Source organism: Rhinolophus sinicus, linkage group LG09 (assembly GCF_036562045.2).
Source record: "Rhinolophus sinicus isolate RSC01 linkage group LG09, ASM3656204v1, whole genome shotgun sequence".
NCBI lineage: Eukaryota > Metazoa > Chordata > Mammalia > Chiroptera > Rhinolophidae > Rhinolophus > Rhinolophus sinicus.
In genome coordinates this window covers 113,157,756-113,229,844 of record NC_133758.1, presented here as the reverse complement: position 1 = coordinate 113,229,844, position 72,089 = coordinate 113,157,756, and positions in this window count along the sequence as shown.

Sequence of the window (72,089 nt, the reverse complement as noted above, 5' to 3'; positions counted from 1 at the left end):
AGTCCGACAATGTCAGAGACAGATGGGATTTGACACATCAGCTCAGTGACGTCACTGAGGAACTACCTCTGTTTTGCCTTTCCGTTCTGCCTTCCAAATTATCGGTTTCCTTTTACGATTAGTGCCCTCACATGCATATAAGATGAATCTGAGTGGTCCCGAGGATCATATATAGGGAGAAAGCCCCAGCTTCATCCCAGACCAGCCTGAGGTAGACGCCCTGAAACATTCAGGATGCCCACACCACACGGATGGTCTTAGATGTGAGCTAGGCACTCAGCCCTGAACTCAGTACTGTGACTGGGGATGGGAAAGGGGGTGGGGCTAGTCCATCTGCACCGCACTGCTGCTACTCACATGGCACTGAGTGAACGTCAGGGAGCCAATGACGCTGGGTTGCCACCAAGGCTTCTGTGTTCTCCCAATGTCCCGTGACATTTCTGGATACGCAGTCCAGTATGGCATAGTCACATCAAGACAAGTGACTTGCGGTAAATTCTCTTTCATGTTTAAGTAGCCTAATGCCTACATTTCTGCCGCTGGTCCTTCATCCTATTTATGGAATAGTCCACAAAAGTCTTAAATATCAAATTTTAAAAACGGAAGTTTTAAAGGCAGCAAGATACAACAGGTATAACAAATCAAAATGGGTTGTGAGATAGACCAACTTTTGGGATTTGCCAAAAGAAGATAAGTAAGAACTAGTCACACTCATAACTCATAAGCCCCTTTCTCTCATCAGCAATAAAAGGAGGGTGGAGATGGCAGGAGGACTCTGTAAGGAAGACTTTTCTCTAGCGACTTTTTGGTGAGCTGCAGACTCCACTCACTCCCCTCTTCCCCCAAACTGGGGGACAGCAACAAAGACATTTCTCACCATCTCAAGTCGAGGACAGGGGCTTCGTGGAGGGTCACCTAAAGGGTTACTATGTGCTTCATCCTGTGCAGCCTAGGAGAAACAGAGGGCAAACACAGTGGGCTGTGTCTGCCTCACCCCCTAACAATACAGACGGCAAGAGGGCAAGAGCTCGCCAGAGCGGTCATGAAGCAGTGGGCATCCTTGGGGGATGGGTGCATTCTGAGAGTGGAGCAGCCAAATGTCAGTTCGATTCTCATGTGGTCCACACCTAGTCAATGCAGGAGAGTCAGTCAGTACTGGAGGTGCTCAGTGCTGCCCCAGAAAGGGACGCCTGCAGAGGCTGCAGTTTGCAGTATGAATCCTCACTTCTGTGAGTCCACAGCCACTGACAGGTGCTTGCAAATACAATGTGTCTGTGGGTCATTTATCTCTGCCTCCTCTGCTCAGTGGAATGACGCTGGGTCCAGGAAAGCCTGTGCAGCCAGCTGTCAGATCCTGCTCTGTGACATGCCGCAGTTCCCAAGGGTGAACTTGGTCCCCTCTTTACTGGCTATTTCAGAAAGCAGCAGCCACGACATCCTCTCCTGATTGCCTCCCTCTGCAATGTCCACTGCTCTGGGCAGCGTTGCCCATTTGGGGATAGAATTGTAAATGCCTCCTAGCTTCAGCAATAATTGTACATTTTTGCTTAACATGATCTTTATTGCTTTCAAATGCTTCCCAGGAAAACAGGTGGAAACTAATGGCTTTGTGCCATTGTCATCACACCAGAGTTCTCACTGCTTTTCAAAAGGGCAATCTGATGCACATAAATCAATAACTCTTCTTAGTAAGTCTTTATACCCTCTCCTCACACCATGATACTCCTGTATTACTAGTCTTCAGACATAAACTTTGTGTTATTCAGCTATTTCATTGACTTTTGGGGGCATGATAATACATATTTTTTCCAAAATTGATAGTTGCTTCTTCTGTGTAACAACCTATTCTTGTTTCCTAAATGTGATATCGCCTTTTCTCTATTTCTTTTTTTTCATTTCTCTCTCTCTAGATATGAATTCTATTGGTTTTGTCTTTCTGTTTCCTCATTTAGCTCACCTTGTACATGTTTAATCTTTTTCCTACTTTTCCTACTATTTGCTCCTCTCAAGTAGTTGTGATTTGGGGTGTCTGTTCACACTCACAAATGAAAGTCTTGATGGATAAGTAGTAATATAAGCTCTCGTGTGTGTCCTGCTACGTGTGTCAGCTTTCTCCTCTTTGCCAGTGATTGCCACAGTGTTTCAGGCCCTGCGTGAACTTCAGACAGTCACTGTTTCAGTGGGGTCTCTCCCCAGTCTCTGGGCTGCTTTCCTTGCACATTGATCAGTACTTAACTGCAAAATACTTGAGGGGGGCCCTTTGCAGATCTCCAGAGAGACTTCCATGCAGGTCTCCCTTTCTAGTATTCTGTCTGATACACCCTAAACAGCTCAGTGTAAGGCTTCCAGGCTCCACCAGGTTTCTCATTCAAAGGGATTTTAGGCAGAAGAAAAGTTACATATATGCTCTCAGTCTGTGTATACTTCCATTTAGTTAAGTTTCTACTCCGACTTTAAGAAATAGTAAGACATGAGAAATATAATCATATTGGGAACTACATGGGGGAATTCCCATGTTATTCACAACTTATATCTGCACACTCGTAAGAAAGGATTTTTTTAGACATGACACTCTTCTTATTTGAGAGAGACTCATAAGTCACAGCATCTAATATATATTAGAATGTCACCTAGATAGCGAAAAGTGAATTATCAATCTGTTTCTTTTCAATGTTTATTTTATAATGTGGATCGAATGTGTTTTACTTTCAAATTAATAATCTGTACTTAGAAATAACATTTTAATTGTCTACCCTACATTGCAGGTTTAATAGTCATTATATGGAACAGGCTTTATTAAAACATAATCATTGTATTTATTTTGTTTCATAAACAGTTCCAACATCCAAATATGATGTATCAGATTATAAAAATGGTCCAAGACTAAAGATTTAGCATGTATGCTGTGCACCTCAGCTGAGAGGGCCTTCTGGAATTGAGCCTCGCTACAAAGTAAAACCTTGAATGTGTCTGCCAAATATGCAGATACATCCAAAATGTTTATCACCTACTCCCTTTGCAAAGAAAAAAAAAGAGAAGGACATAGGACCAATTAAATTAGTAAATACTTCTTCTGAAAAATTCATAAGAAGCTTAAATCGAACTTTGGCATAAATCTCTAATGACTATCGCATTCACTTTTCACATCATTTGATTTTTTTAAATTGTGGTATAAATAATACTCAGTTTAACCTTTATAGGGTCCAGTGTTTTTGTATTGCTATTCCTCCTGAAAAGAGGAAGAAGGCGTAACCTCTGGGGGGGGAAAAAAGAGAATGAATGTTTCCTCCTGAGCGTTTTAAAGATGTATCGGTCCATCTTTAGTATGTGAGGACAAAGAACCTCATTCCACCTTGTCCAAAAAAATGTTTCCTCAAGGTCACACAAGTCTCTCTCTTCAGAATCATAAAATTCCCTAGTATAGCAAGGTAAAAAGGGTGTTCTACAGAAACTAAAGTATTTACAGCTCCGGAAATGAATAGTTCTAAATACTTTTGGTGCAATTATTGAGTTCATATTATATGTGTCCCATTAAGTGTGTGTGATTACGTCAGCTCTCATCATTGGTGGTCTTTAGGTGCCTAAGCCAGTTTTCTTCAGTGATAATATCTTTCTGAACTCTTTCTCCTTACTTTTTCCTGCCACTGAATCTTTTTTTTTCACTCCCCTAGATAATGTAGGGGTATCCAAGTGTACCACCTCCATAAACTTGGAGCTTCTTTTCAAATCACCTACTATGATTTATGCATCTTGAATGACCATGAAACCAAGGAAAGTACTCTGCCTAGAGAATGGAATGAAATGAATAAGAATATCAATAGAGTAGAAAAGAGAAGTATGATTCTTTATGAAGCGACATTGGCAGGTAACATAAAGGGCCAACCTGCTTGACACACACAAAAATTATCTGTTAGTGAATTTCAAAATGCTTATCTCAGAAATTTACTGCAGATATTTCCAGTTGCCAGCTTTGTTTCCAACGCCAGAGTTTAACCACACATTTAAGCATGTGGTACAACTATCTGAGCTTATGCTGACTGAGCCTACTGAGTCTTATAGGTACAATACAAAATCGGCGTGCTGACACAGATAGTTACAGAATTGGATTCCAGCCCAGGAAATTACCACCTTTAGACCAACTGTGGCTGTGAGAGAGAGAAATATCACAATCCCTGAGAAATAACTAATGTCAGATTTGATGTTAAATTGGCCTGGAAGTTGAGGCCATCCTTCATGGAAGTCTTTGACCCTCAACCCCTGAGCCATTGATGGCTTAAAGGAAAATGAAGGTTATTGTGGAGATATGATATTATAATTTTAACATTTTAATTTTTCTCTATGAGAGAATCTCTGTAATATTACTTGTTAACTATTTATTTAGCACGAGTTATTTCAGGAAATATGTGTGTGTGTGTGTGTGTGTGTGTGTGTTATCAGATGGGTTTCAGTGTGTGTAGTCAAAAGAACATTTAATGCTTGCAAGGATATTGAAGATTTCTTTTTAATGCCTAGCAAAATGCAATGTCGCAGTGCAGACAAGCTAAAGTAACAGATTGTTGTGTTGATATAATACACTATTAGGTGTACACATGATGACCCAGGGGACAGAGCAGGAGCTTACAAACAGTCTGTGTCTTCAGAGATGGGTGTTGTGGTGAAATCAAAGGATGGCTGAGTCTTGAAGAATGAGTAGAAATACTCAGGGGGAAAAGAATAAGAAATCAATGTGGCAGACAGACGTCATGTGGAAATACCTCTATTCTCCATGGCATTCACACACCAGGCATATAGGTGTTTAGTATAAAATACAATAATTTATACACACACAAATACAAATACATGAATACCAAAAAAAAAAAAAAAAAGCAATTTTAAGGTGCCAGATAAGGAGAAAAATATAAATCAAGAGGAAAAAGATGGCAGTTGGAGCAAATTCTCAAAGGAATATAGAAAGCAGAAATAGCTCACTGGTTGGGGTTTTCCTGACCATGGGGGGGATTGATAAATCAAACTAATGCATTAATTAAAATTTATCTCTGTTATGCAAAAGAGTTTTAAGAGACTGCATCACTATAAAACAGCTCTTAATTTTTGTTCTATAAGATAAATTCAGAGATGTTTAGATCAAGTGCTATATTAAGATTTCTTAAATGGGCATGTGTCTTTGAAAAGTATATAATGCAAAGTATATAATGCAAAATATAACTTTTTCTCAATAGATCTTTGATTCCTAGTAGACACTATCAATCTACGCAAGTCTTCCCACTTTTCTCTTCTCCTACCTTGACAAAAGTAAAACTGTATCTTATCCCCACAGCTCAAGGTAAAATAAACATTTGGCAGTTAAAAAAAAAAATAAGTAAAATAAATCAAACTGCATGATCCATGCATGGTAGGGAGCTGTAACTCAGGTTTTTCTTTAACAAAACTAAGACATCTATAGAAACAATATTGAAAACAGGAACTAGGATTTTTTTTTGAATGGAGGAAAACATACATATATATTATAAAATAGAATAAAACACACTATATTATGAAAAAGGGAAAACCAAATTCATTCTTAAATACATCCAGTAACACTGCACACTGGCAAGCAAAATGGAAAATATTAAAAGTCCTAAAGAGGTAATGCAGGCCACTTAAATAGAAACGGATGTCCCACTGAAGGCATCTCATCAAGAAGACAGAAGCTGGAATTTACTCAATAGATTTGAAACAGTAAGGCAAAGCAACAGTGAATTCAGAAATTTACACTCAATAGAATAATTATTGAAGTATGAAAATAACAGTAAGGTAGTTTTAGGCGTACCAGAAGAGTTCATTAACAGAAACAATCCCAATTGGATTTTTGCATATCTTCATAGGAGAAACGTCTATTCAGCTATGTTGTCCATTTTTTTTAATTAGGCTGTTTGTATTTTTATTGTTGCTTTATAGGAGTTCCTTACATATCTTGGATACAAGACCCTTATCTGATGGAATATAGACACAAAATCACCTGTTCATATATATATATCAGCATATACTTTTTAAAGTTAATAAGATTCATTTGTAAGTAACTAAATGTTGAAATTGAAAGAGTGTCAGAGGGGTAGTGGATGGGGGGAGGGGGGTTGTCGCTGTATGAGGGATATAAATGATAAATGTCTAACTATTACATTGTTTTGTGTACCTGAAACTAATAAAAAAAAGTTTTTAAAAAAGAAAGAGCATTTTCCAATTATCTCAGGAAAATTATTTTAAAAATCCACATTTCTGACCACATACTACTTAGCTACTGAATATGAGGAAATTTCTTTAAAATAAGAAATGTGATATTTGGCTGACTCCAACAAGTGTTAGCCTCATAAGGAACGACAGGGCAGACCTTGGCAGTTGCTGTGAACTTGACAGGCACCAATGTCTCCCCCCAATTGCTACCTGCATGTTGACAGACTGGGTTGTCTGGAAATCCTGCTTACATACACAGGTCACTGTGTGAGCAAACCCCAGGAAATTACACTTCTTATATTAGCAATTTTAACTCGTTTTTTTTTTCTTTATGCTGCACCAAAACATTTTAACATGTACATGCCAAAGGGAATAGAAGAAGAGTGATATTTGCCAACTTTTAGTGTCTGTTTGTTTGTGTGTGTGTTTGTTTTTTGACAGGAAGGCTTGCAGTTTTACTGATAGCTTAATGCATACGTATGAAGAGCTTAAAACAACTGCATATAAGATTATTTGTTTCAAAATTCAAATATCTCATGTTTGTGTCTTCCTTTTTGGTGGTGATTACATAAAGCTTGTGGAAATTACTTTATCCACTTCAAATGTTCTCGAAAGAACATATCTTCTAAAAAATAAATTGTTAAATAAATGATCCTTATAGCCTGAAACAGAAAGAAGAAAACAGGTAGGGCATGCATGATATAGCATGACCTGTTTTATCTGTTCCTCCCCCCAACAGCTTTATATTACCTTAGAAGAAAATAATATAGAAGAAGAAAAAGAAAACACTGTGGTTCAAGAAATAGTTACAAAGATGTTCAGTGTATTCTGAACAATAACATGAAACATTATGTTTCTCTGTTCCAGGATGTTAGGAAAAAGTCTTCATTATTGCTATCCCAAATGAAGCTATATACAATACTGTCCAAAGTCGTCAAGATGGAATAATGCTAGGGTATCTAATGAATGCTATAAGTGTTTTAAATAGGCCTATTTAACGTGTCTAATGACACAAGAATGCTGTTACCCACCAAAGACCTTATAATTAAGCTGAGGACTGTTTTAGTCCATTAGCACAACACGCATCACAGAACTAGACTGAACTAAAGCAGAACAGTCCCATGTGTTGTCATGGCTAATGAGACTTCTTTTTGTTTGAAATGTTTATGCTGTATTTCCATGGAAATAATCAGGCAGCACTTTTGGACATACTATGTTGTTTGGTCTCTGCTGCTTTATGGTTTCAGCGAATCCCCAGATCACATTATATCCCTAACAAACAGTCCAATGCAATTGTTGGGAATTCTAAATGTCAGGGATCCAACTAATAGCCTTCTTGTCATAAACAAATAAAAATGATGTCAGCAAAATTTCTCATCAAATGACTCTGGAAATCAATATCTGGCAATGCTTCCATAACATCACAAAATCCCTTATGTATCTGCTTTGAAATAAGTGTGACCACAGTGAAATTAATGTTTTATGGGTTACAGATAAAGTACAGATTATTTACATTGAGTTTTTATACTACTTAACAAATTTTGAAGAAAAACTTTTTTATAAATTTATTTCATAACATCTTCCTAATTTCAGTTTAATAATGTGGAAAATAAAAGAATATAAAGGAGAAATTTATCTTTTATAATTGCACTGTTTTTAATCTGTGTGAAGTTATACATGCATTTGATCATATTGTATGATTAAAATTGCAGCCTGGTTTTTAAACCTAATCTCATAGCATATACGTTAAGTACAACACTAAAAACAACAGTCTATATATTTGGGGGGAATAACATTTTTATTTTTAAAATTTATTGCATGAATTTCAGAAGGTACTTAAAAGTAGAAATATTTAAAAATTAGCCTACCTCATGCTACCCCAAAATATCCTCAAACAAAAGTGCTCTGTATATTTCACACGTATCTTTTCCTTTATAATATATATCTGAAGGTGACTACATGTGCATGGACACGCGTGCTCTTTGCATTAATTACACGCTATAAAAAAGTTGAAATATCTCTTCCAGCGACTGTAGTATATTAATGTCATAACACATTAACCAATTACAGATGTGAAATCCATAGAAAGCTTCAGATCTTTACATACTATATGAAAAACATTTAAATAAGTATTTTCATATGTAAGCCTTTGTTCAGAATCCGGTTTATTTTCTTAAGATAAATTCATAGTCATGGGAAAAGGGAAAAGATAAAACAAAAATCAGTGTTAGTTTCAGAAGTAAACAAGTACTATCATAGTAAAACAACTACCAATATGATGTTATACACGATTTCAGTAACTCAATTATTCAATTGTCTGGATGTACCTAGAGTTACTAAACCATAACTATCTGCAGGACTATATTAAGATGCATTCCTAGAAGTGGCTTACGAGAATTTTGTTTTTGTACACACTGCCACATAAACTGTGGAAAAACTGACAAACCTTTCATACATGGTCATGAGCCATGCATGAAAATCCATTTCCTCAGACCTCTAGCAATGCTGGATATCTTTTCTCACGTGTTTGCTAATTGAATACCCGTTGAAAGGAATTTTATTGTTGTTGCTTTCCTTAGCTACCAGGAAACCAAATACTTATTTAAAAAATAATTTTGTTGGCCGAATGTGTTTCTTTAGTGCATTATTTGTTCATGTTTTTGCCTTTTTTTTTTAATTGGGGGTGTTTGTTTTTCTCTAAATAATCTGTGAGGACATTTTCATTATTAATAAAATGCCATTCTTGGTATATGTGTTACATTCTCCCCCAGGTTGTCATATGACTTTATATTATGTTAATGATAATTTTTGACGTGTAATATATATGATTTCACTATTGATATTCTCAGGAAAGTCTTTTTTGTTTTTTGCTTCAAGACTATAAAACTATGAACATCTTACTTTACTATTTATGGTTTACTGTTATTTGCTTTTGACTCATGTTCCATATTTTGAAACATAAAGTAGCTTAACTATTTTTGTATATTCTTTTCTAAGCAGCCTTTTAAAATACTACTACTGTTTGGATAATCCATATTTTTTTCCTCTTCATAAGCACCACCTTTATGGCATAACAAACAATAATATCCGTCTTAATCACTTTGTATGTATTTAAGGGTAATTTTAGGCGTAAGAAAATATGCAGTGATATTTTGTTCAGCTCATCAGCTATTTAAGACAAGTAGGTGGATTTGGTATCTTGACATCCATTGTGAGATGAGGCTCTCCACTGAGCTCAGCTACCACCCCAATTAACTACTGATGACAAGGTACTTTCTGATTTTGTGCAGCGGGGGACCTAGAATCCTAATTCTACATGTCAGTTAAAGTAAGTCTTGCCCAATGTCTGTCTATATGATGTACTGATATATAGAGTGCTCTTTAACTCAAAAGTGTATAAAATCAAGTAGAGCCTGAATACAAAATCTGTGATAAAAACTCCAGGCTATCTGTTATAGAGACTTATACATGAACAGGAAAGAATCTAAAGTATATTGAAATATGTGTTTTCAGTTCCTTCTCATTCAAGAACGAATGATCTTTCTTTATCAGAGGGGTTAGAATCTTGCTTGAGCTCAACTTCTTTATTTCTAGTTCCTCATGGGGAAACTCGGATATGAGTTTCTTCTCTCAGGACCCTCATTACAATGCCAGGCATTGTTTTCTTAGTTTTTCTTCGTGACCAAGGCAATGTTGAGGTAATGATGCACCCTCTGTGTTTAAGACTGGCGTATAAGAGACTGCCTCCTCTTTGGCAGTGTTTTATCCGTGGGCTCAGCAACCTACAGTGTAGCAAGGTGGGGCTGAAAGGATGGTTAGTCCCCTTTTCACAAACACTTCCTGTTTGTTGTCTTAAACAAAGCTTAGTCCTGGTGGCTTTGAACTGACATAACGTGCTTGCATGTGGCATCATAAAATATCCGTCAGTCAGCAACATGCCTAATATTTTATGCATTGCAATACCAGTTGTTGTTGTTGTTTTTCCCTAGCAAATATTCCAGTTCTTTTATGTAAATCTGAGTAGCCAGCTTATAAATGTACAGCTTCTGCCAGAACCCAAAACTGCCCTAAACCATCTCGAATAAGCAATGAATCCTCAAGGGTCAGTATTGCTGTGTTCACTGACAGCTCACATTATTAAAGAAAATGTTTTTTGTTCCCTTCTGTCAAATCAAAATGTTTCTCTAATATGTCAAGCAATTGCTTGTTTCGAATATCTGTCAGATTTGCCACTGCTGTGAGATTAAGGTCAAAGTTGACAACTGAGCAAACATTGATAACACTTCCTAATAAGCAGAAGGGGACAATCCTGACAACCTGTTTTATGCTGGAATCTTAGTTCTTCCTTGATTCTATTTAACCACTTAAATATTGTACTAAGTGGAAATATATCTGCTCCAAGTACGAAAAAGAGCAAGTTTGACATTTAACAGATTAAGTGCTTTGAAAAAGTTCTACCTACCATGATTGTAGTCTTGTGTGCCATTACAAATTCAAGCCAAGTGTCTAGAAATATTTAATTCACATACATCTAACAGAAAGGCAATAGTTTCCAAAGTGTATTCGTGATAAGCACACATCTGTTGGTTACACATGACTAGCAAATCCTATCTTGGGACTGATTATGTAAAAATACTTGCACCATATGTCATTATCCTAGAATATTTGTATGGGCAAGTTCATTAAAATTTTTAGATGTCCTTTCCAACAAGATAAAACAGTTTTGTTTGTAGAATTAAGAGCAATGCTGTTGTTAAAAATGCATGTAAATTGTGATGAAGATAACATCTGTGGACTGTGCCCTGATGTTCACGTGCATAGAAACTTAGTCAAAGTCACCTCTAAGACACTCCAATTGATTTTCATGCAAATGTCACATGATAAGATTTAATAGCAAAAGGGAAATGTTTCACAAATTAAAGGAAGAAATTCATTTCCAAGTGATTCAACATGTGTTGATTAAATTACTTTCAGTAGGGTGACTTTATCTTCAAGGTCAAAGCACTTCCAATAGAAAATAGGGGATACTCCTACCCTCTCAAAACTAACTATAAAATATACACATTTATTACTAGAAAAACATTTGGGAGCATAACATACTTTACTTTTATTTTCTTTGTGTGATCTCACATATATTTGTAAAGACATTTTCAAATGTAACCTTGAAAGGAACTATTATTTTTCTTGACTGTTTTTAAGAAATAAAGATATTTTAAATAATGTTACGGAACCTCTACTCTCATATTTGTTGGATACATTTGTTTTATTTCTATCTGAAATAAAATATGTACATGCAACCCTAAATACAATCACAGTTGCAAATAAGCCTAAAAGGAGCTCATCCACAATAGCTTCTCTTCTAAAACTTCCCGAAAGCTACTGAGTTCACAACGTTCCATAATAAATGGCAGTTCCTCCATTACGTTCTTTCTCTTTGATCTAATACCAGGAGACTCCCTGGATTGCAAAGGACTCAGTAAGTAGCACTCTATCAAAAGGAATATTCTGTTAGGCGGCATACACTTGATGTAACTCTAGTCAAAGCTGAGAGAGTTGAATTTCCTTATATTCTTAAAAATACCGAGAGAATGTATTATTATTTTTATTTTCCACTGCTCCAAGTCTTTCATGCCTTCCCATATTGTACAGAAATTCAGACAAAAATTCAATTGGATGATTTTATAATGTTTGACATACAGATTGTGGTAATTAGTGGGCAAGAATATCTTTAGATGTAAGTGATGTGCCTATAATATAATGTTTCCTGTCTCTATGGATTTGCATATCCTGGATATTTCATATAAAACGAACCATCCAACATGAGATGTCTTGTGCATAGCTTCTTTCGTTTACCTTAATATTTTTATTGGAGGATCATCCAACATCCAACTTGTAGCATTTATCAGTACTTCATTTCTTTTTATGGCTGAATTATATTCCGTTGTTATTACATGCCATAATTTCCTTATCCATTCATGTGCTGATGGAATCGACAGCATCTGAGACATCCAGTTCTTGGCTGTTATGAATGATGTGTATAAATATTTGTGAACAAGTTCTGTATGGACATAGTTTTCATTTCTCTCAGGTCTATACCTAGGCCTGGAATTGCTGAGTTACATGGTAATTTTATGTTTTAACTTTTTGAGGAATTGTCCAAATGTCTTCCACCATGGCTGAACCACTTTACATTCTCAACAGCAATGTATAGGAGTTCCAATTTCTCCACGTCCTTGCCAATGCTTGTTGTTTTACATCGTTTTGATTATACCCATCCTAGTGGGTGAAAAGTGGTATCTCATTGTGGTTTTGATTTGTATTCCCTTAATCACCAATGATGTTAAATGTCTTTTCATGTGTGTATTGGCCATTTGGATTTTTTTTCTTTTTTTATTTTATTTTATTTTTTTTTTAAGGAATGTCTCTGCAAGTCTTTTACTTTTTAAGAAAAAAAATAAGTTGTTTATCTTTTTGCTGTAAAGCTGTAAGAGTTCATTAATTACTCTGGATGCTAAACCCTTATCAAGTGTGTGATTTGCAAATATTTTCTCCTATTCTGTAGATTGCCTTTTTATTTTCTTAATAATGTCTTTGGATGCCCATCAGCTTTTAATTTTATGGAGTTTAATTTTTCTTTTTTTCTTTTTTTAATTTTTTTTTTTTTTTTATTGCTCAGGCATTTGTATCAGATTTAAGAATCGATTGCCAAATCTGAGATCAAAAACCTCCATGTTTTCTCCTAAGAGCTTTATAGTTTTACCTTATACTAGGTCATTGATCCACTTTGAGTTAATTTTTGTATATGGAGTGAGGTTGGGGGTTCAACTTCATTCTTTTGTATTTTCTCCCCCATTGGATAGTCTTGGAAACTTTGTTGCAAATCAATTGGCTATAGATATTTGGGATTATTTCTGAATGCTCAATTATATTTTATTGGTCTATATATTTATCCTTATGCCAAAATGTACACTGTTTTGATAATTGTAGCCTTGTTGTAAGTTTTAAAATCAGAAAATGTGTCATCCAATTTTATCTTTTTCAATATCATTTTGATTATTTGGGACCACTTGTAATTTCATAAGAATGAACTACTTATTGCTGTAAAAGAGACAATTGTAGACATCACCTGACATTCAAATAGAACATTTGAGGACAGGACCCCCATGTTTCTTCTTACCTGGATGATACCTTCATATTTTGAATTTAAAGTTTGTTGATAATTTGAGCTGCAGCTATACTTAAAATGTTTTAAGCAAATTCAATTTGAAGACACTTTCTAAATAGTCTGCTTATTTTATTTTCAAATTACAGCTTTTTTATTGTATTGTTAGCATGAAGGGAGGATGTGTTATATTTATTGTAAAAGCTTAAAGACTTTCAAGTAAACATTGGGCTAAAGTTCTATCTGGTAAAGAATGGGTTGTAACAATGTCTTAGTCAGAAATCAGCCTTGCCCTGGCTCATTCTGAGTGCCACATCAAAGTGTCACATCAGAAATACTCTTTGGTACAGAGTCTTCCTGGGAACTCCTTGGTTGTGTACGGAACTACTCCCCCAAATACCTGGACTGCTGGATGTATGAGGCAGTAAGGAACAGGAGTAAATTGAAAATCTTCTTCAATGTATTATCTTGGTGTCTGCTGTCCTGGATTCACACCACTGAAATGGTGTGGTAAGACCATGTAAATTTCAAATTTGGAACGAGGACCAATGACTGTAAAAAGGTCAGATAGACAGAAAAGAAAATAGTCATATATAGGGAAAGAGACTGCAGCTCAGAAGACTATATTCTTATTTGTAACAGTTTCTTTTTTTATTTTCTTTTTTTTACAGATTTCTATTAAACTATAGCTAACATAAAATATTATATTAGTCTCCAGGGTACACCATAGTTGTTCAACATTTATATACCTAAACACCATGATAAGTCCAGCAAACATCTGATACCGTACCACACTATCACAATATTATTGACTATATCCAATATGCTGTACGTTACATCCCTATGACTTATTTGTTTGATACCTGTAAATTTGAACCCTTCTTCCCCTTCACTTATTCCCCCTTTTTTAAAATTTTTCAATTACAGTACAATTTCTTCAAGCAAAATAAAAAGTGTTTAAAAAATTTGGCCACAGTAAAGAAGAGCAGACTATTGTGAAAAAGAAACAATCCAAGAACAAGAAAATTACGCAATGGCTATTTATATCAAACTATGTAGGCTGAATGGACATCAGGCTGAATGCTAAAGAAACATGAATCAGAGGAACAACTTTAAAAGTCAAAATTGCCAGAAGAAAAAAATAAATTAATGAGAGGATAGGTAAGATGTGAATCAAGAATCAAATACAGTATAAATGAAAAGTAAGGGAAATAATAATAAAAATAGCAAAAATTACAGAGCAGGAGGAAACTATAAATTCATAGATTGAAAGGGAACAGGTATACTATTAATAACAGTATAGTAATCACAACACACAATGTTGTGAAAAATTTCAATTTCAGGAGTAAAGACAAAAATCTTAAAAATATATAATGAGAAAATACCGCGTCTCTCTTTTTTGCCTCCAAGTTGCCAGAACATTGTGCCAAGCAAGAATAGGTGCCCAAGACATATAAATATTTGTCAAGTGACTATATGAGTGAACAAAGTTAAAATCTGGAGGGCATGCATAGGCAAAGATTTGAGAATTATTTTGACCCTATAATTATAAAACCAGGGCATCACACTTCAAAGATATGATAATCTCAGGACATGCTAGCCAGAGAACCTTCCTGAGGAACAAAATTTAAAAATAAAAGAACTTCCTGAAAAATGAGTTTAAAAAGAATGTACAACAACACATAAAGAGAAAAATCAATGTGAAGAGTGACAAAGTGGTAAAGTGTAAGAATGAAAGATGTTACGATTAAGCAAGTTAAGAATTAAATTAGCATATTAATTAAAGTAAAATGATTATACAAGGGAATATGGTTACAAAACAAAAAAAATAGCAAGTAATTAGAAAGTAATTTTCTTCTAATATTAATACTACAGTCAATTTCAGAAAAGTGGTGATGTTGAGGTAAAGGTCTGATTAGTAGGCATCATCCTTTAATCTGTAACAATTTCTATGTCTTCCCTCGTCTTTAATACCCAGATATGTGTTTTTTTTTCAGTTACAGTTCAAATTTGTGACAACATGGATGGCCCTAGAGGGTATGATGCTACGTGAAATAAGTCAGACTGAGAAAGACAAATACCATATGATCTCACTTATATGTGGAACATAAAGAACAGAATAAATGAACAAACAAAACAGAAAACAGACTCATAGACACAGGGAACAAACTGATGGTTGCCAGAGGGGAGGGTGGTTGTTGGGCTGGGTGAAAAAGGTGAAGGGATTAAGAAAGACAAATTGGTAGTTACAAAATAGTCACAGGGATGTAAAGTACAGCATGGGAAATATAGTCAATAATGTTGCTACCAGTGTGTAATTAACTAATCCTAGGCCTTCTCAGAGAACACAGCTAGGCAATACACGGGTGATGTACACGCACCTCAAACACACTCCCCGGCACACACTCATGGTGACCTCTGTGTCTGTAGTCCAACCAGAGGGTTTATTCTAACCTCCTCTTTTTCCATATTGGTAACTCTGTAACAGTGAGATACCCAACTCCCACTATTCGAGTGAGTTTACATATTTTCTCAAGCCCCCTATATCACTCAGTCTCATTTCCAAAATGAGGATAAAGGGAAGAACAAAAGATGAATGAAAAGCATGAAAGGCCAGTCAGAAAGTTTGGCTCTGGAAACCCTGGGTGACCGTCCAGCATTGACAGGCCAGAGGAAGGAAACTAAGGAAGGAAGATGGAGGTAAGAGGAAGGAAGGAAGGTGAAGCTAATATTAGTGTGTGTTGATTTTATAATAAAAATGTAAATAATTGTTAAGTAATTGGTGATATCTAGTGCAAGTTCCGTTCACGCCCTACAGTAGAGAAAGAAATTCATGCATTGGTCAGGGGGAGTGCCTTCCTCTGACCGTGAAAGTAAGACAACAAATTTATATAAAAATAAACAGAGGCTTAGTTCTGAAGAGAGGAAAGTGGTAAGAATTGTGGCCTAATGATCCCTCTTTTCTCCTCAGTGGAAGTGACAAGGAGGCACCTGGACCGAGAGCACTATGTCCACAAATTCACAGGAAGCACGTCCTGTTTGTCATGTATCAGCAACTTCCACCAGTTTCTGGACTTCTCTTAATGGTAACCAATGACTGAAGTGAGTTTTTGCTTTGAATACTTGTTTACAAAGTGCTGGCACCTGAATTTGCTATGTTTGCAGTACATTAATTTATCTGTGGCAAGGGGGGAAAGATTTGAACAGAAAAATCACAGATGAGAATATTGTTTACTACTCAGAGGAACGTGCAGGGAGAAAAATAAATGGTGCCAGGAGAGGAGAATAATTACAATCTTCCTGTCAATTGGCTTCAGGGATACACAGTCATCTTCTCGCATAATAAATAAATAAAATTTCAATATTTAAGACCTCATCAGAGAGCTCGGTCTCTGAGAACTGCTAATTTCCATGCTGCCTACAGGGCAGTATGTTGCCATTGTGGGTTGTTGACTATTAAATGCTTAGATGAATTAAGTAAGTGCTTATGAAGTCTGCAATTTCTAATCAGAAAATGAGACAAAGATTAAAATGACATTTTGAAAAAAGGCTTTTATGGTTTTTACTTAGAGATCTTTGGGTATCTGTTGAAATGAAATACTGCATCAATATTTAAATTTCTGACTGTTCTGTCTCTTTGCATTACATTTTAGAGAGGAGAATATAGTTTAATATATTCTAATATATCTGTAGAGATAAAATAAACTGCAGTTGAGTGTGTTTAGTGAATATTGACCAATGTTTAATTAACTAGTCCTCAAGTTTATGGTCTCCTGACCTCTTTGCACAGTTAAAAATCATTGAAGACTCTAAAGAGCTTCTGTTTTTCTGGATTTTATCTATCATCTTTTACTGTAGTAGAAAAAGAAACCAAGATATTTTCAAACTCTTTATTTATAACTTATGGAAAATAACAATAAAATTATTATGTTACCATAAAATTATATTTTTAAAGAAAAATAAACCTATTTTCATAAACAAAAATGTATAAAATCAGAATGGTGGCATTGCTTTACGTTTTTGCATTTTTTTATTTATTTTTTTTACTTCCTGGCTTAGGAGACATCAGCTGGATTCATAGGAGCTTTTGCATTCAATCAGTTGCCATATGGTGTTTTTGTTGAAACACATGAGGAAAATTTAGCCTCGTCCAGATATATATTGGGAAATGGAGAAATTTTTAATTAAACTTTTAATTTTGAGATAATTGTAGATTTGCATGCATATGGTAGAAGTAATAGGAGAGATCTCGGGCACCCTTCACCTTGTTCCCCACAACGGCAGCTTTTGCAAAAGTAGACTGCAATGTCGCTGCCAGCATATTGACTTCCATACGGTCAAGATCCAGACATTTCCACCTTCACAAATGTCCCTCACGTGGCCCTTTAGGAGCTGCCCCCACAGTCCTCCTTAATTCCTGACAACCATCCATCTCTTCTCCCTTTCTATAACACATCACTTTAAGAATATTATATACACATAATGCAATGTTTCGGGATTGGCTGTTTTCACTCAGCATAATTCTCTAAAGAATCATCCAGATTGTTGGGTGTCAGTAGTTTCTATCGGTATTAGTCATGGTAGGAATGACCACAATGTGTTTTGAAGGACATCTAGATTGGTTCCAGTGTTCGGCTCTTATGGATAAAGCTGCTAGAAAGATTAGTGGACAGGTTTTTGTGTCAACTGAAGTTTCCATTTCTCTGAGATTAATATGGTAGGTGCTATATTAATGTTTTAGGTTTTTTTATGGAAACTGCCACACGTTTTTTCAGAGTGGCTGTACCATAGTATATTCCCAACGACACAACTAGAGTAGCTGAGTTTCTGTCAATCCTTGCCAGCATTTGCTGCTGTCACTATTGTCACTTTCGCCATGCTGAGACCTCTGTAGGAGGATTTCATTGTGGTTTTATTTGCACTTCCCTAACAGCTAATGAAGTTGAACTTCACTTATTGTGTTTATTTTGCATATCTATGTCTTACTATTGAAATGTCTGCTCATGTGTTTTGCCTATGTTCTTATTGGATTGCTTTATCTCTTGCTGTTGAGTTTAGAGAGTTCTTTATACAGTCTAGATACTAGCCCTCTCTGGGATATATGATTTACAAATATTGTCTCTCATTCTATAACTGTCCTTTTGTACTCTAAACATGGTCTTTGACAGAAAAAAAGTTTTTAATTTTGTTGAAATCCAACTTTTTGATTTTGTTTTTATGAATCCTGCTTTGGCGTTAAGCCTAAGAACTGTTGTCTAGTACAAGTCTTTTGCCTACAAGTTTTTTCTAAGTGTCATAGTTTACATTTTATACTTATATCTGTGATCATTTGGAAGTTAATTTCTGTCAAATAATTTTGTATAATAATTTTTGTGTAATTTTCTATATGATTTAGGGCTTTTTTGTTTGTTTGTTTGTTTGTTTGTGTTTTGTGTGGGGTTTTTTTTGTCTGTAGATGACCAAATACTCCAGCTAATTTATCTCCAGTGAATTGCTTTTGCACCTTTGTCAAACTCAGTTTTGTATATTTTCTTGGGTCTATTACTTGGTTCTTTATTCTGTTTCATGGATTTAACTCTCTCTCCCTCCGCCACACCATACCATATCATCTTAATTACTATAGTACATCTTCAACTTGGGTAAACTGATTCCTCTCACTTTATTTTTTTTCAAAATTGTTTAAGCTATTCTCATTCCTTTGTCTTTTCATACGAATTTCATACTAACCTGTCTCCACTTTTAAAAATTATTTGAATAGGAATTGTGTTAAGCCTGTATATCAAGTTTTGGGGAATTGACATCTTTCCCATATAAGTCTTCCGGTACAGGATTAGGGACTGTTTCTTTATTTGTTTAGATCTTGTTGGATTTCTTTCATTAGTGTCTTATAGATTCCAGCATATAACTCAATGGCTAGCTTTGTTAGATTTATACCTAGTCCATGTCTTGCGTCATTATAAATGGTATTAGGTTTGATCTCAGAATTCACAGCCAATCTAGAGAAATGTTGACCATGTATCCTTCGACCATGCTTCTCTCACTTATTAGTCCTGGGAGTTATTGTGTCGGTTCCTTGGTATTTTCTATGTAGACAATCATGTCATCGGCAGAGGGGGCTGGCTTTATTTCTTCCTCTCCAAAATGTATGACTTTTATCCTTGCCTTCCCGTCAGGATACAGCTCCATCCATGACCTCACTCAGCCCCTTCACCAACACAGTGGGGACAGTGAGGGGAACTCTGTGACTGCCTGGCAAGGGGGAAAGTCTGTTCTCCCCAATGAGCCTTTGTTGTCTGCGTGATGGTGGGGCCACAGTTTTGTCTGAGTGTTGGGCTGTATGTATTACCCTTAAATACATACAAAGTGATTAAGACGGACATTATTGTTTGTTATGCCATAAAACTTTTGTCCTCTAGACGACCCCTTTCTTTGTTCTTTGGCCAGAGAGACCAGGCTTTGGGGGGATGGTTAATCTGTGCCAGTCACCACCTTGTCCGATACTCAGAGTACAGAAGAATATTCAGGGGCTCACATTCGCGTCAGTCCTTGGGTACTGAGGTGTCTGGCCAGTCTCAACGTTTCAGAATAGACTTCGGTTTGTTTGATGTAGAGTCCTGGGTTCTTATGGGTACTTAGCAAGAAGCACAGGGAAAACGTGTCTGTCTACTCCATTTTCCCAGAAGTGGGAGTCTCAGAGGCAAAGATATTTTGAAGCTCTTTCCTAAGAATACATACATATTTAATTTTCTCATTACTTTTTCTTAAACATGAGAACAAACTAAAATAATCTATTTGGTAAATACCTTAGTGATATTGTTCTGCGTGAGTTAATGATAATGATAAATGTTCTCTATCAATACTTATTGTAATATAATTTGAGAACAAAGCATTTCAGTAAGTGTTTATCTAAAGACTAGAAATCCATGAAATGTATTTCTTGCCAAAATATTTTTTGGACCATTAGATAAGGAAACGTTTGATAATTTGAATTAAACCAACAGATTCATATATGATATTTATAGCTAAAGATAGATGATAGACAGATAGATGATAGATAGATAGATAGATAGATAGATAGATAGATAGATAGATAGACAAAAGGCAGTTGGATTTTAAAAACATATAATATTTAAAATAGGATTTGGTTACTTGAGAGTTTGTGTAAGTCCATAGCTTCTAGGTCAGTCTTTTAGTCAATATAACAAGATATACCTTGATTCTGACTCAGCAATGCGTTTGAATGCCTCGTAAACCTGATGTTATCATAAAGCTACATACATTTTTAAAAGAATTGTAATAGTTGCTAATGTTACAATTTGTTTAAAACATATCTTTTAATAAAATTGTGATTTGAGTGTGCATGAAAAGATAAGGAAAAGCCTCTTAATGTAAAATGGCCTATTAATGTCAGTGAAAAAAATCAATAATGAACCAAATTCTCGGAAGAATTAATATAAACAGAGATGCAGTACCTTTTATTATATGTGATTGCAATTTGAATTAATTCTGACATATTCCTTCTGATAGGACCTTTAGTTTTATTCTAAAGTAACCAAATATTGTGTCTATCATTATCCCAAGTCTTTGAATTCTGCATTTTATTTTTTACTTCTTACTCACATTTTAAATGGCAAAATAAACTTCCTTCCAAGATGTTCTCCTTGGCCAGCTTTGTCCCCAGGGAAGGAGGATGATATAATAATCAATAGAAACCACTGTTCCTAGACTGTAATTATAAAAGTGTCTGTATTTATGTTCACATAAAGAGGGAAGCCTTCGAAACATGCCCTGAGGAAACATTAAAAATAGAGAAGGTATGGGACAGGGCCAGAAAGCTGCAAAGAAAATGAGAAAGGGGGGAAAGAGAAGCAGAAGGGAAAAGACCTAAAAGCAGAGCGGGAGGAAGAGACAGAGGAGGGAGTGTTCACACACAACATCCTAAGACTGAGACAAAAATCACGTCCCAGCAGGAAATCAGAAAGAGAGAGCGGTGTAGAGGAGGAAAGGGTGAAACTCCAAGGTCAAACACCATGTCTTCACATACATCCTAGAGCAACAGGAGTGCAGCAAAGTTTTCTCTTTGGGGTAACTGTCTCCCTAGAATTTCATTGACAGTATGGTTGTCGGAATTATAATTCTCCTTCATACTTCCTGGGAGAACCAACTTCTCCTGGCCAGTCACCTCAAAGGACCCCCGGGCTCCTTCTGCTCCTATCCCTACGCCATGGGAGAGACAAGGTGTCTTACCTTGAGGGGCCATAGACTAAATTCAGTAGAACTCAGGTGGTTCATGAATCTCGTGGAAAACATGACACTTTTATCTACACTAATGTCAGAAAAGCCTGATCAGGGAACCTGAACTTTCCCTAAGGAGTCCCCCACGTCAACCCTGTCCCCAGAGCTCCCACTCCTCTACCATCAACAAAACTGCTGTGAAAAGTGAGGACAGGGGCCAGAACGTTCCAGTTTGGAGGATTTTTTTTTTTTTTTTTTTTTTTTTTAACTAACTGCAATGCAGACAGAATGAAAGTACATTGCAAAAACAATAAAAACCGGTAGCCATGTTTCTCGTGCTCTGAAATACAATAGCAACACTGGGAATTAAGCAGAAAAATGTAGGACTATGAGGTTCCACCTTATGTTCTCTTATAGCTCAGAAACGTCATTTCTAAGCCCCCCAAAGAACAGGCAGCCCCCCGACAACTTAGGAGTACTTCCCCTACAACAACTACTGCACGGGAAAGAGAGCTGGGCGGCGCTGCTTCTCTCCGACTATGTTGTCTAGCGCACTTTGCACAGTGCAGACATGTGACATGTCGCTTTTCAGATGCTAAATTCTGTAGAAAACTCAGAGTCCCTCCTGTTGGTTTTATTTCTTATCAGTGAACTGGGGAGTGTAGAGGAGAACATTTGATCTTGAAGTTGGGTAGAGCTACATTCTGTATAACAGTGACAGTTTGGGACTAACTTGTGACAAGTGGAAATAAAGCACAGAGGGCAGACCATCTGCAAGGACGCGGCCCTGCTCTCTGCGTTCCGTGGAGGGAGTGCTTGCTCCCAGCATGTCCGGACACACTGCGGGTCTGACTCTGCCAGGGGACGCTTGGCCCCTGTCACTTTTCCTTTGGGAGGGGCTAGTCTGTCACAGCATCCTGCACAGAGATATTAGACACTCTGGGACCAATGCAAAGCTGTAGGTTTCAGGTGGTCCCTAGTGGCATAGGAGGTTACAGGAAGAGGGGCCTGTCCCAGCTCGTTTCTCTTTTGAGGTGATTCACCACACACCACTTCTCATAGTCCATGACCTGACCCCTGGGGCTCATCAACCAGAAGCCTTTCTGGAGAGCCACAGATGTCTTGGCCTTCCCTTACCTAAAGTAGGAAGAGACTGGGTTATTTGTCTCACCCCATATCTGCTTCCTGGATGAACTAAGCGGCTCTGACTGCGTTTAATCCAGTAGTGCCATCATTCACGCAGGTTGGTGAGCAGGCTAGGTCCAGGACAACTCCTGCTGGGCACCCCCAGCTCCACCTGGGGGGGAGGCGGCCCCAGTGGTGATTGGAGACAGGACTATGATGAGTTCAGCCTGACTGGGCAGCCACATCTCTCCTTCCCTTTGCCCTCAGGGTTCTGTGACCCATGGATCCACTCTGAGGTGTCTGAGCCCCCTCCCCAAACCCCTCCACAATAATCCCATCAGTGCTCCATCACGTGTGGTCCTAATAGGAGTGGGGGGCAGGGCAGGTGGCTGGAGTACTGGTCTTTCACATGCCCGGCAGGAACTTGATTTTGGGGGTGAGGAATCTCTTGCTAATGGAACAGGGTTTCCCACCATGGCAAAGCTCCCAAGAATCCAGGTAAGGATGAGAAGGAGGCAACCAGGTGGGAGCTTAGGGGCCATCCTCAGCTCTGTTTCAGGAGCCCCAATCTCCTCACTCTCATCCTTGATCCCAAAGGGCACAATAATTCTGCCGGGGAGGAGGGGTGCCTCCAGGACGGAGTGCAGGCTGAGTCTGCTTAGCACCAAAACTGAAATCCGGAGACACCCAAATCTCTAATACGCAGAGTGGTCTGACCTGAGAGTTTCTTTTCTGCCATGCTAAGGTATCGCGGGAAGGCATGCATTTTAGGAATGTGGGGGGACTCCTGCTAATCTCTGATGGGATTAAAACCACTGTATTTGGGGATCATTTGCTATGTAACATGAGTTAACTGACAAGGGAGGTGAAGTCAGGAAAAACAGGTGGGGAGTGGGGAGTGGGGCAGTGGAGCAGGGAAGGGAAAGCAGCCCAGGGAATGTGCACTGATGAGCATATCCCTTCCAGCACCCGGCTCTGCCCAGCTGCGGGGGTCGGCATCGGTGGGGAGCGTGTCTCAGCGCTGTACCCCCTGTAGTAAGAGGGAACCGCAGTCAGTTTTCCAGCACCTCCCACCAGTCATGAGTTGGGGTGCTACCTGGAGGTTAACTCCCCAGCATGGTGTCTGCCCCAACAAGGAGACAGAAGAATACTGCAGTGCAGAGTGCTGGTGGTGTCGGGACTGACATAAGCAGAAGCCACGCAGAACCACTGCGGAGATACGGTGAGAGTGCAGCTCCCTGTCACCAGGACAACTGAGGACCTGGACCCATGGAAGGGTGAGGGACCATTCTCATCTCAACCATTGATCGCTGGGAAAGCCAGAAAGTGTCTGCAGACCAGTCTGCTTGCTCCAAGGTGTTCTAGAAAGCCAAACTGGGCTGAGAGTAACACAGCTCCCTGACAACTGACACGTGTTCCGTGTGGAAGAAGTGTCCTTTCTATGCGTACACCGGCGATGCGTAGGCCCAGAAGACTCCCTCAGAGCACGTGTTGTGCCCTGAGTCACTTAGTCCTCATTTCAACAGATGGTTCAGGGCCTGCCAGGAAGAAGCGGAGGTGTGCAGCCAGTGGAAGGGACAGAGCGGGCCTTGTGTTCGAAACAGAAGTTGGATGCTGTTGGCCAGGGCAGCGAACTTGTGTGCCAGCCAGAAAGAAAGGTGAGATGCTAATGAAGGGAACACAGAGGGCCACTAAAAATGCAATTGGAAAAAAAAAGTGCTAAAATCCAAATAGTTGACAATATAGAGGATCTAGTCAACCTTGTGACAGAAAACATGTGACACAAGGTTCATAATAAGAAAGAAGATGACAGGGAATGGATAGAACATGAGAAACCTGTAGGATAGAGAGAACTATGAATACATAGATGGGAATGGATCATTATATTTAAAGCTAGTTGATGTGTGAAGCTGACAGGCTGCCCCACCCCAGCTTCTCATCAAGTTCGAGGCAGAGAAGCTAAGTCTCTGACAGAAGGTGGAGAAAGGGAAGCTGAAATGTGATGGTTCGGGGAGAATGCCTTCAGAAAGGCGGCACGGAGGGATGGGTGAAAACACAGATGGGGGCTTCCAGGGTTTGAGTTTAAGCTCCTTCAAGTATCAGGTATGAGACCCTGGGTGCCTTTTCCTCTCTGTCCCTGTGTTTTCTCATTTGAAAAAGTGATGCAATTTTCTCCATCCCCTAGAGTTTAACGTGCTAACTATTTAATATACAAAAGAGTGCCTGCCACAAGGTTAGTACCAAATGAATGTTAGCTCTTAACAATTTGGGGACATCAGTGTTCTGCTTCAGAGGGAACAACACACAGCTGGTGGCACTCCATTGCCACTGATGTTAAGACTCGTGACTATCCTGCTGGACTTTGCCCTAAACCATTCTTCATACGTCTGGTTCTGGTATTGTTTTAGAAATTATCTTTACAATAATGATCATGATTGTTATTTTCATGAATATTTTAATAAGCATTCAGAGAAAGTAAATTAAACATATATTGTCTGCTGCCAGGCTAATCCAGACCTTCCTAGTCAAGTTTTAAGCAAAACGTTGAGTAGGAGATGCTCGTCTTTATCATGTTATACGACCCCTCATTTGAATATCCCTCCCAGAATGGCACTGATTCACTCTCTTCTCCTGTTGTCCTATCAGTAGTCTTGCTCTGCAGTGTGACAATGAATCAGTCAAGTCTTTTTCATGCAATTTTCAGATGATGATGTCACCCTTACATACCAAGGGAAGGCACAAAGAAAATAAACATTTTTAGGCCGGAACATCTCGAACAGGACACAGGTAAATGAATACTGACAGGTAAAGGATCTTGTCGATCAGTACAGCTGAGTACTCTTCTTACTCTCAAATGTCACATTTTGCTATCTCTCAGGACTGAATCCTTTACATGAATACACTGGCATCTCTTCAGATTTTAACACAGTTTATGTACTACAATCTGTTTGCTAGCACTTTTATTAATGCCTTAGTTAACTCATAAAATTACCAAGACTCAATATTAATTTAGCCATCTACAGTGACTATGAATTCCACTAGGTAACTATCCATTGCATAAAGAAATATTTATTTTACTATGTTTTAAATTTACTACCCTCTTAATTTCCTTCATTGTCTCATGACAAACTTTACACTCAGGGATTTGGAAAGTCACACTCATCCATTATGTTGCTCATAACGCATTAAAAACCAGAGTAACATTTGTGCTCTGGCCAATCGCTGGGGTGCTGCCCTAGAACTGAACAGGTTTAAATGCCTAATTGAAAAACCACAATTAAAATATTTCACCACCTCATGACACTGAGCTGTTCCTTTTTCTAAGTGCTTTAGTTATGGTGGCTCTTTTGCCATCTTCTGCCCACTGTGTTGAAGCACACTAACATGTGAGATGATTCTAATAATTATTCGCTTAGATGTGAGATTATGCTTAAAGTAATCAAAGTGAACAGATTTATACTACATTTCAAAAAATTGTCTCCATGCAATTGACATACGCTCTTCTCATCCTGGCTTCATTATAAAAAAATATTGTGACTTTAATAGAGATTAACGTTGTGCTCCGAAATGTACACTATGCCTATTTCTTGGTGGTAATTATTTTCTCAATTATTTCCACATATTCCTCTGTCTTATCTACATTCCTGTAATTTCCCCATGAATTTAAAATATTTATGAAGAAATAATAATATTATAAAGAAAAAGTCATCTTACATAAATGTTACATTGTAGAAACCGATATCCATTTGTATTTCCTTATTTCAATCTACTGTTCATGTCCCTGTCCTTAATTTCTCTGTATTTTTAACAGCTTTATTGAGATATAATTCACATATCGTATAATTTCTCCACTTGAATTGAAAAGCCATGTGCAAAAGAATGAAACTGGACTGCTATTTGTCACCAGGTACCAAAACAAATTCAAAATGGATCAAAAACTTAAGAATAAGTCCCAAAACAATAAACTACATAGAAGAAAACATAGGTACTAAACTTATGGACCTTGGGTTCAAAGAGCATTTTATGAATTTGACTCCAAAGGCAAGGGAAGTAAAAGCTAGAATAAATGAATGGGACTATATCAAACTTCAAAGCTCCTGCACAGCAAAAGAAACCATTGACAAAATAAAGAGACAACCAACTGAATGGGAAAAGATTTTTGCAACAGTGCCTCCAATAAGGGGCTAAAATCCAAAATATACAAGGAACTCATACAACTCAACAACAACAAAATAAAAACAACCCAACTGAAAAATGGGCAGAGGACCTGAAGAGACATTTCTCCAAAGAGGACATACAAATGACAGACATATGAAAAAATGTTCAACATCACTAATCATCAGAGAAATGCAAATAAAAACCATAGTGAGATATCACCTCACCCCAGTTAGAATGGCTATCATCAACAAGACAAAGAGTGACAAGTGTTGGAGAGGCTGTGGAGAAAAAGGAGCCCTCATACACTGTTGGTGGGAATGCAGACTGGTGCAGCCATTAGGGAAGGCAGTGTGGAGGTTCCTCAAAAAATTACGAATAAAATTACCACATGACCCAGCAATCCCTCTCCTGGGTATCTACCCAAAAAATCTGAAAACATTTATCCATAAAGACAAGTGTGCTCCAATGTTCATTGCAGCTTTATTTACAGTGGCCAAGACATGGAAACAACCAAAATGTCCTCGATAGATGAATGGATAAAGAAGTTGTGGTATATATACACAATTGGGCGGTAAGAAAAGATGATATAGGAACATTTGTGACAACATGGGTGGATCTTGAGATTATAATGCCAAGCAAAATAAGTCAGACAGAAAAAGCAGAGAATCATATAATTTCACTGATATGTGCTATATAAACCAAAAACAACAAAAGAACAAGACGAACAACTGAAAGAACAAAAACTCATAGACATAGACAATAGTTTAGGGGTTACAAGAGGGTAAGGGGGAGGGGGAAGCGGGGCTCTAGAAGAGGGTAAACGGGGTCTAATATATGGTGATCGAAAGAGAACTGACTCTGGGTGGTGAACACACAATGTGAGATATAGATAATGTATTACAGAATTGTACACCTGAAATCTATGTATCTTTACTAACAATTGTCGCCCCAATAAACTTTAATTTAAAGAAAAAAGTGTAATGACTTTGATTCCGTGTACTCGCAGAGTTAACCATCACCGTAATCAATTTGAGAACATTTCATCACCCCCCAAAAGAAACACCACGGCCATTAGTAATTACTCCCAAATCTTCCTCAAGCTCCCAGAGAGAGAGGAGGAAACGTGGTGATGGAAGCAGAGGTTGGAATGGTGCAAGGAAGAGGCCATGAGTCAAGGAATATGGACAACATTAGGATTTTAAAGACAGGAGATGACTTTTCCCCAGAAAGAAGTGGAGCCCGACTGATATCTGTTATTTAGCCCACTGAGATCCGTGTCAGACTCTGGCCTGCAGAACTGAAAGACAATAAATTTATTTTTCGTTTGTTTAAAGCCACAAAATTTGTGATAATTTCTTACAGCAGCAGTAGAAAACAAGACAGTAGTGTCTGTACGGAATATTGAATGCTCTTCATCCCTGAGCTGCCCAGTGAACACATGCTCACATTTTAATTCTCAACTCAAATATCTACAACCTTACATTAAGCTTTTTTCCTGACATCCCTTATGCCTCAACCTACTAAAATTTACCAATTACATATCTTCACCCAACTCTGTACAAATTGTATCATAAAAATTACAACATGTTATTTATAAAAACATGAATACACACACATGCACACATACATGCAATCTGTACAGTAGTTCCCCCCTTATTCATGGGGGATACATTCCATGCCCCCCCAGTGGATGTCTGAAACCATAGATAGTACTGAACACTACATATACTATGTTTTTTCCTATACATACATGCCTTTTCACTTAAAAGAAGAGCTTTATGGTTTATCCTTGGCATATCCAAATTGCCAGCATCACTACTTTTGTGCTTCAGAGCCATTAGTAACCCTACTTGAACAGTGACACATGATACTGTGACAGTCGATCTGATAACTGCAACCGTTACTAGGTGACTAACAGGTGGGTAGCCTGTACAGCATGGAGACCCTGGACAAAGGGATGATTCGTGACCAGACAGGACAAAGCAGAACAGCATGAGATTGTTACCATGCTTCCCAGAAAGGCACATAATTTAAAACTTTTGAATTATTTATCTCTGGAATCTTCCATTAAATGTTTTTGGACAGCTATTGACCACAGGTTGGCCGCAGGTAACTGAGACGGTGGAAAGCAAAACCTTAGATAAGAGAAGATTATTGTATTCCTTTATCATAGTCCAAGTTCCTTGAAGGTAGCAACATGTCTTGTTGGTACAATTATCTCTACTATTTATTTTTGTTTGGGGTTCATTTGGTAAGAGTTGCAGAAAAATAAGAGAAAACATATTTATATATATGATGATGAAGTGGAAACATTGTTTAACAAACAAAAAGCTTCAACAAACTTCAAACTTCAAACAAAAAGTTTCAAATATGTCTTAATTTAAATACCAATTTCTTAGGACACAGTGGAAGAAGCAGACAGGATTAGGCAGAGGAAGGAAAGGCATGATAGACATAAAGGGTACAAGAATAACCAAATGAGAATCAGTGAATAAGTTTGACAATCAGGGCCATCAGTTTCACCACGAGGAATGAAGGTAGCCATGATTTGAAAGGGGATTTTGTATGTTTATTTTGTACTTATCAGGTACATTATGGGATTTTGTTTGTTTACATTTAATCCTAATAAAATTCCTATAGGATGAGTAGATTTTCCTCAGTCTAGTTCTATTGTGTGATCATTAATAATAATTCAGGGATTACTTTTTTAAAACTCTTGTCATGGTTTCTCATTTGTATCTTAGTGAGACTTGCTAGTCTTATTGTCTAGTAGATGGCCGTCTTCTCCCAATGGTCTTTATTCTGTGAATGTCTGGGTTCTAATCTCCTCTTAGTATTAGGACATCAGTTATATCGGATTAGAGACCACTCTAATGACCTCAGTTTAACTTAATTAAAAGACCTTATCTCAAATATAGTTACATTCTGAGGTACTGGGGATTAAGACTTTAACATACAAATTTGGAGGGGACACAATTCAGTCCATAACAGACATTAAGGGCGATCCAGAATGATTTTTACAAAATTGATGAATACAATAGTATTGCATTTTATTGTAAAGGTGATTATCTGCTTTAAATAGCTACTGATTTATTTTACATGTAAAGTAATACATCAGACATAATTTTTATTAATTGATGTCATTTTCTAAGCTGTGCATTCAAGTATTATGTTTCCAGTTCATATCAAGAGCATACACATTCATTACCCGGTCAAAATAAAAATGAATCAGTACCTGAAAAAATAAAATCTTCCAGTGGGTTTCATAAAGTTTTGCTTTAGAATTTAGCAATCAGGATAATCAAAAGAACTAGTATTGTACATTCAGATTTCAATTCCCTTGCTACTTGCAACGTTGGACAGATAAAATGTCTTCAAGGAAATGTTTGTAATCATTGTATTAGCACAGGTCAGTACTTGGCATGTTCGGGGAATGCAACAAAATTTTAAGTAATGAAGTTTCAAAATCAAAGTTACTTTCCATCATTATCAACATTCTAATGGTCCCTTGTCAATAATATACTAGAACGTTTTTAAAAGCTTTGCAAAGAGTAACAAAAAATGACTGCTTTTACTTCTTATTGCTAAAAGAAAACCCTCAGAAAGGAATTTAAATATCCAAAGTAAAATGTGACTTCTACAATAACTCTCTTTAACATGAGTTTATAAAAACAAATGTATTTACTATTTTAGAAGGAACAAGAAAGTTCTGATAATTTTTGTAATTTGAAAATAGTGGGTCATATAATACCTTTTTGTTCTGTGATTTTTAAATTCTAAATTCTTCAGTTTTTATAAGATAAATTTTGTATGTGTAATATTTCATGTTTATTAGGATTGGCTATTTTAATATTAAACTATAAAATTTTTATGCCTTCTTATTTTGTAATAGTTTAATAATTTTTAATCTTGAACTCATAACTAGAAGTTTGTACCTTTTGACTGCTTTCACCCACTTCGTCTATCCAACCCCTAACTCTGGCAACCACCAATCTGTTCTCTTTGTCTATGAGTTTGGTTTTTTTAGATTCCACATATAAGCAATATCACACACTGTTTGTCTTTCTCTGTCTGACTTAATTCACTTAGCATGCTATCTTCACAGCCCATTCATGTTGTCATAAGTGGGAAAAGTTTCTTCTTTTTTTCTTGATAGATAATATTCCACTGTGTGTATGTATGTATATATATATATATATATATATATATATATATATATATATATCACATTTTCTTTATCCATTCATCTGTCAGAGGACACTTGTGTTGCTCCTTGGTCTTGGCTTTTGCCAACAGTGCTGCAGTGAACATAAGGGTGCAAATAGCTCTTTGAGATAGTGATTTCATTTCTTTTGGGTATATACTCAGAAGTGGGATTGCTGGGTCATAAGGTAGTTCTATTTTTAATTTTTGAGGCATCGCCGTACTGTTTTCCATAGTGGATGCACCAATCCCACCAACAGTGCACAAGGGTTCTCTTTTCTCCACTTCCTCGCCAACATTTATTCTTATTTCTTACTTTACAAATCATTCTAACTTACCTATATGTAATTATGTTGAGTAGTTCAGATATGTTTCAAAATACATAAATATGTATGGTTAAAGGTTAAACTATAGTTCTTTCTACTAAACTATGATTTGCCACACACAGTGAAGTGAGAAGTTAAAATTATCTTGTTTCCTATTTACTCCTATTCTTCAGTCCCAATATTAATTTTTGGCACTGACAAGTTGAAATATTTTGTTTTACATATGTCTTCATATGTACAAAAGAGGCATATGTGATATTTGTCATGGTGCTGCCCCCTTCCCATTCATCTGCTTCTCCCTGTATTGTGGTGGTGGGCAGATTCAGCAGAAATGAAGTGTTGTAACAGTAAGGCAGAACTTCCAAATGGTATTGATTGAAAAGAGAGCAGTAGAACGTGAATAAATGCTTTCAAAGAAGAAAGGGAGCCATGATCCCCCCCTTAGAGTCCACATCATCTACACACTTAATCAGGTCAGAAAACACTTTAACTGCAAGCCTCCAGTATCTTAACTGTACTTTCTTTATTAGGTTTTGCCAACCAATGTTTTGCCTTCATCCTCTCATATGTGAATCACCACAGCCTCCTTGTAACTGGTCTTCTGCTGAGTTTCTTCCACATTCAAAGCACAATATTTATAACACTTCCCAAAGTATATTTTCATAATGCAATGAGCTCCATGACATTAAAATGAAGAAATGTATGGGAGTACAAATTGGGGGTTGTGAGGTGGTCGCGGGGATGTAGAGTACAGCACAGGGAATACAGTCAATAGTATTGTAATAACTATGGTTAGTGCCTGGGTGTACTAGGCCAATCAGGGGATCAGTTCATAAGTTAGATACACGTCCAACCACTATGCTGTATACCTGAAACTAATATAAAATAATATTGAATGTCAACTATAATTGAAACGTTTAAATAAATAAATAAAATGAAGAAATGAGTGTCCCCAGTGGACAGTCAGGACATGTCACCTTTCACCTTGGAGTTGAAATTTCTAGCATTAACCTTGACTGGGATGCCTGGGCTGTCATTGGAGCAACCCCAGTTGTTAGAATCCAAGTAGCTCAAGTTTAAGGTTGAGCTGGGTCTTGAGGCAAGGTGTTAAAGATTTCCCATTAGAATAATGAGATACGTTCTGAGAAATGCATCCTTAGGAGACTTTGTCATGCGACATCCCAGAGCGCACATCCACACACCTAGATGGTCTAGCCCACCACACTCCCAGGCTGTGGTGGAGCCTATTGCTCCTGGTCTACAAGCCTGTACAACATGTTACTGCACTGAATACTCTAGGCAACTGTAACACAACGGTAAGTACTTATGCATCTAATCATATTTTCTGCTCCACTATAATCTTATGGGACCACCATCATATATGCTGCTCGTGGTTCACCGAGATGTCTGGCATTATGCAGCACATGACTGTCCAGAGAACTCTGAACCTTGGATTTTCCCATGATCCGAGGAGGTCTTAGCTGGAGTGTCATGGTGTTTTACAGCCAGGCTATAATGTCCAGGAGAAGTTTGTGACATGGTTGTTATTTTACTCTCTAAATCAGGTGAGATTGGTTTGTAGGACTCTATCACTTACTGAAATTTGTATGATTCTTTCCTTGTTTTTCTTCTGTTCTCTTCAACAAATTTTTGTTGTTACTGCTCATTCTCTTTTTTCTTTAAACTTTAAGCTTGTTAATGGTATGTGGTCTCATTGGTTGTTTGGGGAATAAATGCTTCACTGACCTCTGCTTTATAGTGAAGAGAGAAAATCACAGAAATCTGAGTTCTCTTGATGATTTCTTGTTTCAAATGTCAAAAACATACGCAGGCTTGAATATAAAAGAGCTAATTTAGTTAATCCAATTAACTTCATAATGCAAGTACAATATGTCATTAATGCTGTCTTCTATTTGTTTAATAGATTATCTAATCCATTTAACATAAAAGACAAATTCAGAGATTGAAGGATTTTACTGAGAATGTGGGACAGAAAAGAAATAACACAGAATTCTATAATGACAAAGCTGAGGCATGAAACAAACTTGCATTTCATAACCCTTAACCAAATTTAATTTTAACCGAACTAAGTTGTACCATTTATATAAATTGTTTGCCATGCTATCTCTGTACATATGGAACCTATACCATGGGAATGGTTTGTGGACAAGCCAGTTAAACACTTCTGCTCATATAAAATATTGCTGATATTCTGGCATTATCTTCTCTTCTTTATAATTTGTTTCTAAATTATCTGATAATCTTTTGAAGGAACCAAAGGCCCGCTGTAATGTTAAAAGACAGAAGCTATATGTAAATTTTATGTGCAAAGGATAGAGAAGGCCCAGGAAAGGGAGTCTGTGCTCCCGCACGTGGTGTCATCACAAACTCAGCTTCCCCTTAAACTCATCTTTACCTGAAGCACCAGAATTTAAGTAAATTCAGCCCCAAATTATGTAACTCGACATGTCAATAGAACGCGTTTTCTTCATTTGTCTTGTTCCCTGGATCCATCATCAATATAACATATTCTATATTCTGACAAACCAGAGAAAATTTGTCTCAAAATTTTGAAGCTATAAATCAAATTTTTTGCTTATTTTTCCTTAATTCTGTTTTATGGGGAAAAACAAGAATACAGATGGTATGTTTTTCTGGGTCCTTAAGTACCAAATATGTCTTTTAACCCTCTTAATCTTTTGATGATTTAAATATAGCCATTAGATAATGCACGTGACTCTTGCTGTTTTTTATTTTTTTCAAATAGAAATTCTTTGTCTTTAAAAAAAAAGTAGTTATTCACGTCTTAATTTTGCTCTTATTTATATCTTATATATATTTTGTAATTTCTTCCTTTCCTTATATCTGTTTTTGCTAAACTACAACTTAAAGTTAATTCTTATGTTTTGTATGTTATTTTATTTTCCTAATGGGCACCTTTCATATTTTACAAATAGTTATCAACCTATATTTTTCTAACAATCTCAAGACTTATTCAGTGACTGCAAGGTAGGAAAATATAGAATTATTTCCTTCCTTCATTTCATGGTGTACAGTTTGTTGAGGTCATCTGAGACTTCGGTTCCTGACTGTTACTTGTATTTATGTCAGTAATTTGTACACCATGTCTCTTTCACTTTACTTTTATTGATGAAAAAAGTGAAAGGTAAACAAACTATAAAATATTTGCAAAACATACCTAGAAGCAAAATATTACATTTCCCCTATAATCCATTTTTTAACTTTCATTTTATAAGCCTTTTGTTTCCTTCCAATTTCACTGTTTCACCCAGTGCTAATAAATGGAATTTAGTTCAGAGCCCTGTGACCACAGTTTCAGCTGCTGTTAGAAAAGAGGAAAGAGTGGTGATTCTGGTGGATGAAATGAATTTTAAATAACGAAGCATGTTGAAGAAAATAATTTGATAGACTTAGAAAATGAAATGTTATACTCTAAACTATAATCTTTTTTCTGCATGTAGTAACCATAATATACTTGTCCTTGAATTTCCTCTAGAATGTAACCTGTAATCTCCAAGGAATTATTTCCCCAATTAATTATCAGGAGTGATGTTTAAGTTTGTAAATTTATGTATATAGATTTGGATAGTTAAAAGGATCTTTTCTTATCTTCCGTCATGCCCCAAGAGACGTAAGTTGATGCTGTTTTAAAATAATTGGGTATGCATGGTTATTGTCACATCATCTGTGACACACAGAGAATGAACAGATTCAAACACATCTATTCTTTTAGAACTGTGTGTGTATCAGAAATAAGATTAAAGTATCTGTGATCTTGCTGGCTTTTTATTGACCTTTAATTTCGTAGAAGGTGATCCTAACTGCATCTTGATACGTATGGATCCTATACCATGGGAATGACCTGTGGACAAGCCAGTTAAACACTTCTGCTTACGGAAAATACTGCTAGAATTCTGGTGTTATCTTCTTTTCTTTATAATGTGTTTCTAAATTACCTGATAATCTTTTGAAGGAATTGAAGGCCCAATGTAAATTTTATATACAAATGATAGAGAATGCCCAGGGCAGGTGAGTTTAAGAATTGTACATACCAGGGGTGCCACAAAAATGTATACAAATGGACATTTTGGTCAATGTTGCCCAAGCAGTAGTTTGCTGTAATCAGAAGTGTCTGGACGCTGATGGGAACCACTTTGAGCACCTCTTGTAATTGCAGAAGTCAAACATGACTTGTATTCATCTTTTGTTATTGGTATATATTGAGTATTACAATTTTAATACAGTTTTCCTTTCTTAAAATGTGTGTACATTTTTTTTGGCACCCTCTGCATTTACTCTTTTTTTCACAAGCTTTGTTCCTGTTCCATGGCACTTATTAAATAACAATGTTTTAAGAAAGAACATTTAAGTCAGCTGAGCATGAGGAAAAACAAATGACCAGCTAGTTCTCTGGTTTCTCAACTCCTCAGACACCTGGACATTAGGAAGAAAGCCTGTCCACTGAGGCCACCTAACTCACTGTTTCTATATGGCAGTCTGGGTCCAAAGCCCCACTGGGCTTTAAAAATGTTTATTTTCTGGTTTTTGTCTTGGGGACCTGTAATTTTTTTTGGGTATGAAAAGAATAAAATTTAGGTGTTCTTGAATTATAAATACTTTCTTAGTATCACTTCCAAGCTTTCACACACACAAAAAAACGAACCCTATAAAAAAATTTGCTCTGTGATTCCATTGGATTTATAGTGTTTCATCTCCAACACACCATCACTCATTATTTAAGAAAAGCTCAGTGATAATACACTTTTCAAAGAGAAAATTTTGAAACAAAATGTATTCTATTCTAAAATTTACTCTTTTACATGTTTCTTTTTAGAGACCAGAAGCAAGTGAATAGATTAAACAAATCACATTGACCCTCTGTATTTAATTTATGGAACTGAATTTTGATTTGTTGCCAGTACCTTATATTCAAGATTTTGAAAAGAAACAACCCTGCTTATATAAATAGTAAATATTAATAATGATTATAAATTCTTTTATATATTGCAAATCATTACAAATGATTATTCTTCCTCCTTTGAGAAGATTGTGATCTAAAGAAGTACTGTTGAATTTTTCTCAAATAACAATCACCAATAAGGTGGCCCTTTTGCTGCTGCTTGCTAAGAAGTTTAGAACCAAATTAACTCCTCACATTTTGCTAGGAGGCAGACTAATATGTTAACACATTTAGAACTCATTTAGGCCTCATTTCTAAACTCATCATGCTTTGTCATTTTCAGTGTTCAGTAGAGGTAAAGAAATGACCAATTTCTCGATTAAAATATGTTATTATATATGTAGGTGTGTGTGTAGGACATGTTGTATCAATTTTCTTAAAAACATTAGTGCATTTTGACTCAATAATTTAATGTCTGAGAATATGCCTAAGGGTATAATGAAATATATACATGATGGTTCATGAGCCAGGATGTATTATGTATTAATTAAATAAATTAAAATTATAAAATAATATTAGATCCAATCATAAGAAAATTGTTAACTAAATTTTGTGCTAACAATATAAAACATGTTATCATGATACATTTAAGAAGGAAAAGTCCTCATGCTATGATGTTGAACAAACAAAGAAGAATATAGATATAAAATTATAATGCACTGTTTTTCCATATTATAAGAACCACATATTTTTTAAAGGAAATAAAAACTGAAAATTCTATACTAAAACATTCTTGGAGCTTCTCTGAGTGAAGGGATTTTGAATAATATTGTTGGCTTATTAGATTTTTCATTTTCTGGATTTTGTAAAATAAATGTGTATTATCATTTATAAATGGGAAAGAGTTTTCAAAATGATCATTTTTCAGTGTCAAAGGAAAATAAAATTATGTAGAATATTTAGAAGAAAGTTGGTTTTGTATTTTTTTTGGCAATTGTCCTCCTGTCAGCAAAAATCAAAAGAATAAAAAAAAAATTGTTAATTGTCTAATACATTGAATGATTACATTGTTACAGAAGAGGCAGATAATTTATTTATGAATTTTGAGTATATTTTACAAAATGTTCACTTGCTAAAACATTTTCTGGGAACTGTACAAAAATTCAAAATATAAAATCAATCATAATTAGGAAAATTACCAAAAAACAAAAAAGACTTAGGATTCCAACATTACCATTTGGACAACAGAGCAGACAAAGCAAATTAAATTAAAATATTATGTTTTGGGTTGGAAAATCAAGAACTGATCTTTGTGACATTAGTAAATAAAATAAAATAGTAAGAATAAGAATCCCTTAACTTTGTATACCTCAACTACAGAAAGCTGCATCCCACATATAAATTGATTATTTTGAACGTTAGTAGAAGAAAGCATTTTGATAGGTCCCAGGCTTTATCTTACATGCTTGAACCATGTTCTCTCTAGGTTACCGATATTTGTTCAAGTACCCGAGTCTGGAAAACCTCTCAACATGTAGGATGCTACACAAAAGAATATGTGGTAGACAAAATGATTGGTTACATCACATTCTCTGCTATAGAACTTAGAGCTAAGAACAACAAACAAACAAAGTACAAAAAGATATGTTTCCTATAAAAACAAATGAGTACAATACACTCATGTAAATTCAAAAACATTTTGAAAATAAAGGTTTTTTTAGTTTCTATTTTCAAGTGTTTTATAAAGAAATGCTCAAAGATGGAAATACAATAGAAATGCAAAACCTCCTTAAAGTTACACAGTAGTGGTGTCAGCAGGATGGTGGGATGGGAAACCCCATCTTTGTAGCTGGCATATGTTTTTAAAAAGCAGTGTAGACAAAATGAAGGTGCATTGAATTCAGGGTTTAGAAAGATCTTGGATGAAAGGTTCCAATGAAATCTTTGAATGACAGATACATATCTTCAGTGAGAAACAAAATCCATTTAAGTTATTTTATATGTAAAAAATACTTTTATATTATATATGTTTACATTTATGGGTATATTTATATTTTGCATGTAAAAGTAATTTTATTCTGTAGTTACATATGAGTAGATACATAGGCATACATATATTCGTATTCAGAAATATGTATAAATCTACCTATATTTCAAAACATTTCTTAATTAAAATATTATAAACAGAAGAGTTTAATAAGTAGTAATAAATAAAAAGGATGTCTCCCACAAAAGACTGACATTTCCCTGCCAAAAAGGTCATCTTAGATTTTCTCTAAATCTTGGAAAGGAAATTTAGCGCTAAAAGCTAAGTATTTTGAAAGTTTGTTAGTAACGTCAAACTTACTTAGATGTTACTTAGAAAATCATCTGAGGCTATGATGAGCCTGACTCGCCTGTCTTTTCTGAGCAATGATAGTTGTTGGAACAAAAAGCAAACAAAGCCTCAAGGCAGCTATGGAAATAGATACAGTCACCACTAAATTATTTTAAGATAAAACCATAGTGAATGTTTCAGGCCATAGATTATGCACATGAGATTTCCCTTATTTTCTTTTCATCAGAAGCAAGTTACCCATTTCCAACCTTCATGTTAAAAACACAGTTTTCATTAACTCTTGGTTTTATTTTGAACCAGTTAGCAAGTTAGAAAGCAGGAACCAGAGCTTGGTACTGGTGGCTGGTAAATTAATATTTACTAAAACGTATAAATGATGAAACTACTATTTAAATTGTTAATATAAATTATATTTTGTAATTTTATAAGTATATAATGTGGAAAGAGATAACAAAATGTAGGTCAAAATACTGCATCATACTGGCAACGAATCTTGTCTGGTAACACAGAGTCCACTCTATTTTTCCAAGTAATTTAATTGCCATGATTTCTATTCTGTAAAACTCTGAGAGCCCGTACTTTTAATTACAGGTGGGAGAGCAAACTCTCATTCCTTTGTTCTATCTTAACCTACCTTGAAGCACACATATAAAACCAAACGATTCCGTGGGACATTTCAGACTAAACTGCTTTCACTCTACGCTCTTTCTCAGGACTGCCTCATTTACTGCTCCATATCTCCAAAATCATTTTAGAAATTGTCTTCAGGGCAATAAGAATAAAAAAGGAATGAAGGTCCATGAGCTGCAGATATTTAACATATAAATATGCTATTTATAAGCAACAGATTTTTGTACTCTGGAATTTCAAGGTAGGTAATGGTTTATGATAAGAGATACACATTTAAGCTAAAGGACCCGAATGTTTTGAGGGATATAATATTCCAAAATGTTCTGCTTCAGGGAACACTGTTTCTGGAAATCACTTTGCAGGCAAGCCTCTATTTTGGCTCAATGTTAAATAATTGTATTTCCAGCACTGATATCCACTGGGATTCTCTGTAATGTCAGAGTGAGAGGAATTGAAGCAGGATTCTGTCATTATCCCAGAAGACATGTAAGAATGTGCATGCCAACTGGGACTACTTAAACCTATGAATATGACCAAAATATTTGGAAATCATCTACCATACCAAGAAAGATAATTGCTTTCAAAAAGCAAAGAATTTAAATACTTGGAATACCTTATGGAGGAAATACAAAGGAAGTATTTATCTTTGGCGATAAGAAAAAGTTAGTCTACTGAATTTAAATTTAAATTACTTTGCAAACCAGATTCCATTTTTGAAAAAAAACAAAACCTTTATTTCCCTTTACATTAAAAAAATAAAAACTATTTGACTTTCACAATATAAATGACAAAGAAGTTATGATAATGTAGTAAGGACCTTGTTGAATAACTATCTAAATAACCTTCTTCAAAAGACTTCTAGTTTTTACTGTTGTCTTTTTTTTTTTTTTCCTTATTGGATTTGGCAATGATTTTTTTGGATCTGACACCAAAAGCCCTGGCTACTAAAACAGAAACAAACAAGTGGGGCTACGTCAAACTACAAAGCTTCTGCATAGCAAAAGAAACCATCAACAAAATGAAAAGGCAAAGTATTGAACGGGAAAAAAGTATTTGCAAATCATATATCCAATAAGGGGTTAATATCCAAAATATATGAATAACTCATACAACTCAACAGCAATAAACCAAAGAATCCAACTAAAAAAATGGGCAAAGGACCTGAATAGTCATTTTTCCAGAGGACATACAAGTGAGCAACAGACATATGAAAAGATACTTAACACCACTAATTATCAGAGAAATGCAAATCAACATCACAAAGAGACATCACCTCACTCCTGTTAGGATGGTTATTATCAAAAAAGTAAGAGATGAATGTTGGTGAGGATGTGGAATAAAGAGAGCCCTGCTGTGCTGTTGGTGGGAATGCAAATCAATGTAGCCACTATGTATTTAGCATAGGGGTTCCTCAAGAAGTTAAAAATATTCTGAAGCCAAAGTTGATAAAACCCCACAAATTTAAAAAAAATCGAACAAGTATTAAAGCAAATGTGTGCTGGGGAGAAAAGAGGTGGGATATCTGCAGATAAAGGAGCTCCTAAACCCTCTGTGAGTAGACTGCAAAAGAAAACAAATACATAGACAAAGAAACCAAACCCATTCATTCCTGTGAATTCTGAACTACAAACTGACCTTTTCTTTAGGGATGGATTTAAGACTGTGTGAACTCAAAAACATCAAATCCAAAATTTAATTTAAAGTGAGCATAAATTTGTAGTGCACATAATCTTACTTGGAAGACGACAGTGTTTTAAACAGAGGCATTAAAGAATTTATATGGGTAAAAATAAAGCAATGTGATCTCAGAATCAGAAATTTAAGAACACAGAAGAAAATAAACCATCATGAATAAGACAGAAGAATCAACACACTTCAGAATTGAATTTACAAAGGTCTTTGACTGCTCAGTTAGAGAACATACAATAAATTTCCTTAATAGAGTTTTAAAAACAGAATGGGTTTTGACAGAAAATGGAAAAGCAAACTGGGAAGTGAGCCTAACAGAATGTCTAGAACTACAATAAATGGTTAAACCGCATGTGAAACAAAACTGGAGAGAGTCTTACTGAATTGGAAGGTAGATTTGAAGGAACTATTTACAAGGCAGACTAAAGACAAAGAAATAGAAATATAAACTACAGGTTAAAAGATACAGGGGGAGGGGGCGGGGGAATGAAGAGGTCAAACATACTACTGATCCAATTCAAAAGGAGGTAATGGAGACAGCAGGCAGGAGTGGGGTAATATTCTAAGAGGTAATAGGTAAGAATTTCCTAGAATTAACAAACATACCCAATTCTTACATTCAAGAAGACGACTGAACCTCAAACTAGATACAAAGAAAGAATAGAGTAAAACTATAGAACATTAAAGGCAAAGCAAAGAATGTAAAGCAGCCAAGAGAACAGAGATATTTCCTACCAGAGAGAATGGCAAGGAGACCCACAAATCAATGGAAGCCAGAGATAAGGAAATCACATTTTCCAAAATCTCAGAGTGCAGAGATGCCAACTGACACTTGTTCAGTGAAGTAGCCTCGAGGTGCTTTGCACAAATGCATCAGGAACCATGCACTAGAGTGTTTATTGCAGTGTGGACATTAGCATGACACTATATCATTTCAAATACTTTGAGGACAGGTGATGACATCTAAATGTGAATAAAGATGAACAATTAAATTTGGAAGATAATAAATGAGGGAGATTCAAAGATAACTCCAGGGAGTCAGGACTATTAGAATGGTTGAATCCTTGGCAGAAAAATAAAATGATGTCACTGTTGGAGAAAATAGGAGACACCCTGGAAATAGAGTTTAAAAGACAGATTCTAAATAAAAGCATACATGGTTCCAGAGGACATTCTAGAAAGCAACACTTTAGTGAGAATCTTTACCAAAATGACTGTCAAACTGAAAGCTTTAGTTATCTGCTTACAAAAAGAAGCATTGTTTTATCATTAGTGTGTGATGAAACTTGGACATGTCCTGGGATCGTCAGATTTGATCTTTGCTATGGGATTCTTTTATGCCAATTTTATAGTCAAATCAGTATAGCTAGACATTTATAATCCTATATATAGGAATTCCATTCATTTTATGTCATGTATTAGTGTGTGATATTTACTCACAGCTGTCCTATTACTTCTAACTACCTAGACCACCAGCCACCACTTCTCCCATGAACTATACAGTAGCCTCAGAAGAGTTTTTTGTTTCTATTCTTGTTTTTTGACAAGTAATCTGTCCTCTTTGAGGCCTTCCCTGACCTCCCAATTTAAATTAGTTCTCCTGTTTTACTCGTTTATATCACCCTCACATTTCTTTCTAATAACAAAATACTCTTAATTTCTTTCTCCCATCACATGTATCATTACTGTTATTCACTTCCCTTATGCATAGACTATGGTTATCAAATACATTGGCATTGCTACTATTTTTAATAAACCACTATCTGTTAGATCAGTTAAGAACACTAAAAATTTTTGTTTTACCCTCACTTATTTCTTCTCCAACGCTCTTCCCTTACGTAGACTGAAGTTTCTGACCTATATCATTTTTTTCTCTGAAGATTGTCTTTAACATTTCTTGTAAGTCAGATCTACTGGCAACAAATCGTTTTTCTGAGAAAGTTTTTATTTCCTCCTCACTTTTAAAGCATAATTTTGCAGGATATAGAATTCTAAACCCTTTCAATATTTCACCCCACTCTTTTCTTGCTTACACAATTTCGGAGAAGTCAGATGTAATTCTTATCTTTGTTCCTCTAAGGATAAGAGTCCCAGCCCCTATTCCTGTCCCCGACTTCTTTCAAAAAATGTTTTCTTTACTTTGAATGTTCTACAGTTTGAATATGATATGCCTAGGTGTAGTGTTATTTGTTTGTTTGTTTCTTGCATTATCCTGTTTGGTGTTCTCTGAGCTTTGTGGATCTGTGGTTTGGTGTCTGACATTAATTTGAGGAAATTCTCAGTTACTATTGTTTCAAAAATGTCTTCTGTTCCTCTCTCTCTTTCTTCCCCTTCTGGTATTCCCATCATGCTTATGTTATGACCATTGTAGTTGTCTCATAATTCTTAGGTAGTCTATTACATTTTCTTAGTCTCTTTTCTCTTTGCTTTTTGGGGTTGGACATTTCTATTGATATATCATCTAGCTCAAAGATTTTTTCCTCATCCATATCCAGTCTAGTAATGAGCCTATGAGATGTTCTTCAATTCTGGTACAGTGTTTTGAATCTCTGGCATTCCTTTAGGGTCTTGCTCAGAATTTCTATCTCTCTGCTTACATTGCCTATCTGTTCTTGCATGCTGTCTATTTTATCCATAAGAGCCTTTAGCCTGTTAGTCATACAGATGATTTATATGACCAGTCTTATAATTCCAACATACCTGCCATATCTGAATGGGTATCTAATGCTTGCTCCGTCTCTTCAAACTGTACTTTTTGCCTTTTAGTGTGCCTTGTAATTTTCTATTGAAAGTCAGACATGATATACTTGGGACTGTTTCCTGTATAGTTTTCTCCTCATGGGTTTATACTCCTGTAAGTGGTGATTTTCTGTATCTGCCTGTCTGTCTCTAATTTGGGGGACTATAGTTTGTCTTGCAACTTCACTGATTTGATATCTAGAAAGAGATGTTTATTTTCAGCTCATTTGGCTTTTTACTTGTTGTTAGGATAGAGTGACAACATCTAAGCTTATTACATACTAGACCAAATTACCAGAACCACATTTTCCTTGAAGTACACCGCTATAAATAGTTCGTTTTGTGACCCTATTTTTTTATGTAGCTCCTGCAAAACTCAAAAAGACAAACGGTGATCCTTATAGCCAGTAACTTTATACCTTCTCCGCTCCTAGTACATAGTAAGAAATCTCAATATTTCAGATGTAATGAAAAAGAAATTGGATCTTAGATATAGTTAGTCACTTCAGCAGATAATATGCTACTATGGTTTTGGTCATTAATTTCTGCTTGAAAATTCTCTACTGAGCTGCAGCTTTTAAAATACTACTAACTGAAACTAAGTATGTTTCATTTGTGCCTAGACGCACTTTCATTACTGGGTTATACTCATGTGAATAATCTAGTGAAGTGGCTTTTGAAATGCACGTGCAGAAACTACTCTCTCCTGGATGGTGTTTACTTGTAAGCACACCAGGCAATGTGTTGTGATCATTGCCTTAAGGTTGATAGTGGGTTTGACTCCTATTAACATTAATGAGAATCACTCAGCTGCCTCTGTGCTTAAAGTACTAGAATCTTGTCCCTAGGCTATGTCCCCTTTGGGTTTCTATGGCTAATATATGTCATTAGACCATAATGGTAAACATAACTACTTGGAAATTACATTTCACCTTTTCTGCCTGCAGATCTCAAATCAAATTGCAAACAATTAATCGTGCTTGTAACACTTCCGTAAGGTAATTTTTAAAAAGCAATAGATTAAGATCGCCTGCACCATTTCTGAAGTGCAATTTTGGCTGCGGAAAGTGTCAATCATTACAATAGCAATTCTTATAAATCCACACTATATTGATAGGAAATATAAATAAATATGATCGCCAATATAATTTGATCTATAAATTGGCGGATATATTTAACTCCTAAAAATTCTGCTAAGACACAGGGCTTAATAACTGCAGAGTAATTTGAAGTATTCAAATTATACCTTTGAGTCTATTTGCATCACCTGTCATCAGCAGATATACTTTTCCTAAATAAGTTATGAAACAATATTTATGGAGCATTAAAATATCACTCCTCGTCTCTTCTGGCTCTGGTGAAGTCTAGTAGAACCGAAGCAGCCCAGGAAAGACAGAGGAGGTACCTAGGTGACTTGGATTTGACACAGGAACATGACACAGCTGACAATTAGAGAGAAGCCACTGGGCATGTAGGCCAGTATTTATGGGAGTGTGTAGGAACTAAAATTCGATTTGCAAGCATGGACCACTGAGAAAACACTTGTCAGTGTTTGTCAAGCACTGGTCCAGCCGATGGGAATACAAGAGGTGACAAAGTCAGGCACGTCTCCTTTCTCCTGAAATTCACATCCTAGTTGGAAGAGATACAGAACAAATGGGTATGTGAGCAGGGCTCCGACTCTTTGGCCTAAGGACCCCTTTATACTCTTAAAAATTGAGAGCCCTCGAAAATGTTTGTTTCCTTGAACTATTGCCACTGCTACTTACTGTATTCAAAATTAGCAGTGAGAAAAAATTAAATATTCATTTATAAATAACTATAATACAACCATTACATGTTAACTTAGAAAATATTTCTTCGGTGAAAAATAACTCCTTTTTTTCACACGAGAAACAGTGAGAAGAGTGGCATTGTTCCCCATTCTTACAGACGTCTATGATGTCTGCTTTGGTAGAACACAGCTGGGTTGTCTTACCTATGTCTGCATTAAATGTTGAGATATGTTGTTTTGGATGAAGTACATGAAGAAAATCTACCTTGGAAAACACAGAAATCCTTTAACAGATATTCTTTGATAGCACACTAAAGCTCTACAAGAGGTTATTTCTTAAAGATTAACTGCAATGTGGAGTCTGAATTCCTATCAATGAACTTTTCATAGAGGAAAATCCTTGATCATCTTGCTCTTTTAATTAATCTTTTACTCATTCATGATTCTGTAAAATCATGCATTGATTATTTGGAAAATGATTCATGAATTTATGCAGATCTCCCAAATGTCAACAAATTTGTGCGTGTGTGTGTGTGTGACCACCCTAAATACCTTTGAAAATATTTTAAGTATTGGGAAGCTGTCATGGTGACAGATGTAATTTTCCAAAATTGCAATTTTCACCTTTAAGCTTTGATTTCACCATTGGCAATAAAATACTGTGAGTTGTATAACATGTTAACTTTGTTCACTTTCAAGAAAACACTGTATCTTCAGTCTTTTTTTTTTAGTAAAAATGACTGTATACAAAAAGTTGTGTAATCCAATTCACAATTCAAACAATTTTACAAGTGCTTTTCCTCAAGAACTCCGCCATACTCTGATGTGTCACTATCTTAGTCCACTTGAACTGTTTTGACAAAAACACCATAAACTGAGTGGTATATAAACAACAAACAAGACCAAGGAGCTAGCAGATTCATTGTCTGAATTCCCACTTCCTGGTTCATAGGTGACACTCTCGTGTTATGTCAAGCCAGCTCTCTGAGGCTGTTTCATATACATTTGAGAGGAAGGATTAGGGAAGATTCGTTCTGTTTTCTACATGATCAACATAAGAGGGTTCTAAGACAGCCAGCTGGAGGATGGCTAATTGAGAGGGCATTTGTGAATCTGGCCCTCAGAAGAGAAGTCTGGGCTGAGGGAGAGATTTGAGACTATCTAAAGTTGCAATTAAGACCATCGGATAGAATAATTTCACACAAGACTTTATCATAACCTGGAAAAGGAAAACAGCTAGGGCCAGAATCCTGAGGCAAACTAGGATTTGGAGAAGAAAATAGAAGGGTGTTCTCACACCCCGGCCCTATTCCAAGACAGTCGAGTTTCCCGACACTGTCGTTGTGTCTACATATCTGTCTCTTCAAAGAACCAAACTCTCATCACTTTTGTATCCCTAGCAACTTGTACCTAATACTCATCGAATTTAATCCATTGTATGAATCAATGTTTCAATGAATATAAGCTTATCACTTAAATAAGCTTATCACTTATATTTTGCTTTTTTATTTGTATTTTATCTGTCTTTAAGAAGCAGAAAGATAAGACTTGGCAATAGAATTAACTTCAATCTTTTGATTGCTAGAATGAGTTCTAACCTCTGATTTGCTGTTTCTTGAAAAATATCCTTTCTTAAGATTGACTTTTTGATAAAGTATTGATCTTCAGAGGTGAATAACAAGAATAAAAGAAATTAAATATATCGTTGGCTGACATGAATCAATAGGATTCTGCTGCCTTTTATCCCATGCCCTTAAAACTTAAGTTCTCAAAATTAATGGAAACAAGCCATTTAGTGGGTAAGCCACTAATAAAATTACTTAGGGCTACATACATCTGATATTATAAAATAAATCCACCTATGCTTTTCAGAAATTACATTTTTATTTCAAAACCCAACTCTCTAATGGTGTGTGGTCAATATTAGGATTTTCATTTGATATCTAAGGACATTCTTTATTTCAAAGTTGTGAATAAAGGCATTACCATATGATTTAGGAAAAGCAAATCTAGTTTTCAGTGATTTAAAATCAAGGAAAAACATCACATTTCAGAAGATGGTATGTTGAAATAAGTTTGCATAAAATGGATAATATCAAATATGAATCAACTTTGATGTAGTTTAGACTTCAGCTCTCATGTATAAAAAAAAGCACAAAAATACATAAACACAAGTAGACAGACAAATTATACAAAGACTACTAAACTCATGCATGCACACACATAAACGCACACGTTTAATAGTGTTTCAGAGAAAAATACACATTTATATAAACAGAAATTTATAAAGTTTAGTTTCCTTTTTTCTAGTGACGAATGAAGATATATGGAATTTGGGGGACTGAGATGGTTGGAAGTTTCTTGAATACTCTTTGGAGTTGCCTTTGTACATGAGACATCTTCACAAACACACGAATACAGAAATAGTCCATGGAATTTTACTCACAATCTTCTGGTCATACAATGAGAAAAGAGATATGAATTCACTGGATGGTAGCAGATGCAAAACTGGTCATTTAAAAAATGCAATTGAAGGTTTTGGATTTTAATAATGGACAATGAAGATTTTCAACTACATTGTCCATTATTTTACATAGATTTTAAGTTTTACTATTGCTTTATTATGGCCCCAAATCCCCAATCCAAGGTGGGTAACAATGTGAAATATTAACTTAAGTTATATGAAATATTAACTTATGTAATACATTATATGTTGAGTCAAGGTCAAGATTATGTCTCAGTAGAAGCCAATTGTTAAGAAAACTCAAAATAAACTACATGAAAGAAAGTATAGGTACTAAATTTATGGACCTTGGGTTCAAAGAGGATTTTATGAATTTGACATCAAAGGCCAGGGAAGTAAAAGCTAAAATAAATGAATGGGACTATATCAAACTACAAAACTTCTGCACAGCAAAAGAAACCATCAATAAAACAAAGAGGCAACCAACCAAATGAGAGAAATTATTTGCAAGTACCTCCGATAAAGGGTTAATATCCAAAATATATAAAGAACTCATACAACTCAACAACGAAAAGACAAACAATCCAATTAAAATATGGGCAGAGGACATAAAGAGAAACTTCTCCCAACAAGACATACAAACGGCCAACAGATATATGAAAAAGTGCTCAACTTCACTAGCAATTAGGGAAATGCAAATCAAACCACCTCACCCCAGTCAGAATGGCTATCATCAACACAGCAAATAGTAACAAGTGTTGGAGAGGCTGTGGGGCAAAAAGGAACACTCATACACTGCTGGTGGAAATGCAAATTGGAACAGCCACTATGGAAAACAGTATGGAGGTCGCTCAAAAAATTAAGAATACAATTACCATGTGACCCACCAATCTCTCTTCTCACTGTCTACCCAAAAAAATCTGAAAACATTTATCCATAAAGATATATGCATTCCAACGTTCATTGCAGCATTATTTATGGTGGCCAAGACATGGAAACAACGAAAGTGTCCTTCGAGAGATGATTGGATAAAGAAGATGTGGTATATATATATACACAATGGAATATTACTCTGCCATAAGAAAAGATGAAATACTGCCATTTGCAACAACATGGATGGACCTTGAGATTATTATGCTAAGCGAAATAAGTCAGACAGAAGAAGTCGAGAACCATATGACTTCACTCATATGTGTGCTATAAAACTGAAAGCAACAGAGGAGCAAGACAAGCAAACAAACAAACAAAAACTCATAGACACAGACAATACTTTAGTGGTTACCAGAGGGTAAAGGGGATCAAATATATGATGATGGAAGGAGAACTGACTCTGGGTGGTGAACATACAATGCAATATATAGGTGATGTATTATAGAATTGTGCACTTGAAACCTATGTAGTTTTAATGACCATTGTCATCCCCAATAAATTTTAATTAAAAAAAATTGTTTAAAGAAAAATAGAAAGCCCATGGAGGTATCTCTTGCCCCTTTGAGTATGTAAACACATCCTCAACTGCCATGCCACCTGTGCTTCTTTGCCTGGTTTATACTCACTTGTCAGTCTTGGTCCTTGTGTCTCTTCTTGAACATTGCCTCAAATTTACACAGGGCGTTTCTGGACTTCTAGATACTCAGATTTTAGGCTTTGCATATTACAGTGCATTTATGCCACCATAATGCTTTTCATTCACTGTTACTGATTTCATGCTACTTCGTGGGGATCATGACTGCCAGCCTCTGCCTGGGATGGAAAGCATCTCACTGGAACCCAGAGGAAGTGTCTGCAGGATGGTGTTGCAAAGCACGTGGCCCAATGCTGAGCACACCTTCCTCGTATGTCTTGCTAATAATGATATTTGAGGTCTGATTTATTAACTTAGTCTCTGTACAAATGCATGCAGACTGCTCTTTCTTTAAACCTAATGTTTTCAGTCTTGTTTTTGCCCAGTGGGCTGCCTCCTGAGTCAATACACAGCACCCTGGTCACAATACACTGAGGCAAGGAATCAGGAAAGGTCTTGAGCTACGACCCCATTTGCTAAATCCTGGGCAAGTCTCTCTCCAGGGACCTATGACAGGAGAACTGTAAGACTAAAACTTCTCTGTTTAGGTTGGAAGCATTCTTTTGATTTCCATTTTTACACATGTTAATAAAAACCTTTCCCCAAACCCAGAGCAACTAATTTTGTTTTGTGTATGTTTTTTATTTTTTCAATAGCAGTTCTTATTGTATAATACTCATAAAATTATCATTTAACCTTTTTAAAGTGTAGGATTTAGTTGCATTTAGTACAGTCACAGTGTTGTGCAAACATCACCACTGTCTAGTTCCAAAACATTTCATCATCTCAAAAGGAAACCTCACTATCTCCTGCCCACAGCCCCTGGCAACCACCAATCTGCTTTAGTCTCTATGAGTTTGCCTATTCTGGACATTTCACATCAATTGAATCATACAACACATGGCCTTTTGTGTCTGGCTTCTTTCACTTAACATAATATTTTCAAAATTCATCCATGTTGTAGCATGTATCAGTACTTAATTCCTTTTTTCTGCTCAATAACATTCCCTTGTATGAACGTACCACCATTTGTTTATCCACGTTTGGGCTTATTGTGAACATTCTTATACAAATTTTCATTTGAACACTGTTTTCAATTGTTTTGAGTGGAAATGCTGGGTCAAATTTTACAAGTAATAAGTACATGTCATAGAACAGTATAAAGGGCATTGAACTAGTAGACCTGGATCGTGGTCCAGACCACAGTGCTTACTAGTTACAAAGTAAAGCTAAGTGAGCTAAGTTCTCGGGGCCTTGTTTGGCTCATTTACAAAATAGGTACATTATTAGCTATGCTTCCCATCCTGCATTGCCAGGAAACTCAAATAATGATTCTCAAAGCGTATGAAAAATCACAATGCATTTTGTAACTCAGTAAGCATGATTCTAAACTAACAGCGACAATTTTGATTATTATTACAGTGGGTCCTGGGATGCCCATCTCTATTGAAGTAGGAAAGATCTCCATATAATGATTCTCTGAAGAAACATACACATGGTAAAAGTGGAACCCCAAACAATTTGGAGGTTCCTCAATAAGTTAAGCATAGAATTATCAAGCTCATCTTGTGTATAACCATCTGTTAATACTGAACCCTGGTGGATCTAATGTCCCAATATAGTGTGTTCACGTGTTAGGTAAAAGTGTCTATCTCAGTGCAACCCAATGTGTTCTTTATAACATCTTAGAAAAGTTAGTGGAACACACAAAGAAATGCTGTTTTCAATAGCACTGTAATGGAGAGCTGCAGTTTTATAGTCTGTTTTTTATCAGAATGACTCCATCAATAACCTCAACGTATATCATCTCATTTATCTTCGTCTCAGCTCGAGGAGTCAGCAAAGAATGGTAAAGCCCCAATATCATCATTTTCTTGATGTTTCAGAAATGATATTTGGAGGTATTATTGGTGCAGTTCAACAACTTTAGCAAAAGATTTACCACTTTCAACAGAGCAGGAACTTAGCTTGAACGAGCAGATAACGAATCAGTGTAGAAACCATTTCCCCTTTTCATTCTTCAAAGAAAGGGTCACAAAACAAGGGGCTGAATGAGAGTCATGTAGTTTTAAATTTCCTATGGGGCCCCCAACAGCACAAGCTGTATACCCTTCAATCAAAATGAAAATTATAGCCCTGAGCTGCATTTCTATCAAAGAAAAGCAAATGTTGTGATTTCTCCACTGAAATCAGATTTAACTGGAATGATTCAATAAAATGATGGTATCATTATGAATGTTGCACTTTTTCTTAAGGTTTGATTAGTCGAGACACCTGAGTTGAGAAATGACTGCTGCTTGATACTTCAAAGCACACTTGGCAACTTTGATTAAATATTTATGGTAAATGCAGATGGCTTAAAATATGTTTCAATCAAGATACTAGCAAGCTGGATATACATCCTCATTAGTTTTAGAGTATTGGTTTAAGGTATTATAATTTGGTGTTCGATGAACTTGAGTGGCACCGCCCTCACATTTCCTCTACTGAAAGGGAGGTCATGACAGGTCTTTGTTTCCCGGGGTAATAGCTAAGCAACGCACTATCTGGGCATTCCCAGGGATTGTATGGAAGACTAAATAGTGAGGTGAAGTTGGTTGTTCTTCTCTTCACTCCTCTTCTGTGACAACAGTACAGCTCTATATATGTCTCTCTTATAAACAAAAATTTTAAATACTTCTTAGGGCAATTCTAACTCATAATCTTTTCTCATGAAAAATATTTCTAGTTCTTATCCCTAGTTGTTTGAGAAGTGATATGTATTTCTTCAATTCAAACTATTCCTCCCACGTGTTCCTTTAAACTATGCTAAATCCATCATGTACTATCTACCTAATTCTTAACACGGAAACTTGGAAGCCATCTTTAGCTTTCCACTTCCATTCTTCCCACACTCCATCTGGTATATTAAGGATTCTCAAATCTCTTCAATGAGCTTTGTATCTATTGTCTTTGTACACATATCTCACCTGGACCCACTTTCCCCAGCCACTGCGTTAGCTCAGGCCCTCAGCCCTCCAGCAGAGAGCATGGCCGCCAACTCTAACTAGTGGTCCTGTCCTCTGGGCTATTTCAGTTGGCTACAATCTATCCAAATGATTCCAGAGAGATATTAACTAAACCCAATCTGAAGTTCTTAGTTGCTTTGGACTTACATTTAGACTTTTATAATTCTAAAGGTACTTCTTACATGTTTACAATTCTACATTTTAGATCCTATGCTATAGAGTTGCATAAATAATTTTTATTTTCATTTTATTTATTGATAAGAAACTACATGCTTGTTTTAAAATTTGTAGCAATACATGTGAAACTGAAAGACCCCTAGCCCGCGCTCACTCATGCAAAAGCAGTCAATGTTAACAGCCTTGCATGTTATATGCTTCTCAGGAACCTCAAGTTCTTCAATAGCTGCCCAGGGCTGACAGAATAAATCACTTCCTTAGAATTCCACATTGGGACCTTGTGCCTCACATACTGGAGCACTCACTGTGATGAGAGGAAAATGCAGACTGTGTTTGAACTTGTCCCGTGTGCTCCGATTCAAATCTGTTCTAAGACTAACACTGAGCAACACTTCCTCCAGCAAAATATTCCTACTGGCTTCTCTTTTAGTTAGGGCGTTTTGTTAAAAAAATAAAAATGAAATGCTCAAACCAACTCAACTAGCAGTGGTTTTCCAGGATACATCTGGTTATTTAAAAATTAGAACTTTATGATAGATGCCATGGAAACGGGAAGGAGAATGGAGGCCTTTCATGCCATCCACATTCTTATGTCATTTTTCATGCTCTCCTGAAACCAGGACCTTCTTCTCAGTCATTGAATTGAACACTTTTTATTTACTGTTTCTACGTGGTTTTAATATATATGTTGTTTTGGCTGCTTTGGCTCTGATGAAAGATACACAAGTTTCCACCTTTTGCCTCTGCGATTGTTTCCCCCCCTTTTATATTTTCTGATTGCAAATTCCTAGAATAACAAACTTTTTGGTATAATGTACTTTTATCCGTCTAAATCAAAAGACATACTGCTTCCCAGACTGTCCCTGGGTTCTCCCAGAGTCAAGTGCCTACATTTATAGGGTATTACAGGTGGTAATTGGCCCTCAGCATGAACGTGGGGAATATGATGGTAATTGTACATGTCAGCTCGGCGAGGGCATGGTGTCCAGTTGTGTGGTCAGGCACTAGTCTAAATGTCTCTGTGAAGGTCTTTTGTGTCTATGGTTAACATTTACTAACCAGCTGACTTTAAGTAAAGGAGATTATCTTCAATGTGGGTGGGTAGGTCTCATTCAATCTGTTGAAGCCTGAATGCCAAAAATTTTCCTGAGAAGAAGGAATTCTGCCTCAAGACAGTAACATAAAAATCCTGCCTGAGATCCTGCCCTACAGATTTCAAACTCAATACTACAAGATCAAGTCTTATATGAGTTTCCAGCCTGTCGGTCTGTCTTAGTAATCTCAACCTGGTCAGCCCCTACAATCATGTGAGCCAATTTCTTAAAATAAACCCCCATATCTGTATACTGCACCCCCCCCCCCATTGCTTTTGTTTCTGTGGGGAAAGCTGCTGATACAAATTGTCATTCCAGGAAGAACAGAATCTTAAGAATAATGTTTATAAATTGGTTCCTGGTTTTTAGAATTGGCTCTATTTTTTTAAATTTTATGTAAAGACTCTAGTGATTTTATTTCCACTAGTAAAGAGAGCATTGATTGTCCATGATGTGATAAAGTAATAGAGATATGGAAAGTATCACCATTGGATACTTTTAATCAAATCCTTATAAGAGGCAAAGTTCTGGGTGACCGTGTACCTGATAACTTTGAATGTTTTCATCAAACTTAGGCATATAATGAAATTGGCAGGTTGCTCTTAATTATTGGACAAAATGGGAAAAGAAAAGGAAGAGGTCAGGGCTCCATACCGCCAGCTCAAATGCTACATAAATGGCTTGAAATTCTCTATGTCTGCCCTGAAGGGTAACGCTCATTTCCTTCAGAGACAGAACTGAGATTGCTGCAAACACAACCCATAGCTTCATCCTGTGAGCTGCTGATTCACATACAAAGTACAAGGTATCTACTGTCAAAGTGGGAGCACTGACTGGGAAGAAGCGGGCTCCTGGAAATTGGAAAGGGGGCATATGGGCATTGAACTCAATTGGGCTAAATCCTGTTGAATCCTCTTTGACAGAAGAGGCAGCCCGCCCAGCCCTGCCTGAAGAGGCTAGCCCTGCTTTTCCTGAGGTTGGTGGTCTACCCTCCGTGGTACTTAACCTTGCAAGGCAATGGTGACTCTCCTCAGGGCCCACCCCCATCACCCCTCTTGCTCCGGATCAAGGAACCCACTTCACAGCAAAGTAAGCGCAGCAATAGTTCCATGCTTATGGGATGTACTGCTTTTACCATGTTCCCCTCCATCCTGAAACAGCTGGCTTAATACAATGGTGGAACCACTTTTGGAAGACTCAGTTCTGGCACAGTTAGGTGGCAATGCCCATGTATGACTGGGCCGAGATTCTGCAGAAGGCTGTATATATTCTGAACCACTATCCCATATGCGGTGCCAGGATTCATGCCTCCCAGATCCAAGAGGGGGACATGGGAATAACACCACTATCAATCCTAGTGAGCCACTATCAGAGATGCTGGTTAGAAAAAATCAGCTTCCACCATGTGATCAGTTGCAGAAATGAAAACTGAACTCATTATGAATAATTCTTCCTTATTGTACTATGAATACATTTGTGCTTATGTGTGTAATACCCTTTTCCCCCCTCTCTTATTCTTTTATCATGTGCGTAATATAAGATGTATTGCATTCCCACCACAGTGTTTAAGTGCTGTCAACTTTCCATTATGTATGTAAGTGATAGGACATCGAGGAGAAGAGTTAACATCACCCAAGGAATATGTGTCCTGTTCTTGGGAAAGGGTTAGTGTGTCTTCAGCTATATGCACAATAGTTGTATCATATTAAACAGAAGTATTACTTCATTATTGTATTTATTTGGATATTAAGTATGGTTTAAGGAAGGACAGGTGTGTGAGAGCCAGGTTGACAGGGGATGGGCTTTAATGATTAATTTCAGATGTCAGCTTGGCTGGGCTGTGGTGCTCAGGTGTTTGGTCAAACACTATATATGACTATGAAGGGATTTTGTAGATGTGATTGACATGTACAATCAATTGACTTTAAGTAAAGGAGATTATAGCAGATAATGTGGGGGGGTGCCTCACCAGTCCTTGAAAGTCTTAAGAGCAAACGCTGAGGTATCCCTGGGGAAGAGGGATTTCTGCCTCCAGACTGTAACATGGAGACCCTGCCTGAGTTTCCCGATTGCCGGGCTGCCTTACAGATTTCAGCCTTTCCAGCCCCCATAATTTCATGAGCCAATCTAATTCCTTAAAACAAATCTATTTCTCTGGCTTCTATAGGAAAGTCCTGTCTGTCCTACTGCTTCTGTTTCTCTGGAGAACCCTAACCGATACAGAGTACCCTGTTCCAAATAGCGGATGGGTGGACACCACACTGTTACCCTGATGGCGCTCTGCTATGTTGTCAGGCTGACATTAACTGCCGTGACACATAAACCCCAAGGCACCAGCACTGAGAAGAGACATCTGCATGTTGTTCATACACATGGAGCCGTGCTCCTGGTGAGGAGCTGGTTCCACACGGTGGAAGGCACTCAACACTCTCCACCCACATGACTTTGCCTTCCCGTAGCCTCAGCGCCCTCCATCAGATGTTAGATAAGAAAGAAAATGGAGCAGTCACCCTCTTTTATGAGGCTTCGGGGTCCAGAAGGGACATGTCAATCCCATTCATATTGCATTGATAGGAACAAATCACGTCTCCCCACACATTTTCAAGAGAGCTTGGGAAATGGAGTCCCTGGCCGGGTTGCCACACCTCAGAGGCAGGTCTGCAACGTGTAACAGGAAAAAATGCACATGCACTCACACTGTCTATCATACCCACCACATAGGGTATTTTGGCCATAGCAACAATTACGCTCTTGCAACGTCTGCGGTCTGACAATTAAGTTTGCGAACTTCTTGCAACAATGTTGCTAACCTTTTTTGATATCAGAGGGATAATTCATCATGAATTTGTACCAACTGGACAAACAGTTCACCAAGTTTACTATTTGGAAGTGCTGAAAAGGCTGCATGAAAAAGTTAGATGACCTGAGCTTTTCGCCAACAATTCATGGCTCTTGTATCACGACAATGCACCAGCTCACACGGCACTGTCTGCGAGGGAGTTTTTAGCCAGTAAACAAATATCTGTATTGGAACACTCTCCCTACTCACCTGATCTGGCCCTCAGTGACTTCTTTCTTTACTGAAAATAAAGGAAATATGGAAAGGAAGACATTTTGATGACATTCAGGACATCAAGCGTAAAACAACGACAGCTCTGATGGCCATTCTAGAAAAAGAGTTCCAGAATTGCTTTGAAGGGTGGGCTGGGCACTGGTGTCAGTGCATAGCTTCCCAAGGGGAGTACTTGGAAGGTGACCGTAGTGATAGTCAGCAATGAGGGATGTAGTTCTTTTTTAGGGTGAGTTCGCGAACTTACTTGTCCAAACTCATACATCTGTACAATTTCTTTGCTATGCTATGTGGCTTTAAATGCCTGGAGCAATAAACACTGACCTGAGGAGCTATACATTTTAATATATTAAAGTATATTTCCAATGGAAGAAAACTTGATGACTCCTTTAGAGACAAAACTATATACGCAGTTTGTCTGATGACGTAAGCCAAGGCAAACTAATACAATTTGGGGGTAAAAATGGACATTATGTCATGGAGCAGGAACATGACAGCCCGTTTCAGGACACTAAAATGCTCTGCTGACCTGTATCTGGGGGCCTTTTCTGTGCTGATGACTCAGAGGTAAGAATTATGAAGTGAGCTGGTTGGAATTCAGGGAACAATGAAAAAGAGGACAGAATTGATGGGACTGATTAAGGCAAGGGATAGAGGAACTAAATAATAGCTGCCAAATACTAAAAATAGGACTCTAAAGTTCTGTAATGCAATTCTGACCATGACTGATGATTAAATGTGATTTTATTTTTCAAGGTTTTCATTTAATACTATAACCCTCATTACATGGGAACATGACTGCACTATAGTAAATCATAAAATGGGAATGAAGTCTGTAATTTTAATTAACATATTTTAAAATGTTTCTCATTTGTACACATTTGATCAAATTTTCATTTACAGTGAGCTATTTTTTCTTTCTCATATAATGTTTGACATTACCATTTCTTTATCTAATTAAATACTACTATTTAATAAAATGCTTTAAATGCTTAATATGACTTGTCAGAAATCTTCCTCCCTCAAATATCTGTATAATAGAAAGGAAAACTCACAGCCTGATTCAATCTCAGTTGACAGGTAAAAGTCAGCATTTGTTATTGTCTTGTTTGGCCTTTCAGTATCCCACTTACTTACCTCCATGTGGTGAAAAGAAACCATCAGTACCACTCATCCTTCCTCCTGATTCCCTTTCAGTGCCTTATCTGTGCTCTAACTGAGCAGAGACATTCAATCATACTCATTTGGGGTACAGGCACAGGCAACTTGCAATCCTAAAATTTGGATTAAAAATATATTTATAACCTGAAGAGACACTATTTGAAAATAGGTTTTTTTTTTCTTTTACTTTGGCCAGATATATGACAATTTTATCTGCTTATTTCCTAGCAAATAGAGCTTCTAATTGACCTTGACTCTGGTGCTCAACGCAGGCAGAGTGGTTCTGCACTCTTCTGTTAGCCAAACTTATTAACTATCCACTCCTATCCACTCATCTATTCATTCCGTCAGCCAGACAGGTAAGCAGATAGTTAAAACAAAGTTCAGTGAATCTCCCCCACCGGGAAGTCTGTGAGAGCAGGGATCGTGTTAATTTTCTTTGTGCTCTCTGGACTTACTAGGCACTCAATAAATGCTTTTGCCTTAAATGGCAGTTAATAAATGGGTCTCAATTTAAGTACAAAAATTATTATCACGCCTGCAGACATGAGTATCCTCAACTTCCCCTCCGTCCTCTCTGTGTGTTCTTCATGACAGCTCCACAACTCCCAGACTCCAAAAGGAAAAGAAATCAGCTGATTGCCACATCCAAATCACTTAATCTTTTTGTGGAGTTTGTCAAATTTGTGTATTCACTTTTTCCAGTAGCAAGACAGGAAAGAGAGAGAAAGGAGTAGAAAAAGTTCCATGCTTGTGTGAGTTGATGGGAGGATTTAATGTGAAACCCAAAATACATCAATTGTCACGCGCCTGACACATAGTAATTTCCCCGAAAATGTTACTATTATTATTACTTTGTGATCATTAAAGATGCTGAAAACATGGATGCCTCCTTGCTTTCTTGGATGACTCAGCTACTAGTGCTTAAGATGTGCCTTTGTTTACATTTTCACTTGTCAGAAAGATGCTTATTGGTAAAGGACAATTGAAATGTCACTTCTTTTTATCAGTTCCCTGATCCCCTTTATGGGGAAAATTACTGGTTCCATCCCAACTGCTGTTTCCAGCGGAAATCATGCAAAACCTGCAGTAATGAGAAGTGACTTCTAGTATCGCCATGCTTTCTACATAAGCCTTCTTCCCGTAGGGAACAAGTGCAGAAGGCAGGCTTGGTCTCCTAATTGCCAAAACACACAAAATGTCAAGCTAAAAATACAGTTTTTTAAAAATTTTAACAAAACCAAAATGGATCAGAATTTTGCCTTGGTTTTATGTTACATAACGCTGTATGTTCAATGCATAAAAAGAAAAACAAAACTATCACCTCTAGATTTTAGTCTCTTTCGATTAATTTTTTAAAATAATCACAGTTAGCATATTTGCATGTACTGATACACACAGCATATTCCCTATACATTGGCACGTGCTTTAAAAAAATACCATTATGACACAAATCTGTTTTGTAATTAGCAATCTACTGTGAACATTTTCTCTAGTCAGTGAATACTACGCTGTGAGGACCATTTTCATGGCTTCATTGTGTGATGCTCTGGGTTCCAGATGGACCAAATATATAGGATTTGAAGTGACTGTAGGACCTGGGGTTGCATTTGTTTGGATATTATCCCTGTCTCTTAGGTGTCATACTAGCAGTGGATACTCATGGAAATTCAGAAAACAGGAGGTGAAAAGCACTCAAATAATGTTCTCTCTCTCTCTCTCTCTCTCTCTCTCTCTCTATATATATATATATATATATATATATATATATATATATACACATGTATATGCCACCTTATTTATATACTATATATAAACTTGTTAGCATCTTTTTGCTATTATAAATAATGCTAAAGTACATATTCTGTACACAAAATTATGGAAAATTACTGAGAGAGGAGCTGTTTCACCAAAGCCTATGCAAAACTTCAGGTTTTTTTATATACATTCCCAAACACCTCTGCAAAATGTTTCTACCACATTTGATCCCCTGTTTTTTCAAATGGTGGCCTGTTTTGCAGGGACAAGTCAGGGGAGTAGAACTTATCTTTCATTTTTTTTAATTAAAATTTCTTTCATTGCTACCTAGTGCCAATATTTTACATGCCTTTTCATTGGGGAGGGCTGTTAATTTGTTATTAAGCTATGATGATTTAAATTTGTGAAGAATAATCATTTGTCTGCAGTGTATGTGGCATATAATTTATTTAGTGCTAATAAGAATAGTAAAGCTTTGTTTATGGACCACAGTTTTAAAAGTACATATCTTTCCTCCTTTTAAATTAATGGTCTAATTCTAATTTCATTCTCAACAAGCTGTATTACTTCTTCATGTAGTATTTTTTTTTTTTTTTTTTTTCAGAAATAGCCTTTGATATAAATCAAGATTGGTGCCCTCAACTCGAGCGCGTTCCAAACATTGTACAGATTCACAGAGGAGCAAATTGATTTCTTGCCCCAAAAGACGGCCTGCGTTGTATTAGATGAGCAGGGGCGAGCCAAGTTCATGGAGATCTATTAGTTGGAGATTAAAGGGGCACTTCTGTAGTACAAACTAAGGCAAGGACCTTCCCAGAACGGCAGGGAGTTTGTGAATAAATCCATCTTCAAAAGTTCCCCTGGATTAAAAGTCATCACAGACCATAAATTCACTGGACCAATTCAAACATGTAAGTTTAAGGTAAATCATCAGACATGACCATGGGATGATTTGTGTTTATGGGTGACATTAATTAGGAAGATGAGCTTTGGAAGGAAGATTAAAGATTATTACTAGAATGAGATTTGTAAAATAGATCATAATATTCAATATTAATTATTGAGAACTCAATAAAACAAAATTTGCAAAGAATACAATATTTGACACAAATTAAAACAAACTCAATTTACTAATATAAAATGTATAAATTATGTTTGTTTCTGGCCTAGAAGCATCATCAATTTTTAAGAAGAGCATTAAAGATGTTATATATGGTACTTATCTTCTCAAAGTTAAAGATGTTTGTAGGAAATATACCACTTATTAGGCACAATTTAATAAAAGTAAAACAACAAACACCATACAATTACCTTGGAAAATAAAGGGCATCAGTAAAAAATAACTAACCAGGCATTCTAGTCAGTCTTACTCAGATTAGCAAATAGATAGTTCAGTTTTCAATAATTCAAAGATATCATAAAATACTAACTTTGATTATGTGTGCTTTGTACAGCATTTCAAATAATATAAACTTTGACAGAGTTAATGTACAAATCTCTCCCAAGCTTACTGGAGATAAAGTAATAGGAGAAAAATATCATTTATTATGATACTCATGAGATTAAATTCTTCATACCCTAAACCTACTGCAAAATTCCCTTATGTTTTATTCCTGTGTATAGTTCAAATCAATTAAACTAGTGGATAAATAATTAATGTTTCCTATAAATAATGCAAGGAGTTTATTTGGCTAGTATCACATTTCCAAGGTTGGATATATAACAAATAATCTGACATCTTAAAGTAAGACAACACTGCCAGAGATGTGTCCATTAAAAATAATTTGTTATTTTGTCAAATATGTATAAGCTTGTATACTTTCCCTCATTAATGCATTAACAAAATTAATCTCCCTCCCTCCCCCTCTCTCTCACTCTTTATTTTCATATATATGCATATATATATATGTATATGAATGAACAAATCTAAAATCAAAAGCCTATCTTTAGTTATGTACTTGTAATTATTCACTTTAAAGAAATCCATAAATAATTCTATAAAAGTTTGTTATAGCTATATTTTTATTTAATTTGTGACTAAAATAATCCAACTTCATGGATTCCCCCCAAATCAACTCTTCTACATGTAATTTTTATCACATTAAAACTTGATAAAAGAAACTATTATTGGACAAACTAAATAAATCAAATGCACACTTGGCTTGGGGGGCGGGGTTGGAAACCACTGCGATTCAGAGAGAGGGAAGTATATGAGGTCTGACAATTGAGTCTGCAAACTTGTTGCAACGATGTTGCTAAGCTTTTTTTTATATCAGAAGGATGATTCATTGTGAATTGTACCAACTAGACAAACAATTAACCAAGTTTACTATTTGTAAGTGCTGAAAAAGCTGTGTGAAAAAGTTAGATGACCTGAACTTTTTGCCAACAATTCATGGCTCTTGCATCACGACAATGCACCAGCTCACACGGCACTGTCTGTGAGGGAGTTTTTAGCCAGTAAACAAATAACTGTATTGGATTACCCTCCCTACTCACCTGATCTGACCCCCAATGACTTCTTTCTTTACCCAAAGATAAAGGAAATGTTGAAAGGAAGACATTTCGATGACATTCAGGACATGAAGGGTAATACAAGGACAGCTCTGATGGCCTTTCCAGAAAAAACAGTTCCAAAACTGCTTTGAAGGGTGGACAAGGCACTAGGTTTGGTGCATAGCTTCCCAAGGGGCGTACTTCGAAGGTGACTGTAGTGATATTCAGCAATGAGGTATGGAGCACTTCTTCTAGGATGAGTTCACGAACTTCATTGTTCGACCTTGTATAAACAAAGACAGGAGAATGACGCAGGTGGACATATCCAGGCATTATTAAGTAATAAGCGTTTTGGCATCCTGGGGTGTCCACTGACTCTAAAACTTACAATAATACAGAAATGGTCCAGCCGGGTCCCCTCCACCAACACATGAATGCTTTTTGGTCACTGGAAAACACCCAGATGAAGAGAGTTTCCAGGACTGATGAGCTATAAACAAGCTGGCAAATAACCCTGGAGAAGTGGTACAGAAGACAGACTCTATGAAGGAGGCTTTGATATTGGCCAAAAGGAGGCCAAAAAGTTCCAAGTGAAGGTAAAGGGCCTGGGTATCTCCGGGCCTCATATATGAACCTGATGTAACAAAGAGATACAGTCTTTATTATAAAGGCTTTTCCGGGATGAGTGTCACTTCCTGTCATGCAATGTAATTGTGGTGACAAAAACATAATGCTTGATCCTTAATTTTAAAACCAACAGCTTAGTTGATGTGGAAGACACGGCTGTCTCCACCACAGCCATTTCCTCCTCCCTTCAGCACTTAAGGCGGGGCTTTCTTCCTCCTCCAGGAGCAGTCAGGCCCCTCCTGGGAAGCTGGGCTCCCCCAGAGCCCTGAGCTGTGTGTTCAGCCGCCTAGGCCAGCTGTGATGGTCTCATGCCGCTTACTTGGTGTGGGGTTTCACCATGGGTGTACAACAAACTATTCCCAACAGGTGTTAAGGAAAGTGTGCTGCAGAGTCCTAGAAAGGTTTTCTCATTTGTGATGAGACACATAGGGTAGAGGGTTGGTCTATTCCACCTCTTTGTGCGCGTGACAGTTTGAATGGCGGCAGCCATCCCAGCACTGTTAAGGGGATGCCAAAAGAAAACAGAGAAGGTGAACCAGGGCCCTGAAAATATGGAGACTTTCAATCAAACCACCATTGCCTCTTACCCGCGTATTTCCTTTCTAGGGTACATTGGTGCTTGTGTAGCTCATGCCACTGTAATACTCCCTTCTATTGTCATAGACAAAGCATTCTCAGAGGGATGTTAGGAGGGCGGAAGTAAGGAGGTAAGGGTGTAAAAGTGGGACACGGTAAGGCGATCAAGGAGGCAGAAGCCAGACCCAGGAGTGTGGACCGTACTTGCCAAACAGTGGGGGGGGGGGGTCACTGATGGTTTTTGAGCAGGACAATGACACAACCAGAGCCGGACTTCACAGGATTAATTTAGAAGGTGTGTGTGGGAAGCACTGAAGAGAAGGCTCGGAACATTTCAGCACTGGGAAGGCATTGTGGAATATTCATAAAAACTGGTGTATCGCTCAGCATAAATAATTTTTAAACACAAAGTAAAATACAGTATGTGTTGCCATGGAAGTGACAAAGCCTCGGAGAGGTAATGACAAGCACCAGCGATGGTGCCATTGTAATTTAAATTAGTATAAAGTAGTCTAGAATTTAAGCACGCTTTCAGGCAGAGTATTTTGAATACACGAGGAAATGATTATGGTTATTTTATAGTTCTTGCTAAGAAAGTAACAAAAGAGGTTTTTGCACATTAGACCTATAAAGCTAAACAAGACCAAGTTCATTCAATCGAAAAGCTGACTGGCGTTTGAAAGAGTGAACGAGTCGACCAGTAATAAAGATCCACTGCGTAACACAGTTGCGGTGGTAGTTTTGGCAACTGCCATGGTTGTGGTCCTTCTGATAATGCGACAACAGCGGAAATGCATTGACCTCCAGTGAGTGCTACGCCCTGTGTTCACAGAGTGCCACGCAGCTTCTCTCTGTCCCTCATTCTCGTTCATATTCGCTAGGGAACAGGAGGTGACATAAGGTAACAGACACATCACTGCCGAATTCAGAGAAACACCAGTAGGTGAGGAACAAAGCTATCACATACTTAAATCCTAATTATGCCCAGATTTTCAAAAGTAGGAATTAATAAAGAGTTTGAAAAGTATGGTGGGTATATGGGTGTGTATGTAAAGGAGATAAACATCCCAGAGTTTAAATTTTGAAAGAAGTTTTGAACAATTACGTAACATGAAATCACTGCATATAAAATGGAGAGGTTATGAAAGATTAAAAAAAAAAGTCCCTTAAACTGAGTGTACATATTACATGTTATATTAAGTCAACGTATTGTGGGGTGGGGAGTGAATGGAGAAGAACAAACACACCAGAGAATCAAACGTCTTTGAACACAACTTAGGACGGCAACGTCACAAACTTGACCGTGGGGTCCTGACAAGGCATTTCACATTTCTGAGGTTCACGCAAACGCCATTTCCAGTGTAGACTGCAGCGTGTGCGTCCATGTCTTCCCCCTCACTGGACAGCAATAAGTGAAGTGAAAAAAATTAAACATGGAGACAGAAACGCCATCAATTCTGAGGGATGTGGGTGCCTGTAGTCCATCACCACAAACCTTAAGCGATATTGCAAAAGCTATGGTTCTCTGGGCCCTGGGCCCTGAGTTTCTGAGTCAGTGGCTTTGAAGGGAGGACAAGCTGAGAATCTGCATTTTCCAAAGTCCCCAGGCAAAGCTGACGCGGCTGTTTCCTCACACGGAGCGAGGTACACACGCGGAGGACCCTAGCAGGGCATCTCTCCAAATAACCAGTGGTCCCCTTCGAACTCCTTCCAGGCTTCCGCAGCCACACTTCTCAGAGAAGCTGTCTGAAAACAGTGTCTGTATGTCCTGACCTCTCACTCCCTCCTCAGGCCCCTTCAGTTTGCGTCTGCTCCAGGCTCACTTCAGAAGCTGAGGGTTAGGGGAGCCAACCCCCTCCTACATCCAGGTAGACCTCCCCATGCACCCCTCGCTGACAGGCCTCCACTCTGGCCTTTGGTAACAGTTCACTTTCTCAGTTTACTTTCAGACGTGAGTGCATTTACTTGTCCGCAGACTCCTTTGTTGGCCCAAGCTTCTCACCGGTTTCCACGCTCCAGCTAGATTTATCTCCTGAAACTTCCAACAAGATCTGTGAATGCCCTGTTTGTATTCCTTAAATTTCTTCTCACTTCTCTTAGGGTTTCTTCTATGTGGACTTCATTCACACGACCACTGTAGTTACTTGCTCGTTCTCCTTCACACTGAGGCTTAAAAGCCTCTCCCTGCAGAGAGCCGTCTTAGCCCATGACGCTTTCTAAGAGCACCTTGAACTTTGTATGCGTTTATCAGGGCTGCTGGGACAAATGCCACAGACTGGAGGACTTAAATGGTGGACATTTATTTTCTCACAATTCTGGAGGCTACAAGTCCAGCAGAGTTGGTCTCTTCTGCTGCCTCTCCCCTTGGCTAGTGGTGGCCACCTTCTCGCTGTTCCCACATGGCCTTGACTCTGTGCCAGCTCATCCCCGGTCTCCTAATCTCCTGCTTGTACAAAGAACCAATCAGACCGGATGTGGGCCTACCCTAAAAGCCTCCTTTGAACTGAATTGCCACTTTAAAGGCCCTATCTCCAAATAAATCACATTCTGAGGTTCCAGCTATTAGGGCTTCAACAGATGAATTTGGGGAGAACGCAATGAGCCCATGACGAACTTCCACATGGCAGCTCTTAACTAGAATTGCCATTAGGTTATTGTTTCACTACCCAGTCTTCTCTGATATGGTGCTCGACGCTGACTCTGAAGCACGGGCCACAGTGTCTCCCCATAGAAGTGTCAAGGTCAGCTCTTTCCCTATTGAATGATGGGCTCATGGTCAGGAGAATCAGGGATACAACATACTTGGAGCCAGCTTTCTCTGCACTTGGCAGAAGGTTCCCAAACACACACACAGTAAACACAATGCCTGTGACCTGATCCACGGGGCTTCACAGTGAGCTGCCCTATCCTGTACACTGGGGCTCAGTGCATGTGACAGAGGCCGTTCCAAGGCAGAGGAGTGAAAAGAGTCAAAGGGAAAGTGTTCAGCATCTAAAACTGCCCTTAACAGCTGTGTGAAGTGGATGACAGGGCTGCAGTTCACTCACCTGCTCAACCAGCTAAAAACAAAGAATACAAACAATCAATATCCAATCTCCTGCTTCAAGTTCCCATCATTGAATCCAATGATGGCCAAGCAAACACGGGTATGGAACTCTAGGCCAATCTATCCCTTCTTTCTGTGCACCCTGCCTTCTGCTCTTGGTCAGGTTGAACGAGATGCGTCCTGATGCACAGGCTGCTGTCGCAGACCAGACCTTGGAGAGCAGTTATGGAAAAGAAGCTCAATACAAGGTCCCACCTATTGTAAAACACATGCACTGCTCTTTGGAGGGGGTGGGGGAAATGTTTACAGAGAATATATAAAAGTAACCATGTTGTCATTCAAGAAATAGCTAGTTAACACCTTTTTCCACATGTACAATTTTCTACACATATGTTAAAATACGTATGCACTTTATGCTAATGTACATAGTACACAAAAATGCAAACACGCTACCTACTGATTTCTTTTTTAGTCTTTTAGCACTGTTGCAATCCTTCTAATTTTGAGAAACTCCAGCTTTTAGATTTCACTTCTTATAGCTATCTCTTTTATCCACATAGAATTGGTTTAATTGGCTATAATTTGAGAATATAATTATGTTTCCTTTCTTTTTTTCTTCTTTCAAATGAAAAAAGCATTATTCATTAAAAAGTTCAAGTGATTCAATAAATCTTTGGGTAAAATGATTTAGTGATCCATTCTCACTTCTCTCCCCACACCCTAAACCCACACCTCAGAGGTTGGTACAGTTCACATTTTTCATGTACATTTCTAGACATTCTTTCTTTTATGTATCATTAGTGGTTTAGTTATATCTTTTTTAATCAAATTTGATCAATAAACTATACCACCACTTGCTTTCTCGTACTTAACATTTGCTTGGAGGTCATTTTGTGCCACCAAAATAACATCGTTTTTCTTTAAAGTTACATAATATGCCAGGGTATGAATCTTCCATAATTGCACTTAACTATGCAGCCCTAGCTTGGTTTTCATTTTGTTTCTAATTTTTCTTCTTTTGCAAGAAGTAATATTGCAGTAAATATTCCTGTGCACGCTTCATTTTACACAAGAGTCGTGACGTTTGCAGGACTAAATTCTAAAATTTAAATTATAAATTAAATTTTGATAGGGACTTCCAAACTGGTTCTAGAAAGCTTATATCAATCTACATTTTCACCAACAGTGAATAAGAGTAATCTGTTTTTCACATCATCCCCGACAGCATATTTAAAATTCTCCATTTGTTTCCTCAACCGATGGACAAGCAATGGTATCCAGTTTTAAGAATTTACATTGCCACACTCTCCTGTGTATGAGCAATGTCCATGACAGTTTAGGTTTTCCTACCTGGCACTGCTTCGTGCTGAGGTACCCACTTGTGGGTGCCTGCGCGGGCCAGTCCTCATTTTCCTGCCTGTCTCTCCAGTTCGGGAAGGAGCAATTTGCCCTGTGACCTCACTTCTCTTACGGATCTAAGAAGTGTTGACCTTTCCTTTTGTTCAGCTTTTTACTTTTTAGGACAGGGTGGTGATTTCAAAACTCCTTATGTGCCAGACAGGAAACTGGGAGTTCTACACCTTTTTGTGTTTTAAAGCCGACTGTACTTTACAGAGAAAGAAGAAAAACACAATGCTTTACTATTTAAATACCATGCTTTCAAATTTCTGTAGGGCATTAACAATCCTTATACAGATTAAAACTAAAAGGTGATTTTATTCCTCTTCACTTTTTTTCTCAAGCCTTAATTCATTCTTAGGCTTTATTTTCCTGGTGCGATTATTATATAGGTCAGCCCCACTTTTTTGAACACAGGAAAGGAAGACTGCACTATTCTATATAGTTAATTACATCATATCCTTACTCTGCTTTAAAATGTTACCAGGAAGACTAAATCAAGTATCCACAGGTACTCTATAATTATATCCAGACACCAATTGTCTGTCCATCAGATAAATGCGCTTCTAATTAGATGTAGAGAAGAGAAAACAGAAAATGCACACCAATCTATTTTGCATTTACTGAAATTTTCTCATGTCTGTTTGGAACATACCATTGTTCTGTAAATGAGCACCCATCTGTTATAGGAGGAAGATAATGTAAGCCATTGCTCTTTCGTTCCTATTTTCCCATTAGGCCAAACAAGGAAAGGAAATGAGTTCTAGGCTATACTTTTGATTTATTGCATAACTGAACACACTTACACAGAGAAAAGTGCTATTTTAATTTTACACACTTCAATAAACACACATACATATGTTCAACCTTTAGATGTAGTCATAAAAGTGACTAACTGTGAGGATTCTGGAAATAGAGCGAAAACATTCATTAAAGTTTCACTTTCATTAGTATTGCGCAGAATCCTACTACCCCAAATTAGGGATAGGTTTCCAGTATTTTTTAAGGTACACATTCTTGAATGTAGCCTTCCAAAACTATTTACCTATTACCTTATATTATCTTGTCACCCTATAATATGCTCATGCTTATCATGCCGGAACAATAAATACGGATTTCAAATCCTCTTAGTAGCCCTGCCAGGTTGCATGAATGCCTGCAATAGTCTTTCCTTGTAGTCAGGTCTTTTGATGTTGCTATCTCTAAGATTTCAAAATAGATCAAACAATTTTTTTCATGAATGCTTTTCTTCAGGAAGTTCTGATTCTCACCATCACAGAATTTTTTGAAGCACATTATCATATAATTTATCTCACATAGTTCAGCTAAGTCATGCATTTTGAAGGATAATTCCCATATCAGCTTCTCCTACCACCTCTCACCAAAGTACCAAGATATATTTAGGATGGGTCTCTTTAAATATACTAAATGCCCATTAGTGAGGTTTTGAAATTTTGAAGTTTTAATTCTTTCTTCTTCTTTAGACTTAGTGTGGTTTTCTTCTCTTCTTTCCTCAATGTCTGATCATTCTCTACCTAACATTGCTTTTCCATCCCTGTATTACCTACCATGACTATTGTGAAGCTCTTGTTCATTTTTTCAGTGACTTGTCTATTTGTTCATCATATTTATTTATTTATTTATTTTCACATATGAGTGTCCCAATATAATACCAATTATATTTATTTTCTATTGTACCCAGAAGGTTCCTAAGTGCCTCCGTTATACTTGCTATTTATTTATGTGAAAAAATAACATTTTCTAATTCCAAGTCATTCCCTCTACACTAATGAAAAGTCTGCTTGGATATGATCTTTGTAGAATGCTGTGTACATTGAAAACTCTACTTACTTGCATTGGAGTCTCAAAAACAATTCATGAGAAATAATTTCTGGAATAATATATGCGTATACTACACCAATACATATATATCACTTTCTATTTCTACTCATTAACTTGTAAAATGGTCACTCTAGTTGCTGGGCAGACGAAAGAACTGGAGGTGGGAGGAGACCAAGTCCATTGCTGACGGCACTGGAGTTGGAAGTGACGCACATTTGGGTGATGTATGTGTGGGAGTAAAAAACCGGGATCACTGCATTAAAACAATGTAACTAGAACTACAAGACTTAGTGATGGACTGAACGAGGGCTGAAGGAAACACGATAATGTGAAGAATCTCTCTGGTTGCCTTTTACTAAAATGTGGGGAAAGGAAAGGAGAGCAGGTGGGTGAGAGATCGAGGTTGCATTCTGCACACCTCACGCTTGAGGCACATGTTACAGAACCAATTGGATATGTCAAGTTGGGAGTGATATAGAAGACTGAAGATTTTAAAAGAGAAATTCAGGCAGGATTTATAAACCTGGAAATTATTAGGAAATAGATGACACAGAAAAATAAAAATAATTGCTAAAATGTATTGAATGCTAAGGCACTGTGTTAAGTGTTTCCAATGTGTTATGGCCATTAATATTCCAAACACCCTTTAACTGAAACATTATTTTCAACTCCATTTTACAGGTGATGAATCTGAGCCACAAAGAAGTTAAGCAGCTTGCCAAATGAAGATCATAAAACCTGTAAGTGACCGTTGGACTTCAAAACCTTGCATTTCGCCTCAAGACTGCACTCATAACCACTTACGATAGACTATGAGTGGGAAGAAAACAACACAAGACTTACTGCTAAGTAACTTGGCTTTTAGAAGAGAGGTAAATAAAAATAATGAGTTAGAGAATTCCTGACCAGAAATGTAAGTAGAAAACCGCAACAATGTGTCATGTAAACCAAGAAAAAGAACCTTCAAAAAGGAGGAAATTGTTCAAGTACTGCTGGGGGACAGGGGGAAATGAGGGCCATATGTGGGACCTGCAGTTAGGAGATCCAGAATGTTCTTAGCAAGCCTGGGGTAAACCAAAGAGACAGAGGAAATTAAAGACATTTAAAAGCAGACACTCCAAATAGGTCTGTAATGGGGCGGCCGGATGCCTCAGTTGGTTAGAGCATGAGCTCTGAACAACAGGGTTGCCGGTTCAGTTCCCACATGGGATGGTGAGCTGCGCCCTCCACAACTAGATTGAGAGCAATGACTTGACTTGGAGCTGAGCTGTGCCCACCCCCACAACTAGATTGAAAAAACAATGACTTGTGGAGCTGATGGGTCGTGGAGGGGCACTATTCCCCAATATTCCCCAATTTAAAAAAAATACTGTTGAAAAAATAGGTCTGTACAAAAAATGTTTAATGTAATCTAATGCTAAGGAAGGCAAGCAATAGGATGAATCATTGAAACATGAATGCATGTCAAATGAAATTAATTTTATGGAACACTATGAATTTGAATAAGTATATTTTGGATGAGCTAAAGGAAGACTAATGCCCATTAAAATAGAAAAATATAACACAAATTTGTAAAAACTAAATAAAATGACATCTAGTTAACAACAACAAAATTGAGGTTCTCTATGATATATATGTACCTGAGAGAGAGAAAGAGAGAGAGTATATAGTAGACTTACTATTTTTCAGGTAAAGAACTTACATTTATTAATGCATTTCATCTTCATAGCAATTCACAAGACAGCTAGTTTTTTATAATTTCCATTTAAAAGACCAAAAATCTGAGGAATGAACATGGTCAATGATTACACAGCTAGTAAGTGACAGGTGGCATTTTATCCCTGGGGTCTGATGGCACAGTCCATGCTCTGAACAATTACACCTCTCTTTTCTCGTTTCTCCATGCTTCCCCTCCTCATTCTCCTGAACCACTCCATCCTCCTACTTATTAATCATATTATTCACTCAAGCTTGAAATAATGGCACTAGAGTAGGTTGTAGAAGAAGAAAGATCAGGATCTGTCCTGACTCTGCGCTGTAACGAGATAAATACTGTGACCGTTAGGAGTCAGTTTTCTCACCTGTAATGAGAATGTAATGCCAACTTCTTCATGATGTTTTTATTAGTTTCCTGTGGCTGCTATAACAAGTTACCACAAAATGGGTGGGCTTAAAACAATACAAATGGATTATCTTACAGCTCTGGTGGTCAGAAGTCCAAAATGGGTTTCACTGGGCTCAAAACCAAGGGATCAGCTGGGCTGCCCTCCTCCTGGAGGCTGTAGGGGAGAATGTATT